Below are 72,089 nucleotides of genomic sequence, written 5' to 3' on the forward strand. Positions count from 1 at the left end.
AAAAATTAATTGAAATTGACTTAATAAATTTGTAGATGAAAGAAGTTGTTTGGTATTGTTGGAAATCCACCACAACCTATGAAGAATCTCAATCAATCATGTGTGAAGCAACATGCTTCGAAACTTCAACACTTCGACACTAACACAACTCAACACACTAGGAGGTTTGACACTTACTTGTTTTGTTGAGCAACCTGCTTCGACACAAGGAATTACAATTCATTACACCACCTAATTCATCGTGTCTAAGTTATCTACATTCATCATAGTTCTTAGTCTTCTAAACACCTCGACATGCACTCCCTTTGTCATGATGTCTGCAATCTGATTCTCAGTTCTGCAGTGTTCCACATTCATCTTCACATATTCTACATGCTCTCGAAGATAATGGAACCTCATCTCTATGTGCTTGCTTCGACCATGTGTTATCGGATTCTTCGTCAGATTGATAGCTGACATGTTGTAGATCTTCATGGTAATTGCTCCATGACTCTTCGCTATTGTCTCTTCGACCAGATTCACCATCCATATTTCTTGACATGCACAAAGAGAAGCATCTATGTATTCTGCTTCGCATGTCGATAATGCCATTATTGTCTCCTTTCTCAAACTCTAAGCAACTAGTGCACCACCTAGCATAAACACATAGCTCACTGTGGATTTTCGATCCTCAGCATCACTACACCAACTTGAGTCGGTGTATACCAATAATTTGAATTCTTTTCCTTCATAAGTTGCAGGAAATAAAATTCCATAGTCGAGAGTTCCTTTCAGATACCTTAGTATCCTCTTCGCCACTACTAGATGTGATACCTTTGGCATCTGCATGAATCTACTCACCATACCTACATTGTATGATAAGTTAGGCCTTATGTGACAAAGGTATCAAAGTGACCCAATAAGTATTCTGTATTGGGTTGGTTCGACATCATCTTCATCTGAATCTTTAAGCAGTTGTAATATGGGCTCAATTGGAGTCGAAGTTGGGTTGCAATCTTGCATCTCAAATCTCTTGAGTATTTCGCCTGCATAACTTTTTTGATGCATCATCAAACCTCTGCCACTCTTGTAGAATTCGATGCCAAGGAAATATGAAATGTCACCCAGATCTGACATTTCGAATTCCTTGTTGAGATCACCTTTGAAGTATTCGATCTCCTTCTTGCAACTACCTATTATCAACAGGTCATCAACATAGAGGCATAATATAAGCAATTCACTATTGCTTCTTCTTACATATACTCCATGTTCATATTTTCACTTCATATATTCCTTATCCCTTAGAAAACCATTTATTTTCTTGTTTCAAGCTCTTGGAGCTTGTTTAAGTCCGTACAGGGCTTTATGCAGTCTGTACACCTTTCTTTCTTTGCCTTGTTTCACAAACCCAGCTAGTTGTGCAACATAAACTTCTTCTTCTGAGGGGCCATTAAGGAATGCATATTTCACATCCATATGACACATTTGTTAGTTGTTTATGTTTTCTAGACCAATAACTAACCTGATTGTTTCGATCCTAGCAACAGGTGCAAAAACTTAATCGAAGTCGATTCCTTCTTTCTGAAGAAATCCTTTCGCCACAAGCCTCGCCTTGTGTTGATTCACTTCTCCTTTGGGATTCAACTTCACCTTGTATACCCATTTCACATCGATTGCCTTCTTATTTTGGGGCAATTCGACAAGTGACTAAGTATTGTTGACTTTGATTGACTTCAGCTCTTCATTCATTGCTTTCATCCACTTCGAATCTTTCAATGCCTCAGCTACATTGACTCTTTCGACATCCGCGTAGAAAGCATAATGTATCAGCTCACCTTCTTCGTTGACCATATCATCTAATGTAATCACACATTCTTTCAACCTTGTAGGCATGTGTCTTATTCTTTGAGGTCTGCTTGGGCCTGCTTCACCTCTGACTTATTCCTGTCAAACTTCTCTTTCGACTTCACTAGTTGGTTCATCATAAAAGATTCTCACTGAATCTTTCTTGACACTCTCAGTCCAATCCCACTCCTTAAGCTCATATATGAACACGTCCCTACTGATAACCACTTGCTTATTCACTGGGTTGAACAACTTGTATCCTTCATTCGAATGATTTCCTATCAGGATCATTTGATTCGACTTGTCATCAAGTTTTCTTCTCAACTGATCTAACACATGTCTATGTTCTATAGATCTAAACACCTTCAGATGACTCAAGCTAGGCTTGACACCAGACCAACATTCTTCTGGCGTGATTCCTTCTAGCTTCTTCATCAGACATCTGTTCAGGATATATGTCGCAGTCGACACAACTTCTCCCGATAATTATTTGGGTAAATGCTTTCCTTTAAACATACTTCTAACCATATTCATGATGGTTCTATTCTTCCTTTCTACGACTCCATTCTGTTGTGGAGTGTAGGGTGGCACCACCTCACGCACAATCCTTTCTTTCACATATAATGCATCGAAGTCTTTTGACACATATTCTCCACCACCATCAGTCCTCAGAATCTTGATCTTTCTACCCCTCTGTCTTTCGACCATAGATTTAAACTTGGCAAATACCTCAATCACTTCACTTTTCTTCTTGATTAGGTAAGATCATAATTTTCGACTGAAATCATCTATGAATGTAATAAAGTATTTGTTACCTCCAATCAAATCCACCTGGAGAGGACCACATACATTAGAATATATGACTTCAAGAATTGTCTTCGATCTGCTTCCTGCATCCTTACTGAAGTTGTTCTTATGTTGCTTCGCCTGCGCACATTCTTCACACACTTCGTTTGGAATGTCAATTTTTGGTAATCCTGAAACCATATTTCTTCTCTTTAAATCTCCCATGTCTTTGAAATTGAGATGACTAGGTCTATAATGCAATATCCATTCATCTCTGTTGGTTGCTGTTGCAAGGCACTTATGCTCCATCACATTAAGCTCAATCTTGAAGGTTCTATTCTGAGACATTGGAGCCTTAAATATCAACCTTCCATTTGAGTCGAGAACTTCCTAAGGTTGACGATGATGTAACGGAAGTGACCCTTTCTAGGCATATAATACCATATTAAGATAAGTGAATGCTTTCATGAATGAGAGAATGAATAATTGTATTGAGACTCATGCAAACTTAGCTTGCATGGAAATTTTACTAATTGAGTTATAAAGTGATACTTAAGTTCTTATATACAGCTAACTAACTTTTGAGTTAGTTATATTCTCTAACAACATATGTATGTACTCTTGCACATCCATAATTATGATCATGCATACTCACCATGCATACAATCATGTTTTCTTCTAATAAGTTTTATCGCAGATCCGTTGGTCGAGCTTGGATTTGCATCAAGAAATCATATGTTAGTGGATGAAAATAATGCAGGCAATAGAAGTACATGAAAATTGTGCGGAAACTAGTCGTATGTGGAAAAGAATGCATCTAGGAATCATAATCTTTCATGACATCAAAATGCATCTAGAAAATATCAATAGATCATAAAATCAGAAATACACCACGTATCAAAACAAAACAAAATTCATCAATTATACAAAAATGTTCATAGCAATCACATTGTCACATTACTATATAAACATAATGCAGACACAAAAGTCCAAAAAAAAATACTTTTTTTTGTCGGACATGAATGTCACGTTTGAATAAAAGTTTTATCCACCTAAATCATTAATCATTAAATACAAAATTTTACTCCGAGATACTTTTGACTGTGCCTCTGTCCGTTTAAGTAAAATATTTGTAATAAAAAATTCTTTAAGTTACTAATGCGTCAAAGCGTGGCCTCCTTTCTTCCTTCAACTCTATCTTTTTTTTCTTTTTCTTCATCTAATAAAGAGATGTGGTTTTAGAGTCAATTTTTTATTCAAAATCACTACTCTAAATTATTTTTCCTTTGATTTTTATTTAAATAAGTGATTTCACATATATTTTTAATTTTTGTTCCTGTAATTTCGTCGTCTTATTGTGCGTTATTTTATTTTATCGTTTTGGTGTGATGTTTGTTTGATTCAGATTAACATATTAGTTTTGACTCAGTGTATATTTAATTAATGACTTTGACGTTGTCAATGCTGCAAACTCGGAGATATGGATATTTCGAGCATTTCAATTTCGTCATATTTGTATGTTATCACATTTGTCGGCATTTTGCTGTTATATGCTATTAATGTGGTTGTTGTGAGTTTGTTCGCAGATTCATCATGTTTAGTTTATAGTGATTTTAAATTTGTATTATCACATGTATTCTATCAATTTGAATGAATGTCATTTTTAGTCCAAAAAAATTACTAATGTGTTGCAAATAGTTTCCGCATGGTCTCATTTATCTTATGATGCAAACATCATATTCACTTTCAAACCAATAAATGAGTTTCACAATTCCTTAACTCTAAATCATTGAGTTTCAGCTAGGCATGTCAACATAACCCATACTCGCGGATACTCAGCTGACACTACAATAAATAACGCTTTTCATGATGAAGCTTTCAGCTCGAACAATAGAAAAATGAAGTATAAAGTCAAGGCGTGCTATTTTTTATTATTTAAAAAAATAAAAAATAAAACCATATATTCCCTTGTTTTTCATAACACCGAGGTGAAAAAACAACTCAGTACAAGCTTTGATTCTCAACTATCACAACTTATGGTTTTATTTGTTTATAAGTGTAAACAAAATGTTCTAACTCTTCGATTTTCTATTTAATCGAGGCATAAAACAATTAAAAAAATCTATAAAAGCACTCGTTAAACAAATTTTACCATAATCCTTATTAATATTAAGTCGCCCCAAACTCGCAAGCATCATTCTTTGGGATGGATTGCAAGACAAAAAAAATCTTCAATGTTCTATTTTGAATAAAATATTTTTTCTGCCCTTGCAATGTATCTCACATAATGATGTTGATGTTGATGTTGTTGTTTTTGTATTTTTGGAATAACCCTCCGTTAAAGAAGGGAGTTCAACCTTTGAAGAGTACTCATTTGATAAACTGCAAGAACAGAAAATCTTTCTTGTTTCAAAAAAAATGTTTTAAAGGGTATCCAACAAAATCTGGATATCACCGAAGATTTTTTGTAAACAATGCATTTTAATAATTTATGTAAACAATGTAATTAAAAAAATAGAATTATTCACCTCGATTTTATAATGAAATCGAGGTGTTTAATAATCACACTTTACTATAAAAATACTCGTTAACATATTTTACCCTAAGACTAACTTATGTGTAGCCGCCCCAAAGAGATATTCATTAAACGTCATTTTATCCTAGAGATCAATTGGAAGAGTTTTGATGAATATCCGTTGGAAGAGATATTCACCACCGTTCACTTGATCATGAGTTGCTACTACATATCTCTAGGATGGATTGTAAGTGCAGAAAATAATATTCTCATTGGGAAACAGATATCTAACCTCTTGCATGAGACCTGGGCATGGAAAATAAAAATTATCATTGGAAAACAGATTTTACAATGTATTTTTAATATTCTGTGTAAACAATGTAATTGTAAGTTTTTTTCTATATTCAATGCCCTTAAACAATTCTTTGACGCCCATTTAGTGTTTATCAATGCTGAAGAATCTCCTATTAGTGATCCACGTGAAATCTAAGGGACATCCATTATAAAAAGCATGCTGAAAATTGAAAATCTAACCTATATGAAACATGAAGCGCTTGAAACAAATGTTTTAAAAACCGGACCGAACTGGCCGGTTCAACCGGTTGGATTGGGAACCGAAGATGAATCTAGTTGGGTAAATCTTTCAAAATCGTTAGTGGGTTAAAACCGGAGTAAAACCGTAAAAACCATTCGAACCAAAGAATCTGAGCCGATTTTGTAAAATCGCCCGATTCAAAAAAAACATCAAATTAACCATTTTAAATAAATAAATAAAATTTTAATATTTCAATATCAAAACTTAACATATATTACCCAATCACAAAAAAGAATTCCATATTTTTTTACAACAATATAAACTTCTAAGTTTTGTCACTCCGTTATAGTTTTTCTTTAAACCACTTTTCATCATCATCACGCCGTCTCTTTTAAACATAGTGATATACAACATAATATTGTTTGTCGTTCAATCAATATTGTTTGTTGTTGTCAATTAAGACGTGTTTGTCGTAGTTCAACTCAAATTTATTTTTTTGTTGTTTAATGAAATATAATGTATTATTTATTTTTAATATTCAATCTTATTTAATTTATGTATTCTTAATTATTTGAACTTTATTTTAGTTATTATATTCTATTATTTTAATATTGGTTTGAATTAGTTTAACTTATTTTATTGTAATTCTTTAATTTAGTCAAATTATTCTTAAATAAAGATTGAAATAAAGTGTATAATTATGTTATGTTATTATATGTATTATCGATATTGTTGTATTAACTTTGTAATAGATTTTTGAAATGTTTATTTTGTAAAGTTGTGAATGTATGATTATGAGTGACATATCTATGAAATTTAGTTTCATATTATTAGTTTATTTAATAAACGGTTTAACCATAGGTTTAACCGGTTCTCTAAGATGGATTGCAAGAACAGAAAATTACTTGAGTTTAAGGTTTGTTTTCTTAAATATTTATTTGAGCACAAAATCATATATTTGAATATTGATTTTATTTATCTAACCCTTATTTTATTTTGCTTCAGAATCAAATGTATGCAAGATCCGTAGAGAATAATCTTGCACCCAATATTTGATCTTCCCCAGAATTCAATAATTCGAAGATCCCTAGGAAATTTGATTTTTATCTATATCTCTAGAGAATATTCTCTGATTTTTATTTTAATATTTTATATAAACAATGTAATATTATGGGTAAACAATGTAATACTTTTTTTTATAAAAAATAAATAATCTTACCTCTAGGTTTTCAAGATAAATTGAGATATAAGATACAATAGTTTTGAAAATAATAAAAGTGTTGTTGTTGGGGTTCGAACTCATGCGCATATAATGTTACCCCTCGATATTTAAATCATTGAGGTGATAAGTGACAATTTTTCATGACGTCCTTTGTTACGTCGCTACTGCATCCGAGGTAAAATGCATTTTGTGTCCGATGTTAAAAGCATTTTTTGTTGTAATGTGAATCCACCTCGAATTTGACGAAAAAAATCTGCTTTGACTGGATTTATATACGGATTTGGACTTTCCCTGATTATAAAATATGGGGAAGGATCAGATAATAGGAACATTAGCGGTCACCTTGAATCCGTCCCATTGCACCACAAACCCTTCATGTTAATTTATTTCATCATATATTTAATATACCGTGTATAATTACAGTAGATTAATAAATTACTAAAACTTAGTTGAAATTTTTTTCACTTAGTTTTAAAATAATGTATAATTACAGTAGATTAATTTGTTTTATCATTATATATTTGTCTTAATTATTTTCACTTAGAACTTTTATATCTATTTTAAAATTTTAAATTAACTAAATATATATTTAATTTAATTTTATCATTGTTTTAAAATATATAAGTTAAGAATATTATTTAATATTTGCATTTTAATTTCTTAAGAGTATCATCGCAATTTTATATTATAACATTAAATATAAAATATAGATAATATTCATTCGACATATCAAATATGAACGTAGATAGTTAACATGAAGGGTGTGTGGTGCAATGGTAATGTGTTTGACTTTGAACAAAAGGTTGTGTGTTTGATTCTTGTTGGTTGCAAAATTAAATTTTCTTTTCACAAGCAACACTCAGGCGCCAGATGCATTGGCCCATCCTCTTGGAGGGTCATGCGCCACACACATTGGCGCCTCTTCACAAAGTTGGTTATTTTGGAAAAAAGTTCTCAAAACTAATCTTTAAATTTTAAAAAATATTGAAATATTTTGAAAATTATTTTTTAAAAATTAAGAAAAATCAATTTTTTAAACCTAAAACAAAAATGTCCTTGAATTCATGACATCAACTATTTTCTTTTTAATTTATGGTAAATTATTTAGGTTTTTAAAATAATGGTTTGGAGGATGAAGATGATGAGTCAATAAGTGTTCCCATGGACATTAAATAGTGTTTGATGTCCATGTTACTAACTTAATTAATACATTAGCATTTATCATTAATAAATTGATATTTTGTGTTCAATGTTGTAAATATTTTGTAACTTAAATGACTATTGCGGACAAAAATAACAAAAACGATCTAATCATTACAAAGGTCAAACATGAAGGATTGGTGGATATATTTGTTTTTGAAAAGGGTATTTTGATATTTTTATAGTTTGTACTTGAGGCAAAAAATGGTCAGGTGATTTAGAAGAGCTAGACCACCAATAACTTCAACTTAACATTGCCATTAATATATCCAAAACTTTGGCATTTAGCAATATCTCATTAAAGAGAATCAATGATCAAAACATGTTCATTGTTATCACTATAACAATGTACATAAATATTGACACTAGATAAAAAGAAAACTAACAAAAAATCATCTTTAAAAAAGAAAATATCAAACTAATTCTACTGAATTTCAGAGTTTTTCATCAATCGGCTCAATAATATGGCTGAACTGACGAATTTCCCTTGTACATCTTTTGTGGGTTTAATTCTTCCAGATCCTCCTTAAATATCCAACGATAACCACAATTTTTTACTTCCAAGTGCAAACCAAAGGGCTGACCAACTGTAGCACTCAATTCAATACCACTAATATCATCCCATCCATCTGTTGCACGACTTACCAAATCAATAAATTCCTCCCTACTGAAAAAAATTAGCAACAGGTGATCTAAATCAACTGTGACCAGATCTTTTTCAAAATGTATGGGAATAATTCGATAGATCCCACTCTGTGTAAGTTTAAAACCCAACCCAATATAAGGTGACAGTTCTTCCTTTAAATTAGTAGGATTATCATGCGCTACAAATGTTAAGCAGCAAGCGATGCCTATCAAATTCTTGTCATGCATAATGGATGATGGATCGATGCTTATTGAACTGCCTACACTTTGTTTGGAGAACCACTTTGGAATTTGAGTTTTGGGAATAACAATTGTAATGTCTGTCCTTGGGATCTCGGATTGCATGTGAACCTGGTATCAAATATATTGGTTCAATCACATAAAAACAAATATATAAATACAGACAAAAGGAAAAATGATGGAGTAGTGACCTGAAGAAGTTGTATCATCCAAGAAAAAGCAATTCCAAAATAGCTTTCCATCTCAACTAAACTGGGGCAGTCAAATATATATAACCCAGCTGAATATCTACCAAAACATGTTTTTCTTACTGGCAAAACAGTTTTTGATGGGAGCTCAGGAAAATATTTCAGGCGCTTACAGTGCTGCAAGTTTAATTGTTTAAGTTTGGAAAGTTCTTTCAAGCTAGAAGGTAGTGTCACAAAATTGTTTCCCCCCAAATATAGGGTTTCTAAGCAATGTAACAACCCAATTGCATAAGGGATTTGAAAAAGATTGCAGAAACTCAGGTCAAGATATTGCAAACATGACAAACGAGACAATGAAGGCAACAATAAACCAACTGAATCTTCAGGTTTTTGAAAAGTCAAATATCGAAAGTGCGGCTTTAGAAATTTGTAGATGAAGGATGTTGGTTGGTATTGGGTACTGATTTCCTTGTTATCAAGCATCTCCGGATGTTCTATTTGGCTTTGTATATCTAACAGATTCTTAAATAAGTTTGGACAGCCTGAGAGATCTAAATGTTCGAGAGAATTCAGACCAAAAATGTTGTTAGGAATACTGACCAAATTTGTACAATTTTTCAAATTTAATCTGGAAAGCCTCCTTAATGTACCAATGGATGGATCAATCTTCACGAGTTTTATACATCCTACAAGATCTAGGCTCTCAAGATTTGGAGTCTCCTCAAAATTTGGCATCATATTAAGATTTTTTGAGCAACTGAGATCAATACGTGTCAAATTAGGTAGAGACTGCAGGCAATGAAAACAGAAAGAGGCAAATTCAAAATCATACTTTAACTTTAGTTCATTTCTTTAACTAACTGCACTGAAAGTATAAATAAATATTGTGAGATAAAAACTTTGTGTGTTCATCAAAAAATGAAAAGCAATGACTCATAACCATTTCTATAGTACCTTTGTGCCTTCCCATAGTTTCCTAATGTTGCTATGACGTAGGGTCAGTTCAACAAGTTTATACGCCTGAAAACTTGATGGCAAACTAGTGAAAGGATATTTATCCCAATATAGATACCCCAATTCACTTGAGAGAAAATTGAGACTTCCTGAGAAATTAAACATCAACAACTTGAGCAATTTAAGGCGACTCATTTGTGCTAAAGCTTCGGCCCTCAATGTTGTCATCTGTTGTATTTCTATATCATGTGCTGAATCATACTCCATCATCATGGCTTCAAGGTTTTCTGTTGCCTACAGTATTGCAAATGAAATTAAAGAGTATAGATACTTCAAATTTATTAATCGATTGTGGAAAAAATGGCAAGCAATTGTTTTATTTCAATAACTATGTTACCATGTTTTCTGAGATAACATTGTGGACGTCTTTGTAGTCCCACACCCTGTTCCACTTTCTTGGTTCTTTGGGTGATTTTTCTCTAACGATACTCTTTCCCAGTTCTCTAAACAAATCATGCATGCAAATTATCTGTTTCTTGTAAGTTATGAATGATTTATCAACGAGAACTTTTAAACCAATTTCAGGATGAAATCCACGAAAATCTAAAATTTTCTTCACGTGTCTCTTCGGGTTTCTATGAAAGAAACAAGCAATATCAAGAAATATGTCCTTTTCTGTATCCTCTAGTCCATCAAAACTAATTCGGAGTACATTCATAATATCTGTCCTTGGGTTCTCTCTTAATCTTGACAATGCACTTCTCCACTCAGACACATCTCGACCATACAGAAACGAGCCTAACACTTTAATTGCGAGTGGAAGGCCATTGGCATATGCTAGTACTTCTTTTGTCAAGTATATGTAACCACTCATGATGTCATCACTTTTGAAAGCTTTCTGGCAAAACAATTGAAGGGCACATTTACGATCCAAGAGTCGAACTCTGTATACTTCATCTACTCCATGCTCTGTCAAGATGTGCCCATTTCTAGAAATTATGATTATTCTACTCCCTCTGCCTAGCCATTCTCGTCTCATATCCAATCTATCCAGTTGTTCAACTTCATCCACATTATCAAGAACAACAAGGGATTTTAATCGAGATAGCCTAGTTCGAATCAAATTAGAAGCCATAGGAAGATTGCATATTTGAAGATTTTCTTCATTTAGAGTTTGACGCAGAAGTTGCTTTTGTACTCCAATTGGGCCATGATCTCCATAAATTTTACTTACATCATCAATAAAGCAGCAAGCATCAAATTGATTAGAGATTCTAGCATACAAAGCAGTAGCAAGAGTCGTCTTTCCTATTCCACCCATTCCACAAATCCCTATTACTCGAACATCATCATCATTTGAGTCCAAATTCAGATGGTTTTCTAATTCTTCCACTCTGGAGGGCATCCCAACTATATCCCTAGGTAAAGTCGAAGATTTATTTCCCAATAAGCATGTTACCTTTTTAGTAATTTCTCCAATCACTGCATATTGTGGCCTAAAAGACCAGAGGAAAGAAATACCAAATCATCACATGACAGCTCTAAACAAAAAAAAACTAGAAAATATTATGTACTCTTTTGAATTAATTGAATAGTTCAACTTGTTGCAAAGATAGAAAAGAGTACTTACTTATCCCTTACTTCCCAACCAGAGAGATTGGCTACTTGTGTTAGAGCTCCTCTCCATCTTTGCACTTTCTCTAAAGTTGCTTTGAATCTTTCTTCATGCCCTTGAAAGGCTTTTTCATAATCTCCGCATTGCTTTCGTACCTCAGAAGGACTGACATCAAAGAAAATAGGTAGAACAGATTGTCCTGGAACTTCAATGCATGCAGCAATTTTTGCTAGTTCTTGCAAGCACCATGTGGAAGAAGCATAGTTTGTTGAGAAAATAACAATCAAAATTTGGGATCCTTCAATAGCTTGTAGAAGCTCAAGTGATATATCTTCCCCTTTCTTGAGCTTTGTATCATCCCGGAAGGTAATAATAGCTTTCTTATGAAGAGCGCCAAAGAGGTGATCGGTGAAATTGTTGCGAGTGTCTCCTCTAAAGCTCACAAACACATCATATTTCCATCTCATCTTTGGTGAAGAAGAGCTGCTTTGGAGGCTATTGCAAGCCAATGCCATTGCAACTGTAAAAGCCAAAACCAAGTTGCTGTGAAACTGAAACAAGTCTGAAACACAAGGAAAAATTAAATAATTGATATGATTGCTCATAAATGATAGACATGAAGTGAAGAAAACAAGGCATATGGACTAACAGACATATTAATATAAAGAATCCGGATCAAATGTCACCAAAGTATTAAACTCAGTAACATTAGAGATTCGATAACTCTTCAAAATTCATTGTTGGATCGAAACTTATTATCATATATATCATTTATATAAAATTTAACATCAATTAAAAATCATTTGATAGGTAAATGAGATGTATAAAAATTAAGGTCTTACAAAACTTTGACAAAACTGCTAATTTTGATGATTCTCTTTAATCTATTAATTTATTATGAATTAGAAATCTAATTAGTGTAATCATTTAAAATTGATCAGGAATTAATTCATGCAAGAAAGTGATAAACAGTAGCTAATATAAATGAGTTAAAATAGGAAAAGATGAAATTAGGGAGATGAAGAACAACCCTGTATATGAGCAGCGTGAGGAATATAGAGATGAATCTGGAGAGCGTCAATGGAGAGTGAGAAAACGGAAGTTGATTTGGAATGGATGAGATGGTTTCTTTTTTATTCTTCTTTTCTGTAATTAGTCAAAGCAGCGTTACTTCCTACTATCTTCTTCATTCCAAATTAGTTGATTCTTTCGATCAGTCTAGTCCCTCGGATGAATCAGGTGTTTATAATCCTACTGGTATGCGTGTATATTTTTTTATATAATAAAATTGCACACGTGGCACAAATGTGTATCATCAGATTCATCTAATGGATTGGATTGGTCCAAAGACATGGAACTCACACGATCCTATTTTATTCTCTAGACACATTTTTCTATTATTATGGGATCAACTCATCATATTATACCAAAAAGAGATTGTAACTCCTATACTACATTAATTTTTCTTTTTCTTTTTTCTTTTTTATTCAATAAATTAATGAAGAGAAGAAAATTCACTTAAGAATTGTAGAATTATGCTTTAAAATCTTAATTGATGAAGAGAAAAAAATCATATTACAACCCTATCAAAAACTCAAAGTTACAGTAAATTAATAATTTAGAAAAAGGTTGACGAACTACGTTAGAGTCGGGGGTGATGTGTGGCGGCAGAGGCCAATTGAAATCGGATTGATACCAAAAGTGGATTTCTAGGGTGGTTAGATCGGGCATGAGCATCGAGTTGTCCTTGGGCATCTAGTTTGATTTATAGGTGATTAACCAATACCAGACTTGGTGGTTTCTCGGTGTGGATTCGTTCGTTGGTGGGTCGTGTTTTGGGTTCATTATGAAAATGTTGATTTTCAAGTTTCAACATTTATAAATGTGTCTTTAGCATTTTCTAAAACAACCTTCAAAATGTAGTTTGAAAGACATTGGTGTCGCACCTCGAAAAAAATGGGGATACGACTTCAAAGCGAAACGCGATAGCACGCTCGCAATGATGGACTGAACAGAGTCGCCACCGAACTTTATTTATTCCTAAAAAGGAAAGGGGAAATATCGATAAAACCCAAGACAAAAGAAAGGATAAGATATGGTCATCGCAACCAATATCAGGGTTCGGGAGTCGATTACGCAAGGGGAAGGTATTAGCACCCCTCACGTCCGTTGTACTCAACGGGAACCATTAGGTCAGTTGTGTGCGTTAATGTTAGTTTGAAATGTTAGGCTTTTCAGTTTATTAGGTGGGAAAGAATGAATAAAAGAGAGAAGAAATGTTTTTGGATTTTTTTTAACGAAGGACTAAACCTAAGTTTTTTATTAGTGGGCCTGACAAGATTTAAAAATCCTGCTCCTACGTATCTCAAAAGAGAAATCAAGGCTTACGTAGTTCTGGGTAGAAAAATGTTTGTTTGTTGGTCGATTTTAGCGAAAGCTATATTGTATTAATCGACGAGAACATTGTTTTACCCAAAACAGATGAGGAGTGAACGCATACCACACATCGAACGGATTTATAAATCTACATTCGGAAAAGCGTCATTTATCTCTACTCAACAATCGTGGCCGAAACATTGTTTTGTATCACTTAAGACAATATATCTTTCATTTATGAAAAAGGTTCTTTGATTAGTCGCACGGCGGCGAGAAAAAAGTTTGATTGGTTGGAGGTATTTTGAGTGATGGCGAGGACTTGGATGAGCGAGATATACATCTCGAATCCTAGCCTCAGGAGTGCATGGTATACACCATGTTCCATTTCCATCTTTATTAAAGAGGTTAAGATAGGGATTAGGTATTTTGGAATTTGATTGAGAAAGGGTTTGAAGAAACCGCATTGACAATTTTAGACGATGGCGAGAGTTAAGATTGGCGAGGCATACGTCTCGAATCTTAACCTCAGGAGTGCATGGTATACACCATGTTCCATTTCCACCTTTATTGAAAGAGTCTTAAATAAGATTTAAGTATCTTAGATTTGATTGAGAAAAAGGTTTGACGAAACCACATTGACAATTTTAGACGATGGCGAGAGTTATGATTGGCGAGGCATACGTCTCGAATCTTAACCTCAGGAGTGCATGGTATACACCATGTTCCATTTCCACCTTTATTGAAAAAGTGTTTAAGTAAGAATTAGGTGCTTTGAGTTTTGTTGTGAAAATGACCTGACCTAGATCAAGTATTGATGGACGTTTGAGAAATTTGAATGAGTGTTTGAGAAGACAAAGTGGATAAATTTGGATGATGGCGAGAGCTAGGATTGGCGAGATATACATCTCGAATCCTAGTCTCAGGAGTGCGTGGTATACACCACGTTCCATTTCAATCTTATTGAAAAGGGTTTAGATAGGGATTAATATTTTTTGAGTTTTTATTATGAAAATGGCTTGACGTTGAATCAAGCATTTGATGAAATTTGAAAGAAAATGGAATAGAAGGGAGGAATGAGTTGATTTGTTTATTGGAAAAATACTCGACGTTGGATCGAGTCATATTTTTGTATTTTTGAAATTGTGGATTTTATTCTTGTGTTAGTACCTAACTAAATAGTCAAACAAATAAAGAAATGAAATAGTACAAGATTATTACACATCGGGGGAGTGGGGTACATCTTGTTAAATGGGGATTAAAAAATCATGAAATAATTAAATCGGGGCCAAACAACAAATAATGCAATGCATGAGTGTAAGTGCAAGAGAACCGGCTCATTGTAAGAAAGCCCAAGAGTAAGCTATGTGAGGTTGACGGCGATGCTTGAAAAAGCAATCGACTTACAAGGGTGTGAAAAAGGGGCTCGATATTAAATCGAGAAAATATGATTTTTATAAGTTAAAAAAATGGTTTCGAATGCATGATGTAATTAAAAAAACAAATCATATTATTAAACAACAATAAATAAAAAAAAGAAATATGAATAATAAAGCCTAAATATAATAAAAGAAAGAAAAACTACACCTAGGAGTATCAAACCCACTACACTAAAGATCTAAAAACCACTCCCCTCCACCAGACCACTTACTAACTAATTTATATTTTAATGCTAACTTAAATGTATAAACTAAGATAAATAAATAAAGAATTAAAAAATAAAAACAAAACTAAGAAAAACAGAAATTGTTGGACTAACCTAATTAAATTGGGTTTCCAATAGGGTACAAATTGGAAATATAAAAACGAATTATTAACTAATAGCCTAGGAAATTTAAATGCATTTTAATAGTTTTAAAAAAAAAGACTTGTTCTATTTAAAATAAATTAGAGAAAAAAAATTATAAAAAAAAAAAGAAGAAAAGGAACAGACTTCATCGTCCTCGTTGCTTACAACGTCTCTCTCTCGCCCTCATCGCTTCAGACTCGCTCTCCACGTCTCTCAACGTCTCACTCTCGTCCGCATCGCTCACAACGTCTCTCTCTCGCCCTCATCGCTTACAACGTTTACCCATCGCTCAACCTCATTCACCAGAGAGAGTGCAAACCCATGGTTTTTAAAGAGAAAAGTCAAGCGGGAACCTCACCTTCGGCGACGATAACGAATCAGGTGAGCTTGAATCTATCTCCTCTCTTCCAATATTGGCCTTTTACTTTGATTTCTGGGATTTAGGGTTTTTTGTCTTTGAAGCCTCTTCGCCGTTTTTCTTCTCTTAACTTCCCGTCCCCTGCTGATTTCGCTTTGCTTCCTATTTATCTCCTCTGATTAGGGTTTCAGATTGATGCTCAAAGGTTTGAAAGGAGAAAGTTTCCAGAATCGCTTTTTGATGCTCAGAATTGATTGCTCTCTTTGATGCCTGGAATTGGAACGGGTAAACTGAGCATATGCTTTTCCTTCTCGCTTTTGTCTTAATCCCAAATTGGGAAATTTCTGGATTTTAACACTTGCCAATTGCTTTTGTTACTTTCTCATTCAGAACCGATGAAGCAAACAAATCATCTTTGAAGAAGTTCAAACCAGCATTAAACTTAGTTAATTCGCCCGCTATTGTGTCGTAAGAAAGATCGTGACCGAGAGCAATTACATTAGTTCCAAAGACACCAGAGAGGTCGACAATTGGGTTTGCTGTTGGTTTCAGTCCAAGAACCGAATAAATCAAACCTTCCAATATGAGATAAGTTTTTACCGGTTCGTAATTTCTTAAGTTCTTACTGGTTTGTAATCCTTCCTAAGTTTCTACTGGTTTGGTAGGCTCAAGATAAGAACACAACATCTTTTCAACGGTTCAGAATTTGTTTGCCTTTTTAAGATTCAAGAAGCTTTTCTTAGGTTTATACTCATGGTCTGTTTCCAATTCTGTTTCAGGTAGCGGTATTGTAGCAGAAATAATGCTCTGTTTGAATCTCGGGCTGCGACGGCTAGAGGAAATGTAGAATTGGCATGGCTTTGAGATGTAGGGAGTAACATTGCTCGGCGTATCCAATTCGTAATTTCGACTGTAGCAAGCGGATTACGTATAGAGGTTCACAATCAATTGCAGTAACAAGAAGTGACTTTTTTTTTGCAGGTTATGGTTGGGTAACTTGGTGAGTTCATTCATAGCTTCATTGATTGCAATTCTAATCTGTTGAGTGAAATCCAGCATTGACACCTTTTTCCTTTCAAGGGACTCAAAATATGCATTCCAAGGGATATATATTTAATCAACAAGTTCTGTGTGGCGAATTGCATCCATCATACACAGTTGGAGCTCTCCATATAACAGTGATAACAAAATACTGTGTAGTACATACAAACCACTGAAAACAATAGAAATTTAAGTGAGGCGGGTAAGTACAGCAGAATCACTTGTGAACAACATGATGCAGCACTAGATCCTTCGGCGGGTCTATCAACAAGAACCATCCCTGCTGGATTTTGAGCTGGCTGAGCCCTTGGTAATCTCTTGGCAATTTCATAAAATACTTCATTAGCATTGGCTGCAGATTTGGCAGAGGTTCGGTGTCTTCTACTTGATACTGTTTGATATTTGTGATGGTGAGTTGAATATGAATCCCTGAAAGATATCATCACAAAGCACAACGGATACCTTTTCAACAGTTTGTACCTTGGAGCACGAGAATCTCCGCGGCCCACATCAGTCCCTCTTGAAGCACCAGCCCTTCTCCTCGTGGTTATCCCCCAAGGTTGGTGTTTCAATTTTTCTGCATTTTGATTCAAAGAAGCAGTTTCTTGTGGTTAACAGGTGTATTGGCCTTTTTTCAGGTTTCTTCTGGTTATCCTTCAAAGAGTTGGACCGACTAATGGGTTCCCTCGTTGTTCAGCTATGAATCCGACAATACGACTTCACTGCTGGGATGTGCTTCAGACATGACCATTTCATCATTGCCATGTGTTTCCGATATCACTACCTCAGTCATGTGTCGTGCTTTAGTAACAAATAATCTCATCAATATGTTGCGTCTCAGATACAGTTCTGTTCTGATTGTTCGTGCTGCTAGCGGAATTCTTCATTGGCTGGGAAATGTTGAGGGATTTATATGATATTAACATGAGGTAGGTTACAGTGGTTTGTCTTTTTTCCTTGGTTACACATGTTCGTCATGCTGTGAGGTTTATCCGATAATCCTGTTAATGCTGCAGCATTTTGCCACTGCAAGTTGGATGACATGCTATGCAACATCATAAGGTTATGACGATAATTGCCTCGGCAACGGTAGCAGCATCTAACGGCTCACGAGGCACGGCTAGAGGACCTGCGGTCATCGAAGCCAATACAACAATCGAGAGGTAGCAGCAATTCTAATCAGTATCATGGCAACCGAATCACCGGGGAGTCGGTGCTTCCATAGATGTACATCACAGTAGTTACTCATGGTCATAATGCTGATGAAGAATCCACTACACATGAGCTTGATCCGGTGTAGAGAAATTATGGTGCAAGAAAGTGTTTGGTCTCAAAAACCTGCCAAAATCCTCAATATCTCTAGGAGTCGCAGCTTGGTTAGATTGAGATGCATCCGGCGTGCTTTCAGTAATCTTCCTTAAAACAGACCTGATAGAGGCATTAGAACCAATGTTCGAGAACGGAGGTTGTATTGCCCCCTGAGAATTAGCAATGTTGTTAACAACACTTGTATCATTTTTGTCATTTATGTCTTTCCTACTCTCCACAAAAGTATAGTAATTTTTTGAATGGAGAGTCACACTTGTATCATTTTTCGGAACATGTTTTTGTATTGATAACCAGTCCATTCTTCCCCTCCGATCCTTCAGCATAGGAAGAAGTCGGTGGCTCGGCGCCATACAAGTAATTGTTTGAATGAGAATTTGAACTCTCTTTTTTTTGGAATGAATTAATGGAGTGCTGGAATTTAGATTCTTGATGGAGTTTTGATTGTATGGCTATCTTGATTTGGGATGAACTATGGTTATAAAATGGATTTTTTAGAAATAATCCAAAACTAATTTAAATATCAATTTAAATAATAATAACAAATCAGTAAAAACCAAATTAAAATCAAATTAATTCATAATTTGCTAAAATTATTTTGATATCAATTCTAACATTCATTGGAAAATTAAAATCAATTAGAGTAAAAATAACAATTAAAATTAAATTGAAATTTGGAATTAAACTTAATTCGAAATTAAAATCAAATTGAAAATTAAAAAGTCAAATAATTAAAATCCATTTTATACTCAAAAACACCATGATCAAGAAGCTAGATGAGGACCAATGTCTATTAAAAAAAATGGATTTGGGAATGAATGTATGCAAATGAATTTCAGGCCAAGTGCCAAATAAAAATTAAAAAATTCAGGACCAAAATCGGGGTATGACAGTTGCCCCTATTTAAGCGTCTTCAACTAGAGAATATGAAGCAGGACGTTCTTCATATGATCATAGTGGGAGATGGTTAAATACTAAAAAGACCCGGATTTTGATCCTGAATCCCTATGACATGGTGTGATATGATATGATATGCTATGATATGATATGACATGATATGATATGATATGATATGACATGATATGATATGATATGACATGATATGACATGATATGATATGCGTGATATGATATGCGTGGATGCATGATTCTTTTTTTCTTTTTTTTTTTTTTTTGTAAATTTTTTTTATCTGCTAGGGATATGGTGGATCCTTAACAGGAGACGCTACTAGACAGACCAAACTGTGGGGAATGCTGATGGTCCACAGGAAGACAGACAAATGGTAAGGAACAACTTGCTGGGGAGACAGTCCTGCTGGAGAATCAGGCACACACTAGGGAGTAATCAAAATGAGATTTGATTAATCGATACTTGGGATACAAGAGGTTTCGGTAGTAAGTTCACATATGACTTACTAACCCGAATAAAGGAAAAGATGCTACAACAGGTTCATATATGACCTGACAACGCTGGGGAATAATCATGGAGAAAAACTCTTCAGAACAGGTTCATGTATGACCTGACACCGGAATAAGGGTTCAACAACAGGTTCATACATGACCTGAATGGTATTGAACAAACAGAGAAAAATCTTCAGAGCAGGTTCAAGTATGACCTGACACCGGAATAAGGGTTCAACGACAGGTTCATACATGACCTGAATGGTATTGAACAAAGAATCTTCAGAGCAGGTTCAAGTATGACCGGACCCCGGAATAAAAAGGTTCAACAACAGGTTCATACATGACCTGAATAGTATTGAACAAAAATTGGAAAAACTCTTCAGAGCAGGTTCAAGTATGACCGGACCCCGGAATAAAAAGGTTCAACAACAGGTTCATACATGACCTGAATAGGATTGAACAAAGAATCTTCAGAGCAGGTTCAAGTATGACCGGACCCCGGAATAAAAGCTCAACAACAGGTTCATACATGACCTGAATAGGATTGAACAGAGAAAGAAAAATCTTCAGAGCAGGTTCAAGTATGACCTGACACCGGAATAAAAAGGTTCAACAACAGGTTCATACATGACCTGAATAGGATTGAACAAAGAATCTTCAGAGCAGGTTCAAGTATGACCGGACCCCGGAATAAAAGCTCAACAACAGGTTCATACATGACCTGAATAGGATTGAACAGAGAAAGAAAAATCTTCAGAGCAGGTTCAAGTATGACCTGACACCGGAATAAAAAGGTTCAATAACAGGTTCATACATGACCTGAATAGGATTGAACAAAGAATCTTCAGAGTAGGTTCAAGTATGACCGGACCCCGGAATAAAAGCTCAACAACAGGCTCATACATGACCTGAATAGGATTGAACAGAGAAAGAAAAATCTTCAGAGCAGGTTCAAGTATGACCTGACACCGGAATAAAAAGGTTCAACAACAGGTTCATACATGACCTGAATAGGATTGAACAAAGAATCTTCAGAGCAGGTTCAAGTATGACCGGACCCCGGAATAGCAACAATTGGACTTTGACCGTAAGCAAATGGACTACAACCAACTTTTAACGGATTTTGCCAACAACAATTGGACTTGAAAATGACCGGGAAAACCGGATGTTGGTTTAAGGATACCAAAGACAAACTGGAATTAGAGGTCCAAGGACATAGGATCGACAACAAGACCTGGGTCAATGCAAAATGAGCACGAAATACCTTTCGGCTATGCATGATTTGAATTTCCTTTTATGCGTGATATATGAATGATCATGATTATGAGAATGCTGACACTGGGCAGACTGGGAGTTTGTAAAGGCTTTTTATGGAAGCTAATGATTCCTCAACACTGAGAACTCAACTGAATATTTTATGATAGATGTTGTCAAAGGAGGATTCTATCCAGTTTGATAGTCACAGCTTAGCCAATGGGATCCTTTTGGAGGATTAATGAGTCGTGCTAGCATAGTTTTTGGGCACTCGTCTTAAACTCAATAGTTGTTGACGTATGGCAGAATTTGTTTGAGCAGTTTGAAAGCACGAAGAAAGAGGTTCTGCCCCTCTGTAGCTCATCTTGCCCCCTGTTTGTTGGGTCTTTGGAGATGTTCACCTTGAAAGTGAGTTTGGAAACAACTTTCCATGAGACTACCTCGAGAGGGCTTGCCCCAAGTGCTTGAAACTTGCAATGGTCCGAACTTGACTAACCAAATGCTGGAATGGTAGACTCTTGATTGATTGTCCTTTGGATAGCTGGACTTACCGAGCTCTGAGGTGGTTTGCCCCAGTCTAAGTCTTGAAGCAAATTACTCTTGGCTAACTGAACCTTGGAGTGATTGGACTTACTGAGCTCTGAGGTGACTTGCCCCGGTCTAAGTCTTGAAGCATATTACTCTTGCCTTGAGGACCCTTAGAGTGATTAGCTCGAATTAACTGATGCTCAAAGTGATTTGCCCTTGACTAGACTTCTTTCACTCCATCTAGTTCCTCAACTGTGTATTGAATTTCTTAGATGCTGAGTGTTGACTTGCAAATAAGATTGTTCATTCAAAAATGGTAATTTTAATTCAATGCTTATGCAAAAATTTGAAATCAAAATTTATTGATATGAACGGGTGAAATACAGTGAACGAGTCGTTGATAAGAACACAGTGGTTATCGAGTCATTCACAGTATGCAAGTTGGTGCCATCAAATGATTAACAAAAATCGTTTGGAGTCAAGTTAACACAACCTGGTTATAGTATGCTTTCAAAATAAACTCTGTCTCAATTAGGTCTTTTAAGGGTTATAACGTGGTCTGGTTCACGGTTTTTTAAACGAAAGGATATAAGGCTCAAAATTTTTTTTACCCACCCCTTCTTCTTGATGATCTCCAGATCCTACGTTCAGCTAATTCGATACACGTATTCGACTTCCAAGAGGGTACGAAGGTGTGATGAGGATTCAAGACGAATTTTCTTGAAATGGCAGTCATCTTATTTTGTTTTTGTTGAGGATTTAATGACCTCCTTTGATTGATTTTCTTTATCCCTGATTTTGCCTGGACCGCTTCTTTGAAGCTTTCGGTCCATCGGGATGCCCTAACTTTTGCCTAAGTCATTTTGTGGTATTTGACTTAGCGGGCCCTTTTTTTATTTTTTAAAGGTGTTGACTGCCACATTATTGGTGGATAAGGATCAACCAACACTAATTTTAGCTTTTCTTAGCTTCTTCGACACTTCAACATGTGCGCGAAGGATAACATGTGGTTGAACCTAACTGGAGGATGTATATATATGGACGATTTTTGAAAGATCGACTGCATGATCAAATTATCTGAACATAACTACCCTGTCCCAGGTTAAGATTAAGGGTTTTAGATCCGAAATAAACACCAACTTCTTGGCTCAAAGTGGTTGACTAGGGATTAACTCCTTATAACTTCAGTGTTTGGGGATTTGAAACAATGCCTTATATCATAGACAGGGTTTTACTCAAAAGCATACCACAACAATTTCAGGTGTTTTATTTTCATCATCCTCCCTCCAATCTTTGTTAACACAACAGTTTGATAAACAAAAGTGAATGAGAGGAGAATTTTTGTTTTTTAACATAAATGAAAAACGAGTGAATACGAATGGATCAATTCAAAAGATGCATAAACATTTCATTAACCTTACCAATTCAAATAAAACAACAATGTTTAAAAGCAAATAACAACCAACATGCAAAGAAACTACAAAAGAAGTGTTGAAACAACCAAATGATTGCCAGCTTTAGGGAATTGATTTCTTCAAACTTGAAGATTGGGATCAACCAGCTTTTTGACATGATGATCTTCAAATTCTTTTCTTTCAATCTCATCGTCGAACGCAACCCTCTTGGATCCACTACTCACTTCTCCTTTTCTTTCATTGGTATGGGTCGTGACATTGGAAATCCAAGACGGTATCTCAATGCTCTTACCAGGAAACAAGGATAGCTCATTAGCCACATCCCTAACATCTTCCTTGTGGTACAAAACCTTGAGGGGTTTCAAGGGTCCTTTCCCTTTCTCATTACCTGGCCCAGAAATCAAGGTATATGTACTTGAGCCTTCCTCCTTGAGTGTTAGTGACCCTATGTCAATCAATCCTCGCAGTTTGAGCTTAAAACTCTTGCATTCCTCGATGGGGTGCCCCATTGTTCCAGTATGGTATTCGCACTTGATCTTCGGGTGATCTTCTTCAAAGACTAAGCTCTTTTTGTTAATCAGTCCTCGTACCAAGGCTTTTAGCGCACAGCAAGAATCTAGGTCATGTCCCAATGCTCCTTTATGGAATTCACATGTTGCATTTGGATTGTACCATGGCAGGTCTGGTGACACAGGTGTGAGAGCTCGAGGGGTCACCAAAGCATTTTGGATCAGTTGCGGGTAGAGCTTGCTATATGGCACCGGAATCGAGTCATTGTGATCCTTGTTCCTCTTGTTCTGATTCTGATTTTTGTTTTGAACCTGGTTTTGGTGACTTTGAGGAGCAATAGCCAGAGGATGTTGATGATGACGCCTTGAGGGAGGTCCATATACTGGTAAATAAGGAGTTGCCACATAACATTTCCCTTGACTTGGGGTAACACCAGATGGATGTGGCGTAGTAGCTCTCTTTGTTGCAGCAGTGTATATTGGGTGACCCTCTTTTCCCAACAAGACTTGCAGGGTTTCCAAGACCCATCTCATTTGGATCTTCAAAAGATTAAGTTCCTCATTCAGTGCTTCTTGGCTTTTCCTTAGCTCGTCCATCATCTCCTGAGACATGGTTCTCTGTTCTAAACGCGTGTTAGGAATCACTTTGCTGATCACGGACAAAGGATGGATGAGTTTTTTTGGTATTTTGTCTGGAAAATGACATGCGTTATGATGAGATGCAAATGCAATGGAATGCGAATGAATGCAATCCAAGCCATGCACATTTGTTTTTTCATACACGGGTTCAAAAGTATGAGGTACTGATGAATCTGATTGTTTTCCAAGAATAGGTTCCCACCGGGTAAGATCTAAGGTTTTGTTACAAAGGATCCCCAGAGTCATTGATTCACAAGAATGTTTGACGCTTACGGGAAATACTTCCCGGTCGTCAACTCCATCGAGGGAATCTATTCTGGGTGAGGTTCTCGTACCGACTCTTACGAAGTATACACCTCGCGAGTCCGTACTACGCAACCATCGACTGGGTTCTAGACAGGATACTCAGAGTCATGGATTCAAAAGACTGTTTGACGCTTACGGAAAATACTTTCCGGTCATCAACTCCATCTACGGAATCTATTCTGAGCGAGGTTCTCGTATCGATCCTTACGAAGTATTCACCTCGGGAATCCATACTACGTAACCATCATTTCTAGTTGGCCAAAGGTTTAATGTTCTAAAAGGTCCTTAGAGTCATGGACCCCTTTGAAACATCGGCGCTTACGAGGCATACGCCTCGGGCGACAACATTTGCAAAAGGATCTACTCTAAGTGAGGTTCTCGTACCGACCCTTACGAAGTATTCACCTCGGGAGTCCGTACTACTCAACCATCGTCCTATCTTATGTTTTTTCACTCTAGACTCGGGTGTAGAGTCTTTCCCACATGGTTTGCAATCAAATATCAATACCCAACACATTGGAACCAATATACAACAAATATATCAATATAATAATAAAGACAATAGAAAGCAATAAATAAGGAAAAGCCATACAATTAAACAAGCAAAGGCACACAAACGTCCTAACTAGGCTTGACTCGCTTAGGGATTGGGTGTTGTCCCCAGCAGAGTGGCCATCTGTCGCACCTCGAAAAAAATGGGGATACGACTTCAAAGCGAAACGCGATAGCACGCTCGCAATGATGGACTGAACAGAGTCGCCACCGAACTTTATTTATTCCTAAAAAGGAAAGGGGAAATATCGATAAAACCCAAGACAAAAGAAAGGATAAGATATGGTCATCGCAACCAATATCAGGGTTCGGGAGTCGATTACGCAAGGGGAAGGTATTAGCACCCCTCACGTCCGTTGTACTCAACGGGAACCATTAGGTCAGTTGTGTGCGTTAATGTTAGTTTGAAATGTTAGGCTTTTCAGTTTATTAGGTGGAAAAGAATGAATAAAAGAGAGAAGAAATGTTTTTGGATTTTTTTTAACGAAGGACTAAACCTAAGTTTTTTATTAGTGGGCCTGACAAGATTTAAAAATCCTGCTCCTACGTATCTCAAAAGAGAAATCAAGGCTTACGTAGTTCTGGGTAGAAAAATGTTTGTTTGTTGGTCGATTTTAGCGAAAGCTATATTGTATTAATCGACGAGAACATTGTTTTACCCAAAACAGATGAGGAGTGAACGCATACCACACATCGAACGGATTTATAAATCTACATTCGGAAAAGCGTCATTTATCTCTACTCAACAATCGTGGCCGAAACATTGTTTTGTATCACTTAAGACAATATATCTTTCATTTATGAAAAAGGTTCTTTGATTAGTCGCACGGCGGCGAGAAAAAAGTTTGATTGGTTGGAGGTATTTTGAGTGATGGCGAGGACTTGGATGAGCGAGATATACATCTCGAATCCTAGCCTCAGGAGTGCATGGTATACACCATGTTCCATTTCCATCTTTATTAAAAGAGGTTAAGATAGGGATTAGGTATTTTGGAATTTGATTGAGAAAGGGTTTGAAGAAACCGCATTGACAATTTTAGACGATGGCGAGAGTTAAGATTGGCGAGGCATACGTCTCGAATCTTAACCTCAGGAGTGCATGGTATACACCATGTTCCATTTCCACCTTTATTGAAAGAGTCTTAAATAAGATTTAAGTATCTTAGATTTGATTGAGAAAAAGGTTTGACGAAACCACATTGACAATTTTAGACGATGGCGAGAGTTATGATTGGCGAGGCATACGTCTCGAATCTTAACCTCAGGAGTGCATGGTATACACCATGTTCCATTTCCACCTTTATTGAAAAAGTGTTTAAGTAAGAATTAGGTGCTTTGAGTTTTGTTGTGAAAATGACTTGACCTAGATCAAGTATTGATGGACGTTTGAGAAATTTGAATGAGTGTTTGAGAAGACAAAGTGGATAAATTTGGATGATGGCGAGAGCTAGGATTGGCGAGATATACATCTCGAATCCTAGTCTCAGGAGTGCGTGGTATACACCACGTTCCATTTCAATCTTATTGAAAAGGGTTTAGATAGGGATTAATATTTTTTGAGTTTTTATTATGAAAATGGCTTGACGTTGAATCAAGCATTTGATGAAATTTGAAAGAAAATGGAATAGAAGGGAGGAATGAGTTGATTTGTTTATTGGAAAAATACTCGACGTTGGATCGAGTCATATTTTTGTATTTTTGAAATTGTGGATTTTATTCTTGTGTTAGTACCTAACTAAATAGTCAAACAAATAAAGAAATGAAATAGTACAAGATTATTACACATCGGGGGAGTGGGGTACATCTTGTTAAATGGGGATTAAAAAATCATGAAATAATTAAATCGGGCCCAAACAACAAATGATGCAATGCATGAGTGTAAGTGCAAGAGAACCGGCTCATTGTAAGAAAGCCCAAGAGTAAGCTATGTGAGGTTGACGGCGATGCTTGAAAAAGCAATCGACTTACAAGGGTGTGAAAAAGGGGCTCGATATTAAATCGAGAAAATATGATTTTTATAAGTTAAAAAAATGGTTTCGAATGCATGATGTAATTAAAAAAACAAATCATATTATTAAACAACAATAAATAAATAAAAGAAATATGAATAATAAAGCCTAAATATAATAAAAGAAAGAAAAACTACACCTAGGAGTATCGAACCCACTACACTAAAGATCTAAAAACCACTCCCCTCCACCAGACCACTTACTAACTAATTTATATTTTAATGCTAACTTAAATATATAAACTAAGATAAATAAATAAAGAATTAAAAAATAAAAACAAAACTAAGAAAAACAGAAATTGTTGGACTAACCTAATTAAATTGGGTTTCCAATAGGGTACAAATTGGAAATATAAAAACGAATTATTAACTAATAGCCTAGGAAATTTAAATGCATTTTAATAGTTTTAAAAAAAAAGACTTGTTCTATTTAAAATAAATTAGAGAAAAAAAATTAAAAAAAAAAAAAAAAAAGAAGAAAAGGAACAGACTTCATCGTCCTCGTTGCTTACAACGTCTCTCTCTCGCCCTCATCGCTTCAGACTCGCTCTCCACGTCTCTCAACGTCTCACTCTCGTCCGCATCGCTCACAACGTCTCTCTCTCGCCCTCATCGCTTACAACGTTTACCCATCGCTCAACCTCATTCACCAGAGAGAGTGCAAACCCATGGTTTTTAAAGAGAAAAGTCAAGCGGGAACCTCACCTTCGGCGACGATAACGAATCAGGTGAGCTTGAATCTATCTCCTCTCTTCCAATATTGGCCTTTTACTTTGATTTCTGAGATTTAGGGTTTTTTGTCTTTGAAGCCTCTTCGCCGTTTTTCTTCTCTTAACTTCCCGTCCCCTGCTGATTTCGCTTTGCTTCCTATTTATCTCCTCTGATTAGGGTTTCAGATTGATGCTCAAAGGTTTGAAAGGAGAAAGTTTCCAGAATCGCTTTTTGATGCTCAGAATTGATTGCTCTCTTTGATGCCTGGAATTGGAACGGGTAAACTGAGCATATGCTTTTCCTTCTCGCTTTTGTCTTAATCCCAAATTGGGAAATTTCTGGATTTTAACACTTGCCAATTGCTTTTGTTACTTTCTCATTCAGAACCGATGAAGCAAACAAATCATCTTTGAAGAAGTTCAAACCAGCATTAAACTTAGTTAATTCGCCCGCTATTGTGTCGTAAGAAAGATCGTGACCGAGAGCAATTACATTAGTTCCAAAGACACCAGAGAGGTCGACAATTGGGTTTGCTGTTGGTTTCAGTCCAAGAACCGAATAAATCAAACCTTCCAATATGAGATAAGTTTCTACCGGTTCGTAATTTCTTAAGTTCTTACTGGTTTGTAATCCTTCCTAAGTTTCTACTGGTTTGGTAGGCTCAAGATAAGAACACAACATCTTTTCAACGGTTCAGAATTTGTTTGCCTTTTTAAGATTCAAGAAGCTTTTCTTAGGTTTATACTCATGGTCTGTTTCCAATTCTGTTTCAGGTAGCGGTATTGTAGCAGAAATAATGCAGTTTGAATCTCGGGCTGCGGCGGCTAGAGGAAATGTAGAATTGGCATGGCTTTGAGATGTAGGGAGTAACATTGCTCGGCGTATCCAATTCGTAATTTCGACTGTAGCAAGCGGATTACGTATAGAGGTTCACAATCAATTGCAGTAACAAGAAGTGACTTTTTTTTTTGCAGGTTATGGTTGGGTAACTTGGTGAGTTCATTCATAGCTTCATTGATTGCAATTCTAATCTGTTGAGTGAAATCCAGCATTGACACCTTTTTCCTTTCAAGGGACTCAAAATATGCATTCCAAGGGATATATATTTAATCAACAAGTTCTGTGTGGCGAATTGCATCCATCATACACAGTTGGAGCTCTCCATATAACAGTGATAACAAAATACTGTGTAGTACATACAAACCACTGAAAACAATAGAAATTTAAGTGAGGCGGGTAAGTACAGCAGAATCACTTGTGAACAACATGATGCAGCACTAGATCCTTCGGCGGGTCTATCAACAAGAACCATCCCTGCTGGATTTTGAGCTGGCTGAGCCCTTGGTAATCTCTTGGCAATTTCATAAAATACTTCATTAGCATTGGCTGCAGATTTGGCAGAGGTTCGGTGTCTTCTACTTGATACTGTTTGATATTTGTGATGGTGAGTTGAATATGAATCCCTGAAAGATATCATCACAAAGCACAACGGATACCTTTTCAACAGTTTGTACCTTGGAGCACGAGAATCTCCGCGGCCCACATCAGTCCCTCTTGAAGCACCAGCCCTTCTCCTCGCGGTTATCCCCCAAGGTTGGTGTTTCAATTTTTCTGCATTTTGATTCAAAGAAGCAGTTTCTTGTGGTTAACAGGTGTATTGGCCTTTTTTCAGGTTTCTTCTGGTTATCCTTCAAAGAGTTGGACCGACTAATGGGTTCCCTCGTTGTTCAGCTATGAATCCGACAATACGACTTCACTGCTGGGATGTGCTTCAGACATGACCATTTCATCATTGCCATGTGTTTCCGATATCACTACCTCAGTCATGTGTCGTGCTTCAGTAACAAATAATCTCATCAATATGTTGCGTCTCAGATACAGTTCTGTTCTGATTGTTCATGCTGCTAGCGGAATTCTTCATTGGCTGGGAAATGTTGAGGGATTTATATGATATTAACATGAGGTAGGTTACAGTGGTTTGTCTTTTTTCCTTGGTTACACATGTTCGTCATGCTGTGAGGTTTATCCAATAATCCTGTTAATGCTGCAGCATTTTGCCACTGCAAGTTGGATGACATGCTATGCAACATCATAAGGTTATGACGATAATTGCCTCGGCAACGGTAGCAGCATCTAACGGCTCACGAGGCACGGCTAGAGGACCTGCGGTCATCGAAGCCAATACAACAATCGAGAGGTAGCAGCAATTCTAATCAGTATCATGGCAACCGAATCACCGGGGAGTCGGTGCTTCCACAGATGTACATCACAGTAGTTACTCATGGTCATAATGCTGATGAAGAATCCACTACACATGAGCTTGATCCGGTGTAGAGAAATTATGGTGTGTTTGGTCTCAAAAACCTGCCAAAATCCTCAATATCTCTAGGAGTCGCAGCTTGGTTAGATTGAGATGCATCCGGCGTGCTTTCAGTAATCTTCCTTAAAACAGACCTGATAGAGGCATTAGAACCAATGTTCGAGAACGGAGGTTGTATTGCCCCCTGAGAATTAGCAATGTTGTTAACAACACTTGTATCATTTTTGTCATTTATGTCTTTCCTACTCTCCACAAAAGTATAGTAATTTTTTGAATGGAGAGTCACACTTGTATCATTTTTCGGAACATGTTTTTGTATTGATAACCAGTCCATTCTTCCCCTCAGATCCTTCAACATAGGAAGAAGTCGGTGGCTCGGCGCCATACAAGTAATTGTTTGAATGAGAATTTGAACTCTCTTTTTTTTGGAATGAATTAATGGAGTGCTGGAATTTAGATTCTTGATGGAGTTTTGATTGTATGGCTATCTTGATTTGGGATGAACTATGGTTATAAAATGGATTTTTTAGAAATAATCCAAAACTAATTTAAATATCAATTTAAATAATAATAACAAATCAGTAAAAACCAAATTAAAATCAAATTAATTCATAATTTGCTAAAATTACTTTGATATCAATTCTAACATTCATTGGAAAATTAAAATCAATTAGAGTAAAAATAACAATTAAAATAAATTGAAATTTGGAATTAAACTTAATTCGAAATTAAAATCAAATTGAAAATTAAAAAATCAAATAATTAAAATCCATTTTATACTCAAAAACACCATGATCAAGAAGCTAGATGAGGACCAATGTCTATTAAAAAAAATGGATTTGGGAATGAATGTATGCAAATGAATTTCAGGCCAAGTGCCAAATAAAAATTAAAAAATTCAGGACCAAAATCGGGGTATGACAATTGGTGTTAAACAAACGATCTTAAAAACAAGAGAGAGATAAATTGTGATATTTGAATTTTAAAAACTTTTTCATAAAATCTATTGGTTTAAAACAATTCATATTAGAAGCAGATATGAATAGATAATAAGAACCTGAGATATAGATAGCAACAAAAAAGATAATAAAATATGAATTTAAAGAGATAGAGTAAGAAAGACCACACTAGAGGCGATTCTAGTTTAGCCTTAAGTCACGCAACATACTCCAGTATTTTAAGAATTGATGGGTAATTAAAACACAATAACAGACCAATATGTAGCGGATATAAAATTCATCATACTTGTATGAACCTTGAGTATCAACAACAAACATAAATTGGAAAATTGAACAAATAAAGACACAAAAGAACACCGATATTTTTAACGAGAAACCCCCCTCAATATGAGAGTAAAAACCACGAGTCGTGCAAACCAAAGAAATAACTCCGCTATAATCAATTAAGGATAAAAGAGAGTCTTAAAGTGATTCATAAACTAGTGCTAACAACCTCATAATGTAGTTTGAAAGACAATAGTGTTGAACAAACGATTTCAAAAACAAGAGATAGGTAAATTGTGATACTTGAATTTTAAAAACTTTTTCATAAAAACTATTGGTTTAAAACAATTCATATTAGAAGCAGATATGAATAGATAATAACAAACTGAAATGAGAGATAACAGTTAAAAATATATAAAAAATGAATTTAAAGAGATAGAGTAAGAAAAATCATACTAAAGACTATTCTAGTTTACCCTTAAATCACGCAACCTACTCAAGTATTCAAAAATTGATGGGTAATTAAGACACAATAACAACCAATACGCGTCAGATATAAAATTCCTCAAACTTGTAGCAACCCTAAGGATCAACAACAAATATAAGACATCAAATCGAACAATTAAAGACACAAAAGAACACCAATATTTTTAACGAGAAAAACCCCTCAATATGAAAGTAAAAACCATGAGTCATACAGACTAAAGAAATAACTCCACTAAAATCAATCAATTAAGGATACAGAAGAGTCTTAAAGTGATTTACAAACTAGTGCTAACAACCACAAATCACCAAACAAACTAACTTACAAATAAGAATCAAAAAGCTGGAAAATTTGTCAAATCACCTAAAACGTTGTTTTAAAAAAGTGTTTAAAATAATAAAGTTGCACACATGGCTTGATGTGTATCACCATATTCATTTGATGGATTAGATTGATCCAAAGGCATGGAAGTCGCACAATCCTATTTTATTCTCTCTTTTTTCACAAGAATACCTTTATCTCAAATATAAACACATTTTTCTATTATTTTTCGTAACAACGCATCATATTATACAAAAAGGAATTGTAACTGGTATACTACATTAATTCATCAATTTAATTGTTTGCTTAAGTAATAGTTAAATTAATTTAGTAATAATTTAAATTAATTGAAGGTGCTAACGTTAAGAATTGGAGAATTCTTTACTTGAAATTGAGTTATTATTGACTTTTCGTGCTATCGTTCTTTAGTATCTTTTAATTAAATTGAATAATACTTTATAATTTTAAATTCAAGATATCTTATATTTTTAAAAAGAAAAATGTATGTGCAAATAAATTAATCAATATTAATTTTTGTTGATGATGACACTTGTTGGATTCACTTCTAATTTGTGTTTTTGAATATGTTTTGAAAAATAGGTTGGACATGTCTAACTATCGCCTTTTGATAACTTTTTGATGAATTTGATTTTATATCCTCATTTTTTATTCAATAATTTGTCTTTATTAAAAATTAATTGAAATTGACTTAATAAATTTGTAGATGAAAGAAGTTGGTTGGTATTGTTGGAAGTCCACCACAACCTATGAAGAATCTCAATCAATCTTGTGTGAAGCAACATGCTTCAACACTTCGACACTAACACAACTCAACATACTAGGTGGTTCGACACTTCTTTGTTCTATCAAGCAACCTGCTTCAACATAAAGAATTACAATTCAACACACCATCTAATTCATTGTGTCTAAGCTATCTACATTCATCATAGCTCTTAGTCTTCTAAACACTTCGACATGCACTTCTTTCGTCATGATGTCTGCAATCTAATTCTCAGTTTTGCAGTGTTCCACATTCATCTTCACATCTTCTACATGATCTCGAAGATAATGGAACCTCATCTCGATGTGTCTGCTTCAACCATGTGTTATTGGATTCTTCGCCAGATTGATAACTGACATGATGTCGATCTTGATGGTAATTGCTCCATGAATCTTCGCTATTATCTCTTCAAAAAAGATTCACCATCCACATTGCTTAACATGCATAAAGAGAAGCATCTATGTATTCTGCTTCGTATGACGATAATGCCACTATTGACTCCTTTCTCAAACTCTAAGCAATTGGTGCACCACCTAGCATAAACACATAGCCTGCTATAGATTTTCGATCCTCACATCACTACACCAACTTGAGTCGGTGTATACCAATAATTTGCATTCTTTTCCTTCATAAGCTGCGGGAAACAAAATTCCATAGTAGAGAGTTCCTTTAGATACCTTAGTATCCTCTTCGCCGCTGCTAGATGTGATATCTTTGGCATCTGCATGAATCTACTCACCATACCTACATTGTATGCTAAGTCAGGCCTTGTGTGGCAAAGGTATCAAAGTGACCCAATAAGTCTTTTGTATTGGGTTGGATCGACATCATCTTCATCTAAATATTTCGATAGTTGTAATCTATGCTCAGTTGGAGTCGAAGTTGGGTTGCAATCTTGCATCTCAAATCTCTTAAGTATTTAGCTTGCATACCTTTTTTTGATGCATCATCAAACCTCTGCCACTCTTGTAGAATTCGATGCCAAGGAAAGATGAAATGTCACCCAGATCTGCATTTCGAATTCCTTGTTGAGATCACCTTTGAAGTCTTCGATCTCCTTCTTGCAACTACCTGTTATCAACAGGTCATCAACATAGAGGCATAGTATAAGCAATTCACTCTTGCTTCTTCTTACATATAGCGGTAAATTCATGACCATCAAACTATGGATAAGTTAAACGTCAATAAAACCAGAGTCACCACCGCACTTTTATTGTTTCCAAGGGAAAAGGGAAAAGTATGAACAAAACCCAAACGATAAGAAGTTTTCAAATCAAAACTAATAAAATGTCAGATATTATAGGTAAGGGGGTTGGTTACACAGAGGGAAGGTGTTAAAACCCAAAGTGTCCTAGGTACTCCTAGGGAGCCATTTCTTGTGTGCATATGTGTTTTTATACAAATGATGTTTGCAATAACTAGAATGGGGGGATGATAAAAGAATTCATTAATTATATTATTGTGTTTGACAAGACCTTCGGACTTGTGCCTATGTAACAACATAAAATGAGGGATCAAAACCTGGTGGTTCGTGGTATCAATTTCAAAATGAGTGCATTGCTTTTAACAAAAATTTAAGTTTAACAAAGGCACAAAAGGCCTAAAATGGTTTGAATGGACGTTAGTTCTTTTTGGCTTTTGAAATTTTAAGTCAAGTATAGTTAAGTCCATTTACAAGTTTGTTTAAGAAAAAGAGTTTGAAAATGCAATGACATAAGGTCAAAGTTTCTAATTTGCAATATGCTCAAAGTTTAGAAAAAACAAGCAAAGAATATTTTAAGAGGAGAGAGAGATTTTGAAGTTAAAGAAGTGGGGAAAAGATGAAGAGACTAATCCTAAGCACAAGTTTAAAAGTTGAGAGTTAAAAAAGATCTGACCAATTGACTGTAATCCAATAAACAAGAATGTCATATAGAAACCCAAATTTCCCTTGGACTTTAGAATCAAGCAATATCAATACACAAATAACAAGATGAAGAGCAAGGCATCAAATAAAGATAGTCACATCCAAGCTTAGCAACTTCAGGATCTTCTACAATATTTCCCATGTACCAGATGAATTGAAAGATGACATAAGACACAGGTTCAAAATAACAGCTTCAATATGATCATGTAGTAGATGAACTCAAATGGATCTTCAATAATGTATCAGATGGATGTTTACTTCACAAGCACTTGGTTTCATGAAAGTTAGCATTGGCCAAGTCCTTTGCATAGGGAGTGTTGCCTAATTCTAAGTCCAATGGTCTCAAATCAAACAAACAGTCTACACAAAATGTTTTTTGTAGAGTTTTTGTTCTTATTATGTACATTAAGGTCAAAAGACCAAACAAACAAACAATTATATACAAAACACAATATATCACAAAATAAGGCCCAAGTGGGCAAAGTGAAAATGGCATTAAAATAAATAAATTGAATGGTATGAATAATGGCAAATGGATAAAGCTTAAAATTAAAGTGCATAAAGATAAATGGCTTGAAATTAAATGTTAGTTGTTAGTTGATTAGAAGTTAGTATTGCTTGTGTTTGGTTTTTGTTTAAGTTATTCTTTGGAGAACACTCAACCCACTTATCACAAGCATGGATCCTTGAACCAAGAGATCTTCCAAAGGAAGAAAAAAAGGCCAAGTTTCCACACAATACCATGAAAGATGGGAGACTTACAATCTCACTAACTAGAATGTTATGCCTTGTGTGTCACAAATTTAGCGCTATGTTAAGCAATCGTAATTGAACTTATGTAAAAGTCACAATTATTTGAGGTCGGGCAATAGAATTTTGGTGTTAATGCATGTTAGAGACATAGTATGATGAATTATGCTCATGAAACATACCACACACAAAAAGAATATGCAAAGTGATGGACCTAATCTCATCCATACTCATGTTGATTTTGCAATCAACTAGCCTTAGGATATAGATATATCATAGGTCCATGACATGAATGAATAAAGAAGGGGAATGAGATGAAGAGGGAGGGGGAATGGATTCAACACAAATTGGTCAAAGGAGGACTTTTACCAAATTAAGACCATTCATTCATTTTGGGAGATGGAATGTACATTCCATCAATCCCCTAAATCCAATGATCTTAATCTAACAAAGTCAAATCAACCTTGACCAAGGCCCAACAACACAAGTCAATTAAAATAGCTCTACATGATTTATCTGGCATTTAATCAATTAAAAACAATTAAAATATGCATTAAATTAAATAATGGTTGGTCAATTTCCTAAAACCTCATCAAAACATCAAAGAAATGGCCATGAGATTTATCATAGGTCAAAGGACCTTGGAGAAAATTTTTCATAATTTTTGAAAATTTAAAAGTATTTTTAAACAATTAAAAATATTCACAAAATCAATTAAATTATGAAAAATATTAATAATGATCCATAAAATAATTTTAATTCAGAAAATGAAAGAGAATTTTATTTAAATTTTTTTGGTGAAACTCTCATATTTTTTGGATCAATATTAAAATTAATATGAATTAATGAAAATAACATAAATAAAATGAAATTTGAAAAATCATAAAAAAACGTGGACCACTTGATCTCCCTCATTAATTGAGGTGGCAGATCAAGTGGCCACAAGCGCGCGTTCCATGATGGAGTTGAGTAAGCGCGTCACACAAGTCATAATCAAAACCAACGCTCATGATTAAAACAATTTGAATAGATCATGTGGCTCTGGACCTTGCCAGCTCACCACCGGAGCAAAACTCTGGTCACCTTCTCAGGCGACCTTCGTCGGACTGGTCCACTCATCACCATCACTAAAATAAAAAAGAAGGACATGATTTTGAAGTAAAAATGGCACTGATCACGAATTTGGCCTCAATTCATCCTAACTCCAAGTATATTGAGAGATACATGGAGTTGAAATTTGAGGTACATGATCTGAGTTGCTTCGATTTGACCTTAAAGCAACTCAATCTTCTTGCCTATATTGGTAGGACTTCAGACAACCAAGGAACCAAAAGAATTATGGAGAATTAAGAGAGAATTGAAGAGATGAAAAATTCTAGAAAATACCTTCAATGTTGTGCAGTATTCGATTGCTCTTGCTTTGATTCTTGCTTGATCTCACTCAAGAAGCTCACAGAAGTAGATTAGAATCAACCAAAGGCTTTGGATCCCTGGAGTTTTGAATCTCAAAACTTTGAGATTCAAACTCAATTTTCAAAGAAAATTCTCAGGTTTCTCCTTTCAAATGGAAGGGTTTGGGGTATTGGAGCAAAGTTGGCGCGAAGGGGTCTTTAATTATGAGCCTAGAGGTCTCTATTTATAGTTGCAGCTCATGTTATTTGCACTCTTTGAAGTTGTTTCCAAAATTGGCAATGGATGATGCATGCTTGCATGGGCGTGCACATGCCCATGAAGTCACTCATTTAGGTCCATAATCAAGTGTGAATGAGTCTGAAAGAAACTTGGAATGCAAGGCAAATGTGTATGGCTATTTAAAGTTTTGATTTTTCCAAATGATGATGCCATGTTCAAGCCATGCGCATACCACTCAAACCTTGTCCAAAATGGATGGACTTTTGGAGAGGTTAGATCAAGAGGAATAACTCTAATGTTGAACACTTTTCCATTTGAAGCTTGTATCATAATGAATTTTGAGGTGGAAGTTTGGAAATTTTTACATATCAAAAATGTTTCTAAGTGTCAAGCCATATGTTCACTTATTCCACCTTGGCTAACTTTTCATGTATGCTTCAAATGAGAAAAGTCTCTTCATAAAAGTTATAGGTCTTTCAAAGTAATTCAAAATGGTCACAAATATGGCCTCATTTAGATTTGAGATGAAGGAGTTATTCATTTTTGAAGTTGAGGAAAATCACTTGTTCAATGGCATTGGTCCAAAATGACCTATAATGTATCCTCATATCACATGCTAATAAAATTTGAGTTAGCTCTTCCTCCAAACATAAAAGTTGAAGTAGACACCTTGAATTTTATTGTGCAACTTGTAAATCTTTCATCTAATAAAAATTGAGCAAGTTATGGTCTTGGGAAGTTGACCTCCAAATTAGGGTTTAGACAAAACGATATATAATCTTTCACCATAAAAAATGACTTTCCAAGAAAAACTATCTCTAAACCCAAACATGAAAGTTGTTTGTAATGTCATTTAGAGTAAATTTCATCTTGGAATCATTTTCATATGATAAACATTATAGGAGATAGGTGTCGAACCTCGAAAAATGAGAACACGACGCTTACGAAGCGCAATCGCGCGCTCGCGGGATGGACTGAACAGAGTCGCCACCGAATTTTATTTATTCCCAAAATGGGTGTAAGACCCCAATTTTTGCCCTAAGATCCCTCATGGCTCATATCATATCATATCATAGCCTCAAGGATCAGTGCATGCCTTTGCTTCCCTCCTAGTGGGTGGGGTATCTTGTGAGTGTGGTTCTTGATCACCAAGCATGTATTGCATTTGTATATCATTGCTTTTCATATGTTTACTAACCAAAAAGTACAAAAATATTGTCATCTAACCATGTTTCTTGCAGCTGAAGCAATCATCAGTCAATCAGTCAAGCAAGTCATTGAACAATGGATGGTGACCATTCTTGAAGAATTTGGGCACCATGATCATTCATCAGAGTTCATTTGAGTTGTGATATCATTTTGGATCAGGATCTCAAGAGAAAGAGGCTTGAAATTCATCAGAACATGGCTCAGTCCACCAAAACCCTAGAAAAGTCAACTGTGGTCAACTGTGCATTTAATCAGGATTTGGAAGGTGTGAGATGGTTGGAAAGGTCTCATTCATGTCCATATAAGCTTCATTTGGCATTTCAAAGATCAAGAGTGAAGGATTTGAAGTCAGACAAAAAGTTTCCCAAAATGGAAATGACCTGTAATTCTCACCTGCCCAAAATGGAAAGTTATGCTCCTCAAAATTACATCATGAACCAAGCTTAAAATCAAAATTTGTCCAACATGAAAGTTGAAGATCTTGTTCTCACCATTCCAAAAAGTCCAAGAACACTCAATTCCCATGTGTGGTTGGCAAGTTATGGTCAAATCATTTTCAGAAAATGCCTAAACTCAAAGTGGCATAACTTTCACATGGAATGGCCAAATTGGATGGTTCTTCTTTGAGAAAATCCCATTTAACATGTACTTTCATAATCCATCATCACATTTTGCCAAAAGCCTTCATATAAAAAGGTTATTTTTCAAGTGTACTAATTAAAATGCAAGGGCAAAATGGTCCAAAACTCAAATTACATGGAATTTTGACATGGGACCAATTCCAATAGCTTCCAAATGAAATTTGTGACTTGTTCAAAGTGAAAAATCACTGTTACATTGGTTCTAGTCATCCAAGGGCAAAAAGGCCAAATTGCACAAAGAAGCTCATTTTGCTAATTACCAATTTTTGTGCTAATCATGATTAATTGTTGGATTAGTGTGAAGTATATAAGCTTAATGCTAACAGAAACTCAAGGGAATAATCACTTTTTCAGATTCATCCAAAAAACTCTCAAATTCTCTCACTTTTTCTCCAATTTCCACATACACTTTTTCATCAATTCTTCAATAATTCACTATTGTTTCTGCGAATTCTTGGTTGAATCTTCATTTGCAGGTGATCTTAGAGTTCTGTTTGTAGCAAATTGAAGCAAAAACCGTCCAAAACTCCAACAGTGCAAAGCTTCTTCTTCAATGGCAGTTGGCAAGATCCATTGTTTCGTGCGTTCTTGAGCTGAAAGATCATCACCATACACCTTCCTAAGCAACATACTTCATCTGTTTTCATCATTTGGAGTCAAACTCACGCGGATTTCACAGTTGGTTCATCAAGAGGTAAGATTTCAATGTCTTCGATTCTTGCAATTCCTATATGGATCTTGTAGATCATGGCATGTAGGTCACGTTAAACTTCGAATCGTGCGAATCCATTAGATATTGAGCTAGATATGTTGATCTGAATATTTGTATGTGAATCTTCTTTCGATCGGTTCTTTGCGTATGTTAACCTATAGACATTCTCGTTGCCATAATCATGACCTACGTCGAGAGACGAAGAGATTGGTATAAGGCTCGTGTATTTTCGTTGCAAAATGGCCATAACCGCTTCTGGAGGGATGAACCCCATGAACACGCGCGAAGAACCACGAATTCTGGGCAAGTTCCGCTGTTTGATCCGTTTCATTCGCCTGGCATTTCAAATTCGTGTTTGGCGCCAAGAATAGCCAATAGGAAGCCGCCAGCAAATTAATGAATACTGTGTCGTTTTGGGCAATGGCTCGGTTATTACAGTTCTGCCACTGCAGACTAAATTAATTCATTAATCCATTAAATAATTATTTCAACATATTAACAAATCTTACAAAATTCATATAAAATCCAATATTAATCCAAATTAGATGGGAGTTTTTTTGTTAGATCCCAATTTTTCTCTAGAATTTTTTAGGCATAGTAGTGTAAGTTGTGCCTGGTAGAATTTTAGAATGGCTTATTGATTTTTGACATGTGTGCAATATTTGTATGTTTTACCATTTTAATCATCAAATAATCATGCTAGCTCCAAATTTATTGAAATTTTATATGATCATTCTTGACTCATTCCTGGAGATTTTGGTATATCATTTGTAATTTTTGGATCTCTGGTTTGTTAGATATGATTTGTTCTTTTTGAGTGTGACAATATGTGTCACACTACACTATGCTGAGTTCATGAATTATTTTTCCATGCTTCCCCTAGGCCTATGGCTCTGATTTTTTTCATGAGATAACTTTTATATGTTAACTTTCACCATGATTTTTTGTGGATTTAATTGATACATTTTCTAATTGATTTGGATTTTTGATTTCTGTTTAGCATTTTTGGATTATGTCTTGAGTAGCAAACTTACATGTCTTGTTAAATACTCATCCCTTATCCTATGAATATGAAATTTGGTGGAGTGCTTCCTAACATGTTTAGCTTCAATTTGGCTTTGGTCCCATTCATTTCCCATGTGATATCACTGTTTTACAATTGATTGAAGTTGACACTTGTTTTGTGACCTAGGTTAGGTTGATTTTTGCATGCCATGACATGTTGAATTTAATTCCCCTACTTCCATATGTCCAAATGGCATGAAAATTGACATGTAGCTCATTGAATATGTTCTGTTTAGAATAGAATTTTTGTGGAATTTATTGAGCTGTTTTGATATTTGTTTGGATGTAATCATTCTGTTTGCTCATTTATGATTCACATTTGCTTACTTTGAGTTAAATTATGCATAAAATGAAATTAGTGCATAGTTTGGATGTGAGACCAATTGGTCCTTCTTCTTAATTGATAAACCTTCGTTTTGGTTATGTTTCACTTGCTGTTTTAACTTTTTTCCATCCTTTGGACCCTAGGCTTGTCCTAGTGGTCTTATTACTCATGTTTGAGTTTGACTTTGACTTTTCAGGTTAAGAAGCAAAGTGCTTAAAAGGAATTAATGCAAGTTGAATTGTTTCATTTGACTATTGTTGACTAACCTATTTGTTTTGTAGGGTGCTTGGTTCACTTGAGCTTTGTGCTATGCACACTATTGTTGGATTGTACATTATTTGTTGATTCTTATGTTGTTGTTTTGATATTAATGATTGGGATGCTGATTATATTTGATTGATTTCAGGTACCCTTTAGTTGCTCAGTTCTCTTAAGAACTTGCTTTGCTTTGCTTAATAGCAATTTGCATTGAGGTAGACTCTCTTGTCTCCATGTAGTCTGGAAGACCTGGCTTGTTATTTAGCCAGGCAACTGTCTGAAGTCCTCCTTAAGAGGCAATGTTTGTGATTGTTTATGTTTGTCCTAAGCAGGAAAAGTCCTTTAAATAAGGCAATTGGTGGATATAAGAGATATGTAGCCTATCTCCCACTATTCTGTGTGTCTTCTCCTTGCTCCCATTTCATGGTTGTAGCATTGAGATCCAAACCCAAGATCTATCGAGTCTAATTTGTGGAGAGAGTTCCTACTTTCTGAACTCCCACACCTTCTGATATTCAATACTCTCTCTGACCAGAGATAAGAGTGATGGGGCACACCCCTCATATCCTTTCATCTGCTTCACCTTAGCCCCTCAATGGCAAGGTTAAGAGCGTCATTCACCTATTCCAGTGGACTTTTTAAGTCAACCCCTTTGATTGAGCCGATTGTGTGGTTATAGTGTGTGCTACTTGGCTGTTTGATTGATTATTTGATTCATTTGAACATGATTGCTTACTTGCCATTGTGCATTCATCATTATTGATTGTTAATTCTTGTATGATCATTATTGTATACCCTTGTGGTTTGTTTGAGTTTACCCATTGAGGACCATTGTAAGACCATGTTGATTGGCTTTTGTTCCCATGATATGGAAGGATAGAGTGTAAGACCTCATTGGTCACTCATATCTCCTTTGCTCTTGTTTGTTGTATGAGAGGATGCAATTGTAAGTCCCTGTGATGTGGCATTTGTATTCCTATGACCATACTTTGGAGGTTGGTTTAAGTCCAGATAGATTGGCATCCGACTTCCAAGTTTTGTTTTACTTTAGGAGGTCGGTGTAAACCCATCTATTGGTATCCGACATCCGCTTTTGCATTTGTGAGATTGGTATAAGACCATTGATGGCATCCGGTATCATTGTTTTATTTTAGGAGGTTGGTATAAAACCAGTTATTGGTATCCGACATCCGCTTTTTGTTGTGAGATTGGTATAAGACCATTGATGGCATCCGATATCACCTTATTTTGTTTACTTGCTTTGTTGCCTCATTCCTAAGGACACACTTGAATCATCTTCTATATGATTTCAAGAGGTGAACTTCTAGGAAGTTTTACACTTCATCCACACCCGTTTTATTTCAAAACCCCCTTTTCACTTGTTAACTTTCCAAACTTGTAAATGCATGTTGTGCAAACGTCTCACTCTTTCCAAATTAGAAAGTTGGACCCTAAGTCCTCGACTTTTCAAACTCCATTTCATAATACTTCTTTGAATCAATCTAATCATACTTTGACCATCCTTTTGTGAATAATCATAATCCATTAATCCAACTCACTCAATTGTCTTGTGGCTTTATCCATGCTTGTTAAGTTTTCATACATTAGCCATAGGTTTGATTTATCCTAGTTGGTTGATGTTAACCTCACCTATTTGTCCTTAGTTGATTGAATTGTAAGTCTTCCTCGCTTATTATAGGGTTAACCCCTCACTAGCGAGTGGAAGCTTTTCTCACATGGTGGACTTGTTGTTTCAGAAGGTTGAGTTTTCTCCCGTGGATAACGTAAAACCTTAGTGCTTGTGTTTTAAAAATTGAACTCACTAATTTTTGGAAATCTTTTAGCCGAACTACGGCGTTTTGATCCTTACCTTTGATGGAAGGTACGTAGGCAACAGGTTCATCCGTTCGAACACAAAAATAACTAACTTGTATATTCTTTTCTCATCTTCCCACTCATGTTTGCACAATATGTCAAAACCAATAAATATTTTCTTATACAATAAGTGTGAAAAGAGCTCCCTAGGAGTACCTAGGACGTGATGGGTGCCTAACACCTTCCCATTGCGTAATTTACCCCTTACTCAGACTCTCTGATCTTTTTCATTAGTTTTCTACGTGTAAAACTTCTTAGGTTTTTGTTCTCTTTTTAACCAGTCCTTAGGATAAATAAAAGTGCGGTGGCGACTCGAATTCATTGTATACTTTGCTTATGGTTTAACCAATAAATCATATAGCGACGAATACACCGCTACAATGGGAAAGGAAAAATATCGATAAAACCCCTAAAAGAAAGGATAAGATATGGTCATCGCAACCAATATCAGGGTTCAGGGGTCGGTTACGCAAGGGGAAGGTATTAACACCCCTCACGTCCGTTGTACTCAATGGGAATCATTTAGTTAGTTTCGATGAATGTTAGCATGTTGTTAGTTTCTAATATTATACTTATTTGGGATGGGGAAAGAGAGGGAAGAGAAATGTTTTTGAATTTTATGATAGAGGACCTAAAAAGGTTTTTATTATTAGGGGGCAGAAAAGGAACTAAACCTAATTTTTTTTATTAATGGGCCTGACAAGATTTCGTAATCCTGCTCCTACGTATCTCTAGGTGCAATAAAGACTTCAAGGCTTACGTAGTTTTGGGTAGAAAATGTTTGTTTGTTGGTCGATTTTAGCGAAAGTTATCTTGTATTAATCGACGGGAAACATTATTTTACACAAAACATATGAGGAGCAGACATATACATCACATCGAATGAATTTACAAATCAACATTCGGAAAAACATCATTTATCTCAACTCAACAATTATGGATGAAGCATTGCTTTGCATCATCTTAAGACAAAATATCTTTCATTTATGAAAAGGTTTTGAGATCGCACGGCGGCGAAAAAATAGTTTGATTGGTTGAATATTTTTTATAGGAGAATGACGAACATTTGATGAGAACGAGACATAAGCCTTGGGATCAATCGTTCGGGGTTCCACCGGAATGCTAAATTCCAATGGTCCTTTTTCATTAAAATTAATTGTGAAAATTGTTTGATGGACAATGAACACTTATAAGAATAAGACGTGTGTCTTAGAATCAATTGTTCAAGGGTTACATCAGAATGCTTGATCCCAACGGTCCTTATTTGTCCAAGTTGATTTAAGTGTTTTAAGAACGAAAGAAAAGAATGAACGGTTAACCCAAAACGCGTGGCTCGGGATCAATCATTAGAGGGTTTCCACCGGAATGCTAGATTCCAACGGTCCTCTTCTTTCTTAGTTGTTTAAGAAAAATATTTTTGATATTATATTTGATTTAGGAAAAGTCACTCGATGTTGATTGAGATTGGATTCGCATTGACAGAAAATAATTTTGAAAGTTTGATTTTTATTGTTTATGTTACACTACAAGAAAAACTCCCCCCTGCCACATGATTATCACGTGGCAAAGGTGAAAATCACTTCACTAGTCAAAAATAGCGACGTGTTGATTCACGTCGCTGGAACGCGTGTGGCAACTTTTTGTGACGTGATAAACACGTCGCTAATTTGCCAAAGGCAAATCACGTCGCAACATTGTGAATTAACTTGCTTCTGCGCTTAAACTTTGCCACGTGATATTCATGACACAACTTTGCCACATGAATATCACGTCACAACATTTGAAAATGGATGGTATGTTGCCACATGAAAATCACGTGGCAAATTACCCACGTGATTTACACTTCACAACTTAAAAACAAAATTAAAATAAAAGATAAAATATATTGTTATTATTAAATTATATTATTAATAAAAGATAAAATAATTAATAAATAATAAAATATAGAATAATTAATAATTAAGTGAAATATTTTTAAATTAAAATTACACATATGAAAATGTATTATAAAAATAGCAAAGTAATTATTTATACAAAAATTAATATTTAAAACTAAATAAATATTACACATCAAATTCGTCGTCATCTTCATCGTCTTCACTTGTTCTTTGATTTTGATTTCTACTCATGGACTGCATAAATTGTCTCATTTGCTCCTCCATATCGTGTTGTCTTTTTTTCATTTCCTCTAATTCGGCCTTTAACATACATATTATTCATACTAATTTTTTTTATAAACATATTTTTAATATAAAAATATATATGAAATTAATGTTTTGTTTTTTTATACATTATTTTAAACATAATATTAATAATACAACTTCTATTTATTTAGTTATCTAAATAATATATATACACACTTATCAATTTTTACTCAAAACACTAATCTATTATATTTTTTAAACTAACCATATTATCTAAATAATAATACAACTTCTATTTTTAGACATGATTCATATTACTTTTTCTAATAAACAAAATATTTCGTTTTTTTTTATAAATATTATTCTGTTTTAATATTTTGTTTAAAAAAAATTATATATTATATTTCTAAAAAATATAATGTGCACATATATAAAGGCATTAAATAGTTTCTAAACAAAGTAATATCAAAGTTTTAATATTTCCAAGCTTGACATGATTTTCTTTTGTATAATACATTAAATATATAATACATAAAATATTCTGTTTTTTTTGTATAATACATTAAATATATAATACATTAAGTATTCTGTTTTTTTAAAACTATTATATATTATATTTCTAAACAAATTCTAAACAAATTCTGTTTTAATAATACATTAGGGTATATGTTTTATAAACAAATTCTAAACAAATTCTAAATATATAATACATTAAATTTCTAAACAAATTCTATTTTAATACATAATGTGCACAAAAACAAAATCCAGTCCAAACAAATTCGGTTTTAATACATAATAAGCACAACACATAATCCAGTCCAAACTCAATACATTTAACTAATCTGAAAATAATTAAAAAAAAATTAAATTTCACAATTTTGAATATACCTGGATGAAGACTTTGAATCTGTTTGCTCCAAATTCTTGAATGAATAATTCACTCTTAGCTATTTCTTAAAAAAAAATACAATAATTAAAATAAAATTCATATATATTAAACAGAAATGGGTTTAAGTTGAAATAATAAAAGTATTTACCTTTAAATTTCCAATTTCAAAATGGATCTGAAGCTTGAAGGAGAGAAATGGGTTGAAGGAACTTGAAGGGAAAATGGGTCTGGTGGAAGCTTGAAGAGGAAACGAAGAAGAATGAAACGGTGAAGGGAAGAGGGAGAGGAGAGGGAAGTTAAAGGAAAGGTTCCCACGTGGTAAACACGTCGCTATTTGCGACGTGATTTACACGCCACAAAACATTCAACGGTCATCTATAACGTCTCTCTGAACCCAGTACCCACATGCTTGTCACGTCGCTATTTGCGACGTGATTGTCATTTCGGAAATTAAATTACACCACATGTACCCACGTGATCAGCACGTCACTAGTTGCGACGTGAATTACATTTCACAAAACATTATTTGAATTTTAAATTTAAAATAGCGACGTGATCTGCATGTCACTACCAAATTTTAATTATTTTCATTTCCCCCCAACCTGAAAAGTTGTCATTCCATTTTTTTATTATATTTTACCTTTAGCCACGTGAAATTCACGTCGTAATTGGCATTTTTTGCCACGTGCATTTCACGTCACTAAATCACGTGGCTGCACAAAGTTATTCTTGTAGTGTTAGCAGTAACAAAATCAATCAATTTACAAATACAAACAAATTAATTACTTAGAGAGAGTTGCAAATATCAAGTGGACTTAAAGAAAATAAATCCTAACCTAACTAATTAATAATAATAAATTATAAATATATAATATATATATATATATATATATATATATATATATATATATATATATATATATATATATATATATATATATATATATATATATATATATATATATATATATAAAGTAGTATTTGAATAGCAATGTAGGGATATAGGAAGCAAAAGCAAAAGAGACTATGAGTTAATGGACTTGCAATCTAAAATAAACTAATAATAAATCAAATCCTAAATTAATAAATCAAACAAAATAATTATAATTATAATTATAATAATAAATAATTAAAAAAGGTAGAAAACAGAACTAAAGGTGTCTCCAATTTTCTCCTCACACGTTATCACTTTTTTCATTGTCCAATTTGAAACAATATAATAAATAACATTGAATAATACGATAGGTAATAAAAGTAATTGGTTAACTTTTCAACCAAATAGACCAACACACTCACATTCCAGGAAATTGAAAACACATGTGTCGAGAGAAAAAATACATACAGAAACTTCTCTCCATTTTACTTGAAAAAAATAGATTAAGTTAAACTTTTTTGCCGAATGTTAAACATAAAGATACATCAAACATATCACATAAAATATCATTTAATGAAAACAAAGAAGATAACACATGAAAAGAAAAATTGATGATACCCACGACGACGCCGACGGATCTAACAGCAACAGCTAAGACGGTAAATCGACTATGCGAAAAAGGAGCACGGGTTTGGCTTCGCGACTGGGTAGGATGAAGGAAGAATCTTATGAGAGAAGGTGATGATGTATGTGTTAGTTTTGTATGGAAGAGAAAAGAGTGTCAAGAGAGTTTCGATGAGATATGAAGTTGGTTGGAAATGAAGAAGATGTAGGTTTTATATGAAAAAGATTAATGAAAGAGGTTATGGTTTGTTGTTTAGTTGTTATGAAGGAAATGAAGTATATGAAGTAAGTGTTTTCCATGGTAGAAATTTCGTGATGAAAATGATGGTGAAGGTGATAATGCTTATATTGGTTAATGGTGTTTTAATGCGAAAGAGATTTTGTAGTAGTATGAAAATGATTGTTTTAGTATTTCTGTGGTCTTTATCATGCATTTTTGTGAGAGGTTCACATGATAAAAAATGGAAAAGCAGAGAGAGATATGGTGAAAATTTTGGAAAGTTATTTTTTAGATGGTATAAAAAAGAATGTATATTGTTGATTTTATGAGCGTATGTAGTGGTTATGAGAGGAAGCAAGATATATGAACAGATATGTGAACGAGGTTGTTCACCAAAAGCATGAAATATGGAGGTGGTTATGGAGTATGGTAGGTGGAAAATGGTTAGAAAAAAAAAGATGGAGTCACACACAAACAACAGTGGAAATGGTAAAGACGTTGGTCTTCATACGAGAGAGAGAGGTTCATGAATAAAGTTCTTTTTTATTCCATCATGAAGCTGCCTCTCTTTTCATTCTTTCTTCTTTTTGTTTTTCTTTGAAATCTGAGAGAGATCAATGGTGGTGTAGCGCCGCTTATTATTGTTGGTTTCTCCTCTTCTTGTCACATTTTAGCATATATATATATATATATATATATATATATATATATATATATATATATATATATATATATATATATATATATATTATCTTTCCTAGGGTTACAAGTTTAATAAAAGTCTAAATTACCCTTAATGAGTGTTAGTAGTGTAAAATAAAATTAGAAATAAATTAAAATTAATAAAATTAATCTACTCTAAATAATCAAAATTAAATCAAAACAAAAACATATTAAATTCCATTTAATTATTAAAATCATTTTGACAAAAATAAATAAATAAATTAAAAGACTCAAAATAAATAAAAATTTGATGCAAAAAATACTCGAAAAATTAAACTGAATACACCAAAATAATCAGCACGAAATAAACTTATCGTAAACATAAAGGTTTTGATCAAATTTTGAAATAAAAATGACCGATTAGAGGCTCAGATCGATCAAAATGCGACCGTAATAGATTTTAACAACAAGTTCATACATGATCTGACAACACCAGAATATTCAAAGAATTATCAATAACATGTTCAAACATGATCTGACAACACTTGAATATTCAAAGAGTGCTCAATTAACAGGTTCAAACATGACCTGGCAGCATTAGGGAACATACAAAGAATGTTTGAATAACAGGTTCAGACCTGACCTGATAACAACTAGAATATCAAGGAAAGTTTAGTCAACAGGTTCGTACATGACCTAACAACACTGGAAAAAATCAAAGAATTTCATCAATAGGTTCATACGTGACCTGACCATTTGGAATATTCAAAGAGTTTTAATAACAGGTTCAAACGTGATCTGACAATGATAGAAAATCAAGGAAAATTTCAATAGGTTCATACATGACCTCAATATTGGGATATTCAAAGAAAGTTTCACCCATAGGTTCAGACCTGGCCTAACAACACTTGGGAAAAATCAAAGAGAGTTTTATCAACAGGTTCGAACATGACCTGACGACACTTTAAAGTATATTTTTAAGTTATGGAGATTTCTCATAAGAAATTCATCCAATCAAATATTTTGGAGATTCCTAATAGAGAAACTACCCAAGACAAGAATAAATTGGAGTCTTCTTGTTAGAAGATCATCCATGCAAAAGGCTACGATGATTCTTTACAAAGAAATCAAACAAAACCAACGTCATTGGAGTTTTCAAACACGAAAATCTCCAAGCTTCTGGGAATTCCTCAAGATGATGAGTCATACATGACTTTCACGGAACCATCAGGAAAGACAGGGTAATCAAACTCTCTGTACTTGCCAACAACAATTGGACTTTGACCGTAAGCAATGGATTACAACCAGCTTTTAATGGATAGGTGCCAACAACAATTTGACTTTCACTATAAGCAATGGATTACAACCAGCTTTTAACGGATTTTGCCAACAACAATTGGACTTTGACCATAAGCAATGGATTATATGCAACTTTTGATGGATCTTGCCAACAACAATTGGACTTGATCGAGGGTATTAGTAAAACAATTACCAGCTACAACGGAGTTTTCCAACAACAACTGGACTTGAAATGATGTTGGCGACAACCAAACTTCATATACCAATTACGATTGTATTTACAAATGGAGTGACAATGATGCCAACGACAATTGGGTTTAAAATGAGTTCTAGTAACAACTGAGCTTGGAATAATGCTAGTGACAAATGAATTTTAGGAGACACCAATGAGCCATGAAATAATGCTAGGGAATGGCATAGGGGTTCTGGAAGTGCGTCAGAACAAAAATGACATGTCTAGTAACTCGTCGGAGAGTAAAAGAAACGAATTCTAGAAATGCATCAGAATTACAAGTGATATTCTAGAAATACAGCAGAATACAGACACATCCGGTAATACATCGAGGAAATTCTAAAAATACATCACAATACAAGACAGTCATATTCGAGAATACATCAGATAGGTGGGTAAACATTTGGAAATACATCAATAAACAAAGGAGTAATCCAGAAAGTCATTGGATAATCCAAAAAGGAATTGAACCTCATGGAAAAAAAATTGATAGGTGCCAGCTGAGTTGGACTTGAAAATGACTGTGAAAACTGGATGATGGTTTAAGGGCACCAAAGACAAACTGGAATTAGAGTTCAAAGTATATAGGATCAACAACAAGACCTGGGTCAATGCAAAATGAGCGCGAAGTACATTTCGGATATGCATGATTTGAAATTTTTTTATGCATGATATATGAATGATCATGATATGAAAATGCTGACACTTGAGTGGGTTGGGAGTTTTTCATGATTCCTCAACACCGAGAACTCAACCAAATATTTTATGATAGATGTTGTCTAAGGAGAATTCTATCAAGTTTGACATCCACAACTTAGCCAATGGGATCCTTTTGGAGGATTAATGAGTTGTGCTAGCATAATTTTCGGGCACTTGTCTTAAACTCAATAGTTGTTGATGTATGGCAAAATTTGTTTGAGCAGTTTGAAAGCATGAAGGGGATCTGCCTGTCTGTGGCTCATCTTTCCCCGGTCTGTTGGGTCTTTGAAAATGTTCACCTTGAAAGTGAGTTTGAAACAGCTTGATATGAGATGATATCGAGATGGCTTTCCCCAATGTTTGAATACCGTAGTGATCTGACCCTAACTAACCAAAACCTGAAATGTAGACTTATGACTGATTGTCCTTGGCTAGTTGGACTCAATGAGCTTCTGATGTGGCTTGCCCCAGTCTGAGTCTTGAAGAAAATTACTCTTGGCTAACTGAACCTTGGGGTGATTGGCTCGGATTGACTGATACTCAAAGTGATTTCCCCTGACTGAAGTTCTTTCACTTTATCAAGTTCTTCAATTGTATATTGTTGGAATTTCTTTAATGCTAAGTGCTGACTCGCAAATAAGATTGTTCATTCAGAAATGGTAATTTTAATGCAGTGCTTATGCAAAAATTTGAAATTAAAATTTATTGATATGAACGGGTGATACAGTGAACGGGTCACTGATAATAACACAATGATGGTCTAGTCATTCATAGTACGCAAGTTGATGCGATCAAATTATTAACAAAAAGAGTTTGGAGTCAGGTTAACACAACCTTGTTGTAGTATGCTTTCAGAATAAACCTTGTCTCAATTAGGTCTTTTAAGGGTTGTAATATGGTCTGGTACACATTTTTTTTAAACAAAGGGATATAATGCTCAAATTTAATTTTAACCCACCCCTTCTTCTTGACGATCTCCAATTCCTACCTTCAGTTAATTCAATACACATATTCAACTTCCAAGAGGATTCTATTGTGTAAGATGTGTATTCAAGATGAGATTTTCTTGAATATGGCCGTCACCTTATTTTGATTCTATTTTTGTTGAGGATTTAGTGAACTCTTTTGATTGATTTGTTCATATCCCTAATTTTTTCCTGGACCACTTCTTTGAAGCTTTTGGTCCACCGGGAGGCCTTGGTTTTTGCCTAAGTCATTGTTTTTCCGTTGTTTGACTTAACATGCATTTTCTTCTCTTTTTTTCTGAAAAATTGTGACTGCCATGTTATTGGTTATTGAGGAACAACCGCTATAAAATTGGGTTTTTCACAACTTCTTTGAAACTTTAGATGTGTGTGAAGGATAGCATATGATTGATCTCTTTAAGTGGGATGTTTCCTCTTGCAGCCTAAATGCAAAGTCAGATTAACTGAAACAAACTACCCTGCCCCTGGTTAAGATTAAGGGTTTTAGTTTCGAAAGAAATACCAACTTCAAGGCTCAAAGTGGTTGACTAGGGACTAACTCCTCATCTCTCCGGTGTTTGGGGATTTGAAACAATGCCTTACATCATCGACAAGGTTTTCTTCAAAAGCATACCACAACAGTTTTAGGTGTTTCGTTTTCATCATCCTCCTTCCAATCTTTGTTAACACAACAGTTTGATAAACAAAATTGAATGAGAGACGTTTTTTTGTTTTTAACATAAATGCAAAATGAGTGAATACAAATGGATTAATTCAAAAGATGCATAAACATTTCATTAATCTTACCAATTCAAAGAAAACAACAATGCTTAAAAGCAATTAACAATCAACATGCAAGGAAATTACAAAAGAAATGATGAAACAGCCAAATGATTGCCAGCTTTAGGGAATTGACTTCTTCAAACTTGATCCATTAACTTAGGAGGATACCCATTAAGGTCTTCACACTTATCTAGGCGATAGGTTGACGTTCACCACCAAGCTTCCTCTGTTGTCAATCAACTGTTGTACTTTGGCTTTGAAAGTGTTGCAGTCTTCAGTTGAATGCCCTTCTGATCCGGCATGATATCCACATTGCACATTTGGGTCATATCCGGGTGGGTAAGGTTGTGGAACCGTATTGAGAGACTTAAGAATCACCAACGAGTTTTGAATTAGAGGTTGTAGAAGTTGGCTATATGTCATAAGGGTTGGATGACGAAGAGCATTTCTTCTTTCTAAGTTATTTCGAGGCCTATGTTGATTTTGATGTTGATTTCGATATCTCGGGCATTGGGCTCGTTGATTGGGATGAGGAGAAAACCAGGATTGTCGGTAATGAAGATCAAAAGGTCGTGGTTGCTGGTATGACACTTTGGGTGTTGCTAACTGCTCATTTTCATCCACTTGAAGGCTGGGATCAATAAGCTTTTTGACATTGGCATGAAGATCTTCAAATTCTTTTCTTTAATCTCATTGTTGGACGCAACCCTCTTGGATCCACTACTCAATTCTCCTTTGCTTCCGTTGGCATGGGTTGTGACATTGGAAATCCAAGGCGATATCTCAATGCTCTTACCGGGAAACGATGATATCTCGTTAGCCACATCCCTAACCTCTTCCTTGTGGTATAAAACCTTAAGGGGTTTCAGGGGTCCTTTGCCTTTCTCATTACCTAGCCCATAAATCAAGATATATGTACATGAGCCTTCCTCCATGAATGTTGGTGACCTTATGTCAATCAATCATTGCAGCTTGAGCTTAAAACTCTTGCATTCCTCTATGGAGTGCCCCATTGTTCCAGTATGGTATCCGCACTTGACCTTCTGGTGATCTTCTTCGAAGACTAAGCTCTTTTTGTTAATCAGTTCTCGTACCAAGGCTTTCAGCGCTAAGCAAGAATCCAGGTCATGCCCCACTGCCCCTTTATGGAATGCACATGTTGCATTTGGATTGTACCATGGCAGGTATAGTGACGTAGATGTGAGAGCTCGAGGGGTCACCAAAGCATTCTGGAGCAGCTGCGGGTAGAGCTCGCTATATGGCCCCAGAATCGGGTCATTATAATCTTTGTTCCCATTGTTCTGATTCTGATTTTTGTTCCGAACTAACTTTGGTGATTTTGAGGAGGTATATGCAGAGGATGTTGATGATGACATCCTGAGGGAAGGCCATATGCTGGTAGATGAGAAGCTTCCACATGGAATTTCCCTTGACTTGAGGTAACACTAGATGGATGTGGAGTAGTAGCTCTCTTTGTTGCAGTAGTGTATACGGGGTGACCCTCTTTTCTCAACAAGGCTTGCAGGTTTTCCAAGACCCATCCTATTTGGCTCTTCAAAAGATTGAGTTCCTCCTTCAATTCTTCTTGAATTTTCCTTAGCTCGTCCATCATCTCCTGAGACATGGTTCTTTGTTCTAAACGCATGTCAGGAATCACTTTACTGATGATGGATAAAGGACGAATGAGTTTTTGGTATTTTTACAAAATGATATGCAATGCATGATGACAAATTCAGATGCAATAGTATATGAATGGATGCAATGCATTTTTTTTGTGCTTTGGTATGCAAATAAAATGCAATACAGGTAGTTAGGATCTGGGATAACACGAGTAACTCATAACACCCTACTAGGTAGGCTCCTTAATAGATAGTTCTAGGCTTTCTACCCATAAACCCATTCACGGGATAGTTTTTACATTTTTTATAAGGTTCCTAGAGTCATTGACCATAATCGTATCAACATCATGCAACAGGCTAGCCGTTTTATGACAAGAGTGACGAAAGGTCTCTTTTGAGCGGGGTTTTCATGTTGGGTGCAACAAGGAGAGGCCCTTGGAGTCCAACATTATGCAACCACCAAAGTAGAAACTGATTCTAAGAGGGGCTCCTAGAGTCATGGACCCTTCATGAATCAGCGTCATGCAACAGGCTAGCTGTCTTATAATGAGATCTACAAACAGGTCTACTCTAGGGGAGTCTTCATGCTAGGTACGCAAGGAGTGGCCCTTGGGGACTAACACTACACAACTTCCAATTCTAACTTATGTGTTCGCTCTTATTTTTCTAAAGCTCGGTGTAGAGCTTTATTCATGATATCAAAATCCCAAAGTCCACATATGAATATATATATATATATATATATATATATATATATATATATATATATATATATATATATATATATATATATATATATATATATATATATATATATACAGATGAAAAAATACGATAAAGTATATATAAAGAAAACATATAACAAAGAAGAATAAAACAAAGCTAACACACATACGAAAACCTAACTAAACTAGGGTTGACTCGCTTAGGAGATGTTCTTGTCCCCAGCAGAGTCGTCATCTGTCGCACGCTCACGAAATGGACTGAATAGAATCTCTACCAAACTTTATTTATTCCCAAAATGGGAAAAGGAAAATATCGATAAAACCCCTAAAAGAAAGCATAAGATATGGTCATCGCAACCAATATCAGGGTTCGGGAGTCGGTTACGCAAGGGGAAGGTATTAGAACCCCTCACGTCCGTTGTACTCAACGTGAACCATTTAGTTAGTTTCGATGAATGTTAGCATGTTGTTAGTTTCTAATATTCTACTTATTTGGGATAGGGAAAGAGAGAGAAGAGAAATGTTTTTGAATTTTATGATAGAGGACCTAAAAAGGTTTTTATTATTAGGGGCAGAAAAGGAACTAAACCTAAACTTTTTATTAATGGTCCTGACAAGATTTCATAATCCTGCTCCTACGTATCTTCGGGTGCAATAGAGAATTCAAAGTTTACGTAGTTCTGGGTAGAAAATGTTTGTTTGTTGGTGGATTTTAGCAAAAACTATCTTGTATTAATCGACGGGAAACATTATTTTACCCAAAACAGATGAGGAGCAGACGTATACATCACATCGAATGGATTTACAAATCAACATTCAGAAAAATATCATTTATCTCAACTCAATAATTATGGATGAAGCATTGCTTTGCATCATCTTAAGACAAGATATCTTTCATTTATGAAAAGGTTTTGAGATCGCACGGCGGCGAAAAAATAGTTTGATTGGTTGAATATTTTTTATAGGAGAATGACGAACATTTGATGAGAACGAGACATAAGCCTTGGGATCAATCATTCGGGGTTCCATCGGAATGCTAGATTCCAATGGTCCTTTTTCATTCAAATTAATTGTGAAAATTGTTTGATGGACAATGAACTCTTGATAAGAATAAGACGTGTGTCTTATAATCAATTGTTCAAGGGTTACATCAGAATGCTTGATCCCAACGGTCCTTATTTGTCCAAGTTGATTTAAGTGTTTTAAGAACGAAAGAAAAGAATGAACGGTTAACCCAAAACGCATGGCTCGGGACCGATGATTAAAGGGTTTCCACCGGAATGCTAGATTCCAACGATCCTCTTCTTTCGTAGTTGTTTAAGAAAAAAATTTTGATATTATATTTTATTTAGAAAAAGTCACCCGATGTTGATCTAGATTTGATTCGCATTTTACAGAAATAATTTTGAAAATTTGATTTTTATTATTTATGTTAGCAGTAACAAAATTAATCAATTTACAAATACAGACAAATTAATTACTTAGAGAGAGGTGCAAATATCAAGTGGACTTAAAGAAAATAAATCCTAACCTAATTAATTAATAATAATAAATTATAAAAAATAATATATATATATATATATATATATATATATATATATATATATATATATATATATATATATATATATATATATATATATATGTTTGAATAACAATGTAGAGATATAGGAAGCAAAAGCAAAAGAGACTATGAGTTAATGGACTTGCAATCTAAAATAAAATAACAATAAATTAAATCCTAAATTAATAACAAAATTAATAAATCAAACAAAATAATAATTATTATAATTATAATAATAAATAATTTAAAAAAATGTAGAAAACAGAACTAAAGTTGTCTCAGATTTTCTCCTCACACGTTATCACTTTTTTCATTGTCCAATTTGAAACTGTATAATAAATAACATTGAACAATAAAATAGGTAATAAAAGTAATTGGTTGACTTTTCAACCATTTAGACCAACACACTCACATTCTAGGAATTTGAAAACACATGTGACGAGAGAAAAAATACAAACAAAACTTCTCTCCATTTTACTTGAAAAAAATAGATTAAGTTAAACTTTCTTGTCGAATGTTAAACCTAAAGATACATCAAACATATCACATAAAATATCAGTTAATCAAAACAAACAAGATAACACATGAAAAATAATGGAAGAAAAACTGACGATACCCACGACGGCGCCGACGGATCTAACCGCAGCAGCTAAGACGGTGAATCGACTATGCGAAAAAGGAACACAGGTTTGGCTTCGCGGCTGGGTAGGATGAAGGAAGAATCTTATGAGAGAAGGTGATGATGTATGTGTTAGTTTTGTATGAAAGAGAAAAGAGTGCCAAGAGAGTTTTGATGAGATATGAAGTTGGTTGGAAATGAAGAAGATGTAGGTTTTATATGAAGAAGATTAATGAAAGAGGTTATGGTTTGTTGTTTAGTTGTTATGAAGGAAATGAAGTATATGAAGTAAGTGTTTTCCATGATGAAAATGATGGTGAAGGTGATAATGCTTATATTGGTTAATGGTGTTTTAATGTGAAAGAGATTTTGTAGTAGTATGAAAATGATTGTTTTAATATTTGTGTGGTCTTTATCATGCATTTTTGTGAGAGGTTCACATAATAAAAAATGAAAATGCAGAGAGAGATGGTGAAAATTTTGGAAAGTTATTCTTTAGATGGTATAAAAAAGAATGTATATTGTTGATATGAGTGTATGTAGTGGTTATGAGAGGAAGCAAGATATATGAACAGATATGTGAACGAGGTTGTTGACCAAAAGCATGAAATATGGAGGTGGTTATGGAGTATGGTAGGTGGAAAATGGTGAACAAAAAAAAAGAAAGATGGAGTCACACACAAACAGTAGTGGAAATGGTGAAGACGTTGGTCTTCATACGAGAGAGAGGTTCATGAATAAAGTTCTTTTTTATCCCATCATGAAGCTGCCTCTCTTTTCATTCTTTCTTCTTTTTGTTTTTCTTTGTAATTTGAGAGAGATCAATGGTGGTGTAGCGCTGCTTATTATTGTTGGTTTCTCCTCTTCTGGTCACATTTTAGAATACATATATATACTATCTTTCCTAGGGTTACAAGTTTAATAAAAAGTCTAAATTACCCTTAATGAGTGTTAGTAGTGTAAAATAAAATTAGAAATAGATTAAAATAAATAAAATTAATCTACTCTAAATAATCAAAATTAAATCAAAACAAAACATATTAAATTCTATTTAATTATTAAAATCATTTTGACAAAAATAAATAAATAAATAAAAAGACTCAAAATAAATAAAAATTTGGTGCAAAAAATACTAAAAAAGTTAAACTGAATACACCAAAATAATCAGCACGAAATAAACTTATCATAAACTTACAAGTTTTGATCAAATTTTGAAATAAAAAAATGATCGATTAAAAGGCTCAGATCGATCAAAATGTGACCGAAAAAGTAGTTGAAAAAATAAAACGAGAACGTCGGGTAAAACTACGTGAATCATAGATTAATAAAATTGACATTTGCAAGCTCGATTTTGAAATTTTTCGCTTGCTAATTCTGCGTATATTTGAGAATCAGTTCGACGATTTTTTTGTAAATCCGGAAAATCATTTTGGTTGACATTTTACGCATTATGCAAGATAAAATGCATGTTATGATATACATATGATGTGAAACTCATGATGAGTGTATCGATTTACTAAATGGGGGGGAAAGATGGGGTATGATAATAGGGTCTAGGGGACCCTAGTTTTGATCAGATGAATTCCTTTGGTAAACCACCACCAACCAACTTGCTAACTTGAAATTCTCTTGACTTTTTAGACTCATGGGAGATCATATATGCATAATATGATGAAATTTGAAGTGTCCCTTGAAGTATTTGATCAATTATTGAAGAAGCTTGGTGAAGAAGTTACACAAGATACCCAAATGAACTAGGGTTTCCAAGGCAAACCAATTCCACACTCTTGAAGAATTCTTGATCAAAACAACATGCAAAGATCATAGGGACTCATATATGATGCCTAGAGCCATTGTGGACCATTTCTTGGTTGAGCTCTTAGCAATGAGGATCTTAAGCCCTAGATGTGAACTTGATAGATCAAAGGTGATCATGTGCCCTACCTACAAAATAAAATTAGACAAATGCAAAGACATATTTTTGGTATTTTGGTTAGTAAAGATGATAAAATACAAAGTATGATACAATCACATGGTGCTTGGTGATCTCTCCCAATACAAACCTAATGAATGAAGGGTAAGGAGGATGCCAAGGGGTGATCCCAATGCCAATGTATATGATGAGATAGCATGAGGGATCTTAAGGTCAAAATTGGGGTCTTACAGCTGCCCCTATTTAAGGACATTCTAACTGAGGAGGTGAAGGTTGAAATCTTCATATCGACTCAGTAGAATGGGCTTAAATAATAACATATATAAACAAATTTTGGTCCCTAAGAGACCTCATGATGCATATGATATGAATGCTAACAATAAACTCTCTGTGGGGAAATATTGCCACAAAGGAAAAGAATTCAGAGAGACTAAAAGTCCGCATGAGCATAACGCATTCCGTAAAGAAAACTCACTAGGGAGACAGAGACTCTGGGGGATAAAGGGTTATGTGTAGGCCAGACTACGACTTAAAAATTGCTGGGGGACTAGAGGAATTCCATGAAAAATGGAAAGACTCATCCGGGGAGGAAAGAAAATCTACAAGGAAATCGGGTAGATCAGAACAAAACTGAAATAGTCGAACCATGCAGGAATAACGATTTCACTAAGGAAATACGCACTCAACTCAATCCGAGAAGAAAAGATCTTCAACACAGGAGGAGCAGAAATATATTATCCACTACCAATTACTGGGTACAGAGATAATAAAATCTGACAGGGAGGACATCCGTTATCGGTTAGGGTAAACATATCAAGGATGACTCGCTGAGGGCCGCCAGGAAGTGTATTCATTACCGGTTACTAGGTAAGAATAAACTTGTTGGGGAAAAGCTGAAAATAGGATTTACAACTACCAGTTACTGGGTTGAAGACCACAAAAAGAAGGAAATTTGTCATCGATTAGGATGAACATATCAAAGATTAACTCTCTGGGAAACAAGTAGGGATTGCCACTACCTTTTTACTGGGTAGAATACCACAAGGAAAGAATATTCGTCACCGGTTAAAGTGAACATATCAAGGATAGACTCAAAGGAAAGAAAATTCGTCATCGGTTAAGATGAACATATCAAGGATAGACTTGCCTGAGGATGTTAAGGAGGATATCCGTCACCAGTTAAGATGAACATATCAAGGATAAACCTCCTGAACAAAAAGTAGGAATTACATCTATCGAATGCTGGATAGAATACCAAAAAGAGAATATCTGCCACCGGTTAGGATGAACATATCAAGGATAGACTCCAAGGGGAAGAATAGGGATTACATCTATCAGTTATTGGATAGAAAACCACAAAGAGGATATCTGTCACTGGTTAAAATGAACATATCAAGGATAAACTCTGCAAAGGGGAGAAAAAGCAGGATTTACAACTACCGGTTACTGGGCAGAAGACCGCAAAGAGAAGGAAACTCGTCATCGGTTAGGATGAACATATCGAGGATTAACTCTCTGGGGAACAAATAGGAATTACAACTACCTTTTTACTAGGTAGAATACCAAAAGGAGAATATTTGTCACCGGTTAGGATGAACATATCAAGGATAAACTCAAAGCAGGGAAAGAAAATATTTGTCACCGGTTAGGATGAATATATCAAGGATATACTTCCTGGGGAGACGTGAAAACGAATCCGCTGGGGAGAAGAAAATGTGGGGTTACTTTTGTCGGGTATTGGGCAAGAAGTAACAAACTACAAACTAAGAAGAATACTACCAATTACTGAGTAATAGACTCTTATAGGACCAAAAGTATCTATCTAGGTAAGATCTAGAAAGAAAAGGTCAATCAAGACTCAACCCAATGAGGAAATAACTCAAGAGGAGTGGTTCCATCCAGATAATCAAACTGAAATAATAATCATCCATGAGGAAATAACTCAGTGGGGAAAAGAGAGAGGTTAAAGTCTTTCTGCTTAGGGGGCTGACACTCTACAATTGAAGGAGGACAGACACACCGAACCTGTATGGGGATAAAGTACCACCATAGCAGAGGACTAGAATAACAATGAATCACAAGGTATAGTGATGCAAATATGAAATTTCTGAATGTATATGTATATGTATATGTATATGTATATGTATATGTATATGTATATGTATATATATATATATATATATGTATATGTATATGTATATGTATATGTATATGTATATGTATATGTATATGTATATGTATATGTATATGTATATATGATGATTATGATGACAAAACAATCACAAAGGATACAAAATGTCGCTGGTTTGAATCATCGATACAATTCCTAGCCAATCCGTAAAAGAGGGAAACAACTGCTGGAGAAAAGATCAAACATCTCAAAGGCTCAACCCTAGCTGGGGAAGAAAGGAGGAGATTTGCTGAGGAAACTGCTATCAACTCTGCGAGGAATTTTAGGTTAACACCATATCAAATGAGAGACAACCCTGCAGGGGATAAACACAAATAGTTGCTCAGAAACTAGGAGGAAACTCTAACTAGGAAAGAATCTGATGGCGACTGGTGGGGTACCAAAGTTCTTTCGAAACCATGCGAACTGCTGCAATGAAATGCCTACACTCAGCTGGGGAGCAAACACAAACTCAGTTGGGGACAACGGCGAACTAAACGGTCGGGGAAATCAACAAACACCGGGTGTTAAACATGTTGTCGGGGATGAAAGAGGAATCAAACCTACTGCTTGGGGAGAACCAATAATGCTTTACACTTAGGGCTTACTGCTTTTGAACCACTATTGACATTCCTTTTTAATGAAATTGATTGCTTAAAATTAATGCTTTTATATGTTTAAGAAAATATGGTTTTGATTAAAAATTTAATTTCAAAATGATCATAATAAAATTTAAAACTATTCGGCTGAATTAAATAAGAGTAGAAACAATTGGATAAAAGCTCAACTTTATTTAATAGAATGGTAGTCTGTAAATGACAGGACTCCATAGATCTTTACAAAAGTTGAAAATGGTAATTTACATGGAAAAGGGCTACATTGAATACAATGATCACTAATCCTTCTACCAACTCTTGATATCCACTGTGCTCTTGGCCGCTACTGGGGATCAGAATCCGACAATATGCTCAAGAAAGTCTTCAGAACTGAAGATCAACAGGATGCAGTTACTTGCCATAATCCCTATTTTTTGTATAAATTGCCCCAAGGTGGGGTACTCAATTTATCGGGATAATTCTTTTTGTTTTATGTCTCTAATTTTTTCCTGGATCGCCCTTTCGAGTTTTCAATCCACCGAGACGCTCATTTTTGCCTAAGTCGCCCTTTCGGTTTTCAACTTAGCGAGTTTTTCTTTTCTTTCTAGGGGAAGTATTTCTTGACTGCATCTGCGTTCAAAGAACGAGTGAAGTCTTCACCATCCATAGTCGTAAGAATCAAAGCACCGCCTGAAAAGGCTCTCTTAACAACATATGGGCCTTCATAATTAGGAGTCCATTTGCCCCTAGAATCTGGTTTGAAAGATAGAATCTTCTTGAGCACAAGGTCACCTTCTTTGAACACACAAGGTCTGGCCTTCTTGTCAAAAGCTTTCTTCATTCTCTGTTGGTATAACTGACCATGACAAGTGGAAGTCAACCTCTTCTCTTCAATCAAATTTAGCTGGTCAAACCTGGTCTGACACCATTCAACTTCAGTCAACTTGGCTTCCATCAGTACACACAATGATGGGATCTCAACCTCTACGGGGAGCACAACTTCCATTCCATATACAAGAGAGAAGGGGGTTGCCCCTATTGAAGTGCGGATGGATGTACGATACCCATGCATAGCAAATGGGAGCATCTCATGCCAATCCTTATACGTCACAACCATTTTCTGGATGATCTTCTTGATGTTCTTATTTGCAACTTCAACAACCCCATTCATCTTAGGTATGTATGGAGAAGAGTTATGATGTGGAATCCTGAAGCCTTTGCAAAGAGCTTCCACCATATTGTTGTTCAAGTTAGATCCATTATCAGTAATGGTCTTACTTGGCACACCATAACGTCATATAATCTGATTCTTGATAAACCTTACAATAACTTGCTTGGTTACATTTGCATACGATGTCGCTTCAACCCATTTTGTGAAGTAGTCAATAGCCACCAAAATGAAACGGTGTTCGTTTGAAGCTTTAGGCTCAATCATGCCAATCATGTCAATTCCCCACTTGGAGAAGGGTCATGGAGAGGAAATGATGTTCAATAGTGTCGGAGGAACATGAATCTTATCTACATATATTTGACACTTGTGGCATTTCTTCACAAACTTGCAACAGTCAAATTCCATTGTCAGCCAATAGTAACTTGCTCGCAACATCTTCTTTGCCATCGCATGTCCATTGGAATGAGTACCAAAGGAACCTTCATGGACTTCAGTCATCAATAGGTTTGCTTCGTGTCTATCTACGCATCTGAGCAGAACCATATCGAAGTTTCTCTTGTACAATACATCACCATTCAGGTAGAAATTGCTGGCTAATCTTCTCAAAGTCTTCTTATCTTTTAAAGATTCCCCAGACGGGTAAATATAACTTTGGAGGGAACACTTGATACCATAATACCATGGATTTTCGTCTTTGATCTCCTCAACAGCAAACACATGAGCTAGCCTATCAAGATGCATCACAATCAAATTGGGAACCTCATTCCAATATTTCACCACAATCATTGAAGCCAACATTGCAAAAGCATCTGCCATCCGGTTTTCATCTCAAGGAATATGATGAAACTCAACCTTTATAAAGAAAGTTGAAATCCTCCTCGCATAGTCTCTATATGGTATCAAACCGGGTTGATTCGTCTCCCATTCACCTTTGATCTGATTCCCAACCAAAGATGAATCTGCATAGACGTCCAAATACTTGATTCTGAGATCGATGGCCTCTTCAAGCCCCATAATGCAAGCTTCATACTTGTTGCATCCACGAAAAACAACCGGCGGGCTAAAACAAAACAAACAGAGCCGCCACCGTGCGTTATTTATCCCAAAAGCGGGAAAGGAAACGCTCGAAGTAAACCTGGAAAAGACATGGTCTCGCGACCAAAGAGAGATGGGATCGGGAGTCGGTTATGCGAAGGGAAGGTATTAGCACCCCTACGCATCCGTCATACTCGACGGGATCCACGCTCAAAACGAAAGAAAGGTTGCTAAAACTGCTCAAAAGAATGCACACACACACACACCGGAAACAACACAGGTGGGAGAAGAGGGGAAAGGGCTCGCTAGGATATCGCATCCTATGCCTACGTATCTCATCTGGAATGAGAATCAGAGCTACCGTAGTTCGGCTCACGCACGCCGAAACAAAACACACGCACAGACGCTGAGACGTCAAGACAAACACACAAACAGGCAAACATGGAAACCGAATGCCAATCACTGGACTTACATCAGACTCCGAACCAAACAAACCCACACTGGAAACCAAATGCCAATTGCTGGACTTATATCGGACTCCAAGCACACAACAAACACCAATAAGATACGGACTGCCAATCCCTGGTCTTACATCCATATCCTAACACACACAAGAAGGTTAACCAACAAACAAGTTACTAAGGAGTATGGAACTCGAGCCTAGTAACTGTCAAGCAAACACACACAAAAAGAAAAAGGGTGCCCGGAGAGATCTCGTACGATCTCCTGCCTACGTACCTCATCTGGTATGAGGATCAGGGCAACGTAGTTCCCCTAAACATGGGAGAAACTTTCTCCTAACCAGAGACTGGGAAATGACAAACTAGAAGGGAGACTGACTCGAGCCTAATAGTTATCATGTATTCCACAATGGTCCTAGGTTGAGGTTTCTATCTAACTTGCACAGGCAGCAAGCTATCCTAGACAGGCAAAGCAAAGCAAACATACACACAATTAGCACACACTATATACAAACAAAGTGGGCTCACACAAGGTTAAGCTGTGAAACACAAGCCAACTGGAATCGGGTGATGTTAGCTCTTAACCCTAACATTGAGAGTTAGGGTGAAGCAGATGAAATGGGAAGTGAAGATAAGACATCACAACTCTTATCCCTGGCCTGGGAGAGCTTCAGACAAATGAAAGTGTGGGAGTTCAGAAAGTTGGAACTCTTCTCCACATATGACTGACTCAACAAAGATCTTGGGTTAATATCCACAATGCATCAACATGTAATGTGAGCAAAGGGATGACATACTGAATAGCAGGAGATGGATTGCACGTCTCTTTTATCTGCCAATTGCCTCATAGAGGTCTTTTCCTGCTTGGCACAAAGATAAACAAACACAAGCATCGCCTCTAAAGGAGGACTTCAGACAAGTGCCTGCCCAAGTAACAGGAGAGGTCTTCCAAACTACATGAAGTCAGTGAGTTATACCTCAAATGGTTAAGCAACCAAGCAACAGAAAAAGCAAGTTCAGAAGAACTTAAGCAACTAATGTACCTGAAAACAATCTAACTCAATCAGTATACAACTCAAAAAGTTAAACAGACAATCCAACAGTCAACAGTCAAAAGGAGTCAAACAAGCAAGGCAATAATGTGCAAGGCACAAGCTCAATTCAAATGAGCTAAAAGCCACCTACAAAACAAGTCAAGATTAGTCAACATCAACCAAACAAACCAACTTAAGCAATGTGAACCAATCTCCTCAAGGCCATATGCTTCTTATCCTGAAAACAAAGCTCAAACATAAGCACCAACCACTATGACAAGGCCTAGGGTCAAAGAGGGAGAACTAATTCAAAACAGAACATGAAATTTCACATGAAGCAACCTTAATCAATTAAGAACATCATCCAAAAGGTCTCATGTCAATAGCATCAACCAAATTCATTTCTCAAATCAAATAAGGCAAGGTATGCAAATTGAAAGCTCATTGAAGCAACAAAATGAACAAATCCACACTAATACAAAAATGATTCATTAAATCTCAAGAAAAATCATGGCTAAACAGAACACATCACATGATCAACACACCAAAAATCAAGGCATTTGGAAAAGTTTAAGCATGGTAAACAAATTCCATAAGGAAAGCTAGGCACAAACAAGCTCAAATAAGGCACAAAATGCTACATCAACTTAACACAAGCCTAAAACAGAATTTACAAATGATAAATGCCTCAAACCAAAGCCACAATAAACTTCAAAGTGTCTAGAAACAATGTGCAAAATTTCACATTCATAGGATAAACAACCATCATTTCACAAATCATTGAAGTTCATGACTATTCAAAAGTCCACAAATGGCAATCCAGAAAGAAAAATACTAAACAAATCAGAAATAAATCCAAAAATTCCACAAAAAATCATGATCAATCCTAACATCCATAAGAAGCATAATGCAAAAAATCACATCAATTGGCGTTTATTTGGCATGGCAAAGAAAATCATCAATTTGAGCAAGCAATGGTGTGACACACATTGTCACACCTACATTAACCAGATCATATCTCAACAACCATAAATGCTAAAAATGCAAACTCAACACCAAAATGACCAGAAAGATGTCTAGTTTAAGCATGCAATGTTTCAAAATCATTGGAAGAAAACTCATCATTTCACAGAGCAAATGGCAAGCAAGGTCAAGAAAACACACATGTTAACAAACCCTAAGGCAAAACATTTTTCAACCGTGCAAAATTTCTGGAAAAATAGCCAAAAAAAATTAGACATGATAAGGATCATGTTTCAAAAAATCTCATGTCATTTGGATCATTATTTATGGAGTTATGAATTTTCAAAGTGAATGAAAAAATTAAAAACACATGAAATGGCATGTATGAACATGGATGAGAAAAGGAAATAAAATGGAATGGCACTTTTGGATTTGTCTCCACCAAGGATCGAACCGAGTGAAGTTTTGAATTGAGGCGCGTTTCCTAATGAAACGCACCGTTTCATTAAAGTCCATGTGGCAAGGCTGTGCGTTCGTATCCAATCAATTCGCCATGGAGGATACACGTGGACCAACGCATGGGCATAAACATGAAAACGCATGCAAAGCACGCTGGATAGGATTAAACACGTTCTGGAAACAGAAAACCCTAGCATTCATCAACATTCATCGTGTTCTTGAGCTCAAGAACACATGTGCACAGAAATTGAAAACCAGCATATCATTGGACTCGTCTTCCATCATACGTCACAGATCAATGATTATTTTGCCCTAATTCAACCTATGTTCAAAGTTTCGAGCAAGAGAAGTTTCATGTATCAAACTTAGATCTAACATATCTCACTGATTTCTCCATGGAATTTAATGAAACAAAGCTCAGCATAAACACCAATGAAAGATCTACAATATGCACACAACCATTTCAAGAATTTAGGAACTCGAATTCTAACCTTGTTGAAGCTACAGAACTGGAATTGCTCAAATCAGGTCTTGTAATGTAGAAACAGGTGCTCCTCAAGGCTTAGGTGGATGAATGGATGAAGAACAATAGCTCAATCGTGCTTGATTTGTCCAGAAACTCCAACTGCCATGGATGAGTTTGAACTTCAACAGCTTCGAATCTTGATGAAACTTGATGGATCTTGCTCCAATCTACCTCCACAAGGCTTATGGATTATGAACCAATCGAGAACAAGGCAATGTATGTGAAAGAAATTGATGAAAAGTGAGAGAAAAAGTTTGAAGAGATTTTTCAGATCTGGAAATTATGAAGTGTTAACCCTATTTTCTGTTATGCTTTGCCTTTTATATGAGCTCTTAATCACATCCTTAATCATGCTTAACCATGTGATAAATGGATTAGTGAAAATGAAGTGTTTTGGCCAATTTGCAAATTCACCTTATACATGTAATGACCAATGGAACAGTGCACGTTTTTTGGCTCCAATTCACTTCAAACTCTGTTTTGAACCAAATGTAAGTGGTGGAAAGTGGAAACAATGCATAATTTTTGAATTTGGAATTTCCCTCCAAAATTCAAATAAAAAGTCAAATATTTTTGTGATCAAAATGCATGGCCTATGATGCATGAATTGGATAGTGTATGTCAAGACATGAATGTTGCAAAAAGAGCCACTCCATTTGGCCTTATGGTTCAAAAGTTATGCAAGCTTGAAGTTCAAATTCATTTGGCCATGATTGATCCATATCTTTTCAACCATACATGAGAAATTAATGTTCTTGGACTTTTTGGAAAATGGAGAACAAGATCTACAACTTTCATGTTCAACAAAATTTCATTTGAAGCATTTTTGATGATGTAATCTTGAGGAGAAAACCTTTCCATTTTTGGCAAATTTGAATTATAAGTCACTTTCTATTTTTGGAAAGTTTTATCCTGACTTTATTTTCTTCAATGTTGATGTTTTAAATGTCAAATGAGACTTGTTTGGACATGAATGAAGTATTTCTAACCACTTCCCACCTCCAAATCCAACAGTTGACTTTTTGGTTGACTTTTTCCAGTTGATAGATGACTTGGTCATGCACAGATGAATTTGAGCCTCAACCTCCTAATGAAATGGCTCCAAAATGAAACCCTAGTTTTCACAAGCTCAATAAAACCATAAGATGATCCCCACCTCCCTGAAGACCTCCTCTCCTTGCAAAACCCTGATTGGCATAATACAACTGATTAGGGTTGACTAGAGGTCAAAACCCTAATCCCAGGGAACATGATCAGGAATAATGGAACCTCTTGGTGATGATAAGACCATGATGATGATGATGTACCATTTCAACCAAGATAATGATCAATATCCTTGAGGAACCAAGAAACCCTAATTGAAGCACAAACCCTCAGATGGCTAGTGATCAATTCAATGAGACCCTCAAGCTTGAATCTTTTTAACTTCTCCATCTTCTGATAAAGACCTAGGAGGATGACTTGCTCAGTGTTTCCACATGATATGCAAAGATGCAATGACTAATGACCTAAAAGATGAAATGCAATATGTTAAGCTAGTCCCAAGAGAGGAGGGCAAATTTTGAGGTGTTACAATACTCTGCCATATTATTTGTACACTTGAAAGTCAATCTAGCTGTAAATAGAAAATGCGTGCCTTGAGTAATAATCACTTCCCCAATGCCATTACCATATTGATTAACAGCTACATCAAATACCATACCCCAATGGGAACCAGGTTCTGACCCTTCTTCAAGCAATGGTTCATCACAATCTTTCATTTTTAAGTACAAGATCTCTTTGTCAGGAAAATCATACTAGACTGACTAGTAATCTTCAATGGGTTGGTGAGCCAAATGGTCAGCCAAGACACTACCTTTGATAGCTTTCTGAGATCGGTATTCAATGTCATACTCTGATAACAACATCTGCCAACAGGAAATCCTCCCAGTTAAAGCATGTTTCTCAAAAAGTATACTTGATTGGGTCCATTTTGGATATCAACCAAGTGGTATGATTCAACATATATTGACGCAAACGCTTAGCAGCCCAAGCCAATGCGCAACAAGTCTTCTCAAGCATAGAATACCGAGTTTCATAATCGGTGAACTTCTTATTGAGGTACTAAATAGAATACTCTTTATTTCTAGTCTCATCTTGCTGACCCGGAACACAATCCATACTCTCATCAAGCACAGTCAAATACATGATCAACGGTCTTCCTTCAACAGGCGGAGACAGAATCGGAGGCTCAAGCAAATATTCCTTGATATCGTCAAAAGCTTTCTGGAAATCTTTGGTCCAATCATAAGACTGATCTTTCCGAAGAAGCTTGAATATAGGCACACATGTGGCAGTCATGTGTGAAATGAATCTTGAGATATAATTCAAGCGGCCGATAAAACCTCTGACTTTCTTCTTAGTCTTGGGCTCAAACATCTCTCGTATTGCTTTGACCTTGGCAGAATCAACTTCAATACCCTTCTCGCTGACAATAAAGCCCAACAACTTACCAGAACGAACACCAAAAGTACACTTATTGGGGTTCAAATGGAGTTTATACTTCCTCAAACGCTGGAATAGCTTCAACAAATGCTCAACATGTTCCTCTTCATCAATGGATTTAGCAATCATGTCATCGGCATAAACTTCAATATCTTTATGCATCGTATCATGAAAAAGAGTAGTCATTGCTCTTTGGTAAGTTGCATCAACATTCTTTAAACCGAAAGGCATCACTCTATAACAGAATGTTCCCTAGGGTGTAATGAATGTGGTCTTCTCCATATCTTCGGGTGCCATCTTGATCTGATTATATCCGGAAAATCCGTCCATAAATGAAAAGACTTTGAATTTAGTTGTATTGTCTACCAACATATCAATGTGTGGCAGACGGAAATCATCTTTCAGACTGACTTTATTCAAATCTCTATAATCAACGCACATACAGACTTTTCCATCCTTCTTAGGAATAAGCACAATATTGGCCACCCACTACGGATACTCAGCAGTAACAAGGAAACTGACATCAATCTGCTTTTTCACTTCTTCTTTGATCTTCACTGCCTTATCAGGATGAGTTCTTCTCAACTTCTATTTGACTGGCGGGCATTCTAGCTTCAACGGCAATCTATGCTACACAATCTTAGAATCCAAACCAGGCATGTCTTGATAGGACCATGCAAACACATCTGAATACTCTCGGAGAAGATCGATCAACCCCTTCTTGACTTTAGGACACAGTCGAGACCCAATCTTGTCTTCCTTCACATTATCTTCGGAACCCAAGTTGGCTAACTCAATCTGCTCTTCAAATGACTGAATGGCTCTTCCTTCATGCTCAAGAAGACGAGACAATTCATCACTTACTTCTTCATCACTTTCCTCCTCAACCTCAAATACAGGTGTAAGACCCCAATTTTGTCCCTAAGATCCCTCAAGGCATCATAACATATCATATTCATTGCCTCAAGGATCATTGTGCACCTTTGCTTGCCTCCTAGTGGGTGGGTATCTTGTGAGTGTGGTTCTTGATCACCAAGCATGTTTAGCACTTGTATATCATTGCTTTTCATTTGTTTACTAACCAAAAAGTACAAAAATATTGTCATCTAACCATGTTACTTGCAGCTGAAGCAATCAACAGTCAATCAGTCAAATCATTCATTGAGCAATGCATGGTGGCCATTCCTGAAGAATTTGGGCACCATGATCATTCATCAAGAGTTCATATGAGTTGTGATATCATTTGGTATCAAGATCTCAAGAGAAAGAGGCTTGAAATTCATCAAAGCATGGCTCAGTCAACCAAAACCCTAGCAAAGTCAATTGTGGTCAACTGTGCATTTAATCAGGGATTTGAAGGTGTGAGATGGTTGGAAAGGTCTCATTCATGTCCATACAAGCCTCAATTGACATTTCAAACATCCACAGTGAAGGATTTGAGGTCAGACAAAAAGTTTCCCAAAATAGTAAGGACCTGTAATTTTCAACTGCCCAAAATGGAAAATCATTCTCCTCAAGATTACATGTCCAAGCAAGCTTCAAATCAAATTTTGTCCAACATGAAAGTTGAATATCTTGATCTTGACTTTCCAAAAAGTTCAAGAACACTCATTTCTCATTTATGGTTGGCAAGTTATGATCAAATCATTTTCAAGAATTTTGGGATTTCAAAGTGGCATAACTTTCAAACCATTTGGCCAATTTGGGTGATTCTTTTTTGAGCAAGTCACATTTGACAAGTACTATCATGATGCATCATTACATTTCATCAAAAAACTTTCACATAAAAAGGTCATTTTTCAAGTGAACCATTTTGCATTTTGGTGGGAAAAATAGTCATTTTGAAAAATACACTTGATTTTCATGCCAAATCAATTCAAATAGTTTCTAAACAGAAATT

General features: G+C 35.4%; 1 protein-coding gene and 1 long non-coding RNA gene across 11 annotated transcripts; one reads left to right on the plus strand and one right to left on the minus strand.

Annotated features, from left to right (window-relative positions):
• Window positions 1-8,320: 8,320 nt before the first annotated feature.
• Window positions 8,321-12,950, minus strand: LOC127106905 (disease resistance protein RUN1). Of its 2 annotated transcripts, none has more exons than XM_051044196.1 (6): window positions 12,755-12,950; window positions 11,740-12,244; window positions 10,507-11,605; window positions 10,110-10,403; window positions 9,159-9,944; window positions 8,321-9,078 (listed from the first exon to the last, which is right to left on the minus strand). In XM_051044196.1, exons 2-6 carry the CDS (start codon window positions 12,237-12,239, stop codon window positions 8,539-8,541), a joined length of 3,219 nt encoding a protein of 1,072 aa, XP_050900153.1. In that variant the 5' UTR covers window positions 12,240-12,244; window positions 12,755-12,950; the 3' UTR covers window positions 8,321-8,538. The 2 variants fall into 2 exon arrangements, with proteins under 2 accessions (XP_050900153.1, XP_050900152.1); XM_051044195.1 differs by having other exon boundaries at window positions 11,740-12,286.
• Window positions 12,951-16,014: 3,064 nt separating this feature from the next.
• Window positions 16,015-30,280, plus strand: LOC127106906 (uncharacterized). Of its 9 annotated transcripts, none has more exons than XR_007795540.1 (7): window positions 27,690-27,953; window positions 28,114-28,215; window positions 28,321-28,795; window positions 28,911-28,929; window positions 29,010-29,529; window positions 29,609-29,899; window positions 29,987-30,280. It is a non-coding gene; the product is annotated as an uncharacterized LOC127106906 (long non-coding RNA). The 9 variants fall into 9 exon arrangements; XR_007795537.1 differs by having other exon boundaries at window positions 28,321-28,532; window positions 28,710-28,929; XR_007795536.1 differs by lacking the exons at window positions 27,690-27,953; window positions 28,114-28,215; window positions 28,321-28,795; window positions 28,911-28,929 and adding exons at window positions 16,015-16,267; window positions 16,428-16,529; window positions 16,635-17,244.
• The last annotated feature ends 41,809 nt before the right edge of the window (window positions 30,281-72,089 follow it).

Source organism: Lathyrus oleraceus, chromosome 7 (genome assembly GCF_024323335.1).
Source record: "Lathyrus oleraceus cultivar Zhongwan6 chromosome 7, CAAS_Psat_ZW6_1.0, whole genome shotgun sequence".
Classification (NCBI taxonomy): domain Eukaryota; kingdom Viridiplantae; phylum Streptophyta; class Magnoliopsida; order Fabales; family Fabaceae; genus Lathyrus; species Lathyrus oleraceus.

Excerpts from the sequence above, each read along its gene's own strand:
- LOC127106905 (XM_051044196.1), bottom strand. The coding sequence starts at position 12,239 with ATGGCATTGGCTTGCAATAGCCTCCAAAGCAGCTCTTCTTCACCAAAG. Across the intron at positions 9,945-10,109 it reads AACTATGGGAAGGCACAAAG|TCTCTACCTAATTTGACACG; the intron begins GTACTATAGAAA and ends CATTGCCTGCAG. Across the intron at positions 9,079-9,158 it reads GGATGATACAACTTCTTCAG|GTTCACATGCAATCCGAGAT; the intron begins GTCACTACTCCA and ends ATTTGATACCAG.